Raw genomic sequence first — 65,613 nt, forward strand, 5'->3', positions numbered from 1 at the left:
TAAATACTAACAGTTTTCTGAAAAACTCTTGTTTCGATATCAGTGGCGCTCAAACATTTTCATGTCAAGGACCATCCAAAATGATATGCATTTGGCCCACGGACCCCCATCATAAAATATTGTGTTCCAGGGACCCCCCCAGAAGCAAAGATTTGAGTTACAAATATTCGCTTTAAAAATATATATATTAAAAGATTTGCACAAATATTCACGATTTTTCAAAAACAGCAGATCTACAAGCTCGCAGCGCGGCACCGAGTGCCGCGCTGCGAGCTTGTAGATCTGCTATTTTTGAATACCCAAAGAATTCTAAAATGACACATATTATGCGTCCCCGGTCTTAAAGGACGACTTCACCGCTTTTCAACCTATCTTCACATAATTGGTCCTCACTAATACTCATGATAAAATGGTACAATTTTTTTCTACTCGGCCTGTGTCTCAGAGGAGGGCTGTGGACAGCTCAGAGTCCCGTCTACCAGTGACATCATCAATGGGGAACCCAAGCTAATAGAAACTGCAGGCTTTCTATTCCTGGAAAGTTGCAATGCAATAAAAGAAGCCATTGTTCTCGTGTTAATAAAAATCTAAATAAAAAATGTGAAATCTTGTTGGAAAAAAAAATAATGCCTAACGATGATGTCACTGGTAGACGGTTTCTAGACTGTCCACAGTCCTCCTATGAGTCACAGGCCGAGTAGAAAAAAATGGTACCATTTTATATTAGTGAGGACCAATTATATGAAGATAGGTTGAAAAGCGGTGAAGTCGTCCTTTAAAGGGTTGAATTACGTTAACTGAAAAGTAACAGTTTGGGACTTACAAGCTCTCCACCCCGACAGACACGGTTATATATTCTCGGCGGTGTGTCCGCTGCCTGCAGCCCGCACCTGGCTTATGGCTGATTGTATGATGATGCTCGTATGAATAACATCATTATAAAAAGCCCTGTTTATGGAAGTGAGGAGTAGTCTCCCTCCAAGGGAAAGACTTACTGTATGCTGTAGGCTGAAAGCTGAGGCACCAGATGGCCAGAGCGCAGAAACACCAGACCTCACCAGAAGTGTATGTTTTTGGAGGTTGTGAATATGCATCAGCGGTGGAAAGTAACTAAGTACATTTACTTAAGTGCTGTACTTAAGTACAATTTTGAGGTAGTTGTACTTGAGTATTTCCAATTTCCAATACTTTATCTTTGACCCCACTACATCTCAGAGGCAACTGTCGTACTTTTACTCCACTACAATTATTTGAAAACTTTAGTTACTAGTTACTTTGCTAATATAAATGATTACATTATGAAACATACATTAACCACTTTAGCCCCATTTTATACCCATAGCCAATCTACAAGCTCACAAGCGACGCGTTGTGAGCTTGTAGATCTGCTATGTTCAAATATTTTAGTACTTTTACTTTTGGTTCTTTAAGTACATTTTGATGCCAATACTTCTGTACATTTACTCAAGTTCATTTTTAATTCTGGACTTTTACTTGTAACAGAGTATATTTATATTGCAGTATTGGTACTTCTACTTAAGTAAAGAATTTGAGTACTTTTTCCACCACTGGTTGTGATGATGGTGTGTGTGTGTGTGTGTGTGTGTGTGTGTGTGTGTGTGTGTGTGTGTGTGTGTGTGTGTGTGTGTGTGTGTGTGTGTGTGTGTGTGTGTGTGTGTGTGTGTGTGTGTGTGTGTGTGTGTGTGTATATTTCCATGGAGAATGAACCATTTCACAAACTTTGTTGAACCTTTGTGCTACAAGCTCAAGGCGTGTTGTGAGCTTGCAGATGCAGATTTGAATGGTAACAGGGCATAATTGGTTAATGCATGTTTAGTAATAATAATCTAATTCTACAACGAAACGTGAAAGTCAAGTTTAAAGGGATATTTCACTTTCAAAAAAACTTTTGGTCATTTTATCGTCTACTCAGGCTTTTGAGAGCCCCCCAGACAGTTTTTAAGTTTCTTGATTCATTATTTAGATATTTGATAATCATTTTATCAGACACGCCCCCTTCCTATACAACCCCATTATAACTTCAAACTCCATTTTTAACATGTTAGATTTATCAAAAACATCCGTCCTTGTTTCTGGTGACTCACCCTACCCTCCTAATACGCGAGGGGGCCGTGTTTTTTCAATTACTTTTTTCATTTATTTTTAATATATTTTTTGGGAAAATGAAAAAATTAAATACAATAAAAAAATTAAATAAAATAAATGAAAAAAGTAATCGAAAAAACACGGCCCCCTCACGCATTAGGAGGGCAGGGTGAATCACCAGAAACAAGGACGGATGTTTTTGATGAATCTAACATGTTAAAAATGGAGTTTGAAGTTATAATGGGTTTGTATAGGAAGGGGGCGTGTCTGATAAAATGATTATCAAATATCTAAATACTAAATCAAGCAACTTAAAAACGGTCTGGGGGGCTCACAAAAGCCTGAGTAGACGATAAAATGACCCAAAGTTTTTTTGAAAGTGAAATATCCCTTTAAGAGTAAAACACTTGCCTCTGATTTGTAGTGGAGAAGTGTTTGAAAAAATGGACACACTGAAATAAGGTAAAAGTACCTGACAATGTGTACTCGAGTAACAGTATACTTGAGTAAATGTACTTTCCGCCAGTGAACATGGGGAACCTAATTGCACGGTGGTTCACCGTGCAGCCAGTGGTCTAAATTGGGTTGGAGACCACACACACACACACACACACACACACACACACACACACACACACACACACACACACACACACACACACACACACACACACACACACACACACACACACACACACACACACACACACACACACCACATGGAGGAAAGAACCGGCAGCTTCCTCTCTGGTCGATTGTTTTCATTTCAAGGTGTTCCTTCCATCCTCTTTGGTTACAAGTGCATCTCTCTGCCTTTATTTCAGTGTCATTGTTATCATCACCACTGGTAGAGGAAGTACTCCCATGTTTTTTAAACTTAGATATAGGCTCATTGTTGACCTGGTATCCTACGGTTTCAACCCATTAAGACCTGGAACTGTGTCATTTTTAGATTTGAGCTAAAAAGCATTATTTTACACTTTGGCTATTCAAAAATAGCAGATCTACAAGCTCATAGCGCGGCACCGAGTGCCGCGCTATGAGCTTGTAGATCTGCTATTTTTGAAAAATCGTGAAAATGTGTGCAAATCTTTGAATATATATTTTTTTAAAGCGAAAATGTTTCACTCAAATCTTTGCTTCTGGGGGTCCCTGGAACAAAAATATTTTGATGGGGGTCCGCGGCCAAATACATCATTTTGGGGGTCCTTGACATGAAAAAGATTGAGCACCACTGATATAGAAACATACGTTTTTCAGAAAACTGTTGAGATTTAGGAGACATGTAGAATCGGCTTCAGGTCTCAATGGTTTCAATGTACAGATTATTATTTTGATCGTACATAGTTTTTTAGACTGATGCTATTAGGTTCTTGGTTTACCTGGGATCCTAGTTTACTGAGGCGCTATACACTTGTCTCTCTGCATTCTATCTATGCCATTACGTTGCTTATTGTAACTTAAATCACTCTGGATAAGAGCATCTAAATGTCTAAATTGACCTTTTTTTTTTGTGACTATATCATCTCTGTCGGGTGGAACCCTCATTATGTCCAGAACTGTAACTTTTCAAGGTTTCAAATTCAAGTTAAAAATAGCAGATCTACAAGCTCAAAATGCGTCGCTTCGCGCCACGTTTTGCGCCACGTTTCAACCTTGCAGATCTGCTACTTTCGATACCTTTGTGTGCCGCTGTGGTAAGATCAAGTAGGACAGTGGTTTTCAACCCTTTTCATATCAAGGCCCATTATTTATTCGGCATTTGAGCCACGGAACCATTTGATGAGATTTAGACTCTCAGACCCAAAACTTAGAACATTTTGTCGTCGTTGGATAAGATTTTGTCCACAATTCCATCCATGCTGTATTGATGTTGGTACCATAGGAGAGATAACAGACAAACGTTGATCAAAATAACAATTCTTTAATGAAGTAATGCAGATGTTTAACAGATATGTAGCTCTTGAGAGCGTAAAATGAAACCAAATGGACCCGTAAGGGTCCATTTGGTTTCATTTTACGCTCTCAAGAGTTAAAGATCTCCTATTAGGGTCAATTTGGTTACCAACTCTCCATAATTTAGCTGGGGACCACCTGGAACCCCCTGAAGGACCACTGGTGGTCCCCGGACCACTGGTTGAGAACCACTGAAGTAGGGCATTAATTTACAACCAAAAAAAAAACACCCCATAAGTTAAAATATGGAGATAAGAGGTTTCTGCCCGGACGGCGGCGGTCATCCCACACAGCAACATCCCCAACACAGTCTCACTCCCCAAGAAGGCACATATTGCCTTTTGGTCAGAACCCCAGGAAGGCACTATGTGTCGTCCAGGGCCACATCCCACGACGAGTCACCGACCGCTCCAGGAAACAATGTCTTTGTGTCTAGCATGCATTGAGAGAGAGAGAGAAGAGCGACCCCGGAAAGAAGATTTATAAGGTGATAAGTACAGCGCTTATACCCTCCAGCTCTGTGGGCCTCCATACTGTAACGCTGCAGACCCCCACCCCACCCGGCCCACCAGAAAGAAGAAAAAGCTCTCAACAAAAGAGCGAAGAAAGAAGAAAAAAACAAAACAAGCAGTGTCTTGGAGGAATATGTGTGGCTTTGTGTTCCACTGCGGGCCAGCCCCAAGTTTAGATCGAGCCCCCCTCCCACCCCTACCACCCCCTGTTAACACATTGAGACCGGGGAAAGAGTCTGTGTCATTTTTTTCCCGATTTCTTTGGTGCTATTGAAAAATAGCAGATCTACAAGCTCGTAGCGCGGCACCGAGTGCCGCGCTACGAGCTTGTAGATCTGCTAATTTTTTTTAAATCGTGAAAATGTGTGCAAATCTTTGAATATATATATATTTATTTTTAAGCAAACATTTTGTAACTCAAATCTTTCAAACAGTTTTTTTGAAAAACTTGTGTTGCTTTAAGTGGGTGCTCAAACTTTTTCATGTCAAGGACCACCCAAAGTTATTATGTATTTGGCTGCGGACCCCCATCTCAAAATATTTCATTCCACGGACCCCGCAGAAGCAAAAAAATTGAGTTACAAATGTTCGCTTTAGAAAATATATATATTCAAAGATTTGCACACATTTTCAGGATTTCTCAAAAAATAGCCAAAGTGTAAAATAATGCTTTTTTTTTTACGCGTTCCCGGTCTTAAGGGGTTAATGACACATTCAAATTAGCTGTGGTGGAGGGTTTTTCTTCAAATACACAGCCTAGTTTCACACAAATACCTCTCCCCACCTCACCTCTCTCTGGTCTGGGCCTGGAGGAAACCACAGGCCGGGGTCACTGCGCTCCCGCCTCCACGCCAAGCACCAAGACCCATAATTTTGCTTTTGTTTCAGATGTACTGTAGCCTCAAAGACTAGAAATATAAAGACCCAGCTATGAGCGGCCTGGGAAGGTCAGCGAGCATTGTAAACGGAGAGAGAGGGAGGGAGGGAGGGAGGGAGAGAGATAGACAGCTAGCGGTGGAAAGTAAACTGTGTACTTTTTTTTTTACTCGAGTACTAGACTTAAAGGGACAATTCACACCCAACATGACTTGTTGTCTATCGATTAGTCACCTCATGGAGGCTTGAATTCATGGATATTGTTTTGTTTTCATCGCATTCCTAAGACAATAATTCGATGACCAGCGGACCGGTTCCGGTAGGAGACACAAAGAGTCTCCTTTGTGTCTCCTACCGGAACCGCTGCCGGTCAACAAATTATTGTCTTAGGAATGCGATGAAAACAAACAAATATCCATGAATTCAAGTCTCCATGAGGTGACTAATCGATAGACAATAAGTCATTTTGGGGGTGAAGTATCCCTTTATGTACGAGAGAGAGACATAGAGAGAGAGGGAGAGAGAGAGAGAGAGAGTGTGTGTGTGTGTGTGTGTGTGTGTGTGTGTGTGTGTGTGTGTGTGTGTGTGTGTGTGTGTGTGTGTGTGTGTGTGTGTGTGTGTGTGTGTGTGTGTGTGTGTGCGTGTGTGCGTGTGCGTGTGCGTGCGCGCGCGCGGGGTATGGTAGAGTGAGACAGAGGAAATAGAGAGAGAGAAGTAGCTCAATAACATTGGTTAAAGGGTTGGGGAGGGGAGGGGAGTTGAGCAATGGTGGACGAATTACTCCGATTTTTTTGTACTTAAGTAATAGTAGCGATACTGCAATACAAAAAAAAATACTCTGTTACAAGTAAAAGTAAAAGTGAGGAATACGTCTTCTTCTAGTGTTGCAGACAGGAAGGGCCGTGTGTGTAGTGACGGAGTGCGGCAGGCATATAGTAGGCTTCCTCAGCCAAAACCACCGGCCATTACTGACCATTACCAGCCATTACACCCAATAGAGTTTTAACTATTCTGGACCGGGGGGGAGCCCATGTCATAACAAGTCACCAGAGTCCACTCAACAATTCAGTGTAATCTCCCAACGTGACAGCCGAGTGACTTATACTCCCACTGGCTTTTTTTCACGAGCTATCCCCCCGCGGAGAGCCGAGAGCCACCGACTTTAACCCTCACGATCCGGCGAACGCATCTGTGTGTCATTTTTAAGATTTCTTTGGGCTATTCAAAAAATAGCAGATTTACAAGCTATGCTATTTTTTTTTTAAATCGTGAACATTTGTGCAAATCTTTGAATGTAGATATTTTTTAAAAGCGAACGTTTTTAACTCAAATCTTTGCTTCTGTGGGGGGGGGGTCCCTGGAACAACATATTTTGAGATGGGGGGGGGGGTCCGCCGCCAAATATATATCATCTTGGGGGCCCTTGACATGAAAAAAGTTTGAGAACCATTAGCAACACATGTTTTTTCAAAAAACTGTTAGGATTTAGAAGACATTTGTAGAATCCCCCAGAAGCAAAGATTTGAGTTAAAAACTGTCCGCTTTACAAAAAGTTATATATATATATTTAAAGATTTTCATGATTTTTCAAAAAATAGCAGATCTACAAGCTCATAGCGCAGCACTCGTTGAGCTTGTAGATCTGCTATTTTTGAATTGCCAAAGAAATCGGGGAAAAAAATGACACAGATGCGTTCCCGGTCTAAATGGGTTATAAAGTAAGCCTGGAAAAATAAGCCTTTTTTTTTATTTTTTTTATGGCCTCGTGAATTGAGATGTCTCAAGCAATCAGAGCTTTTCCATGCTATTGTTTATGAAGGATGAAACTGGCTCTTTTCTTTCTTTCCTCAGTGGTTGACGATTACGGCTCTGTTTTTGCCCGCCGTGATCTTGAGAAGAACTCACTGTCCATTTTTTGTTCTTCTCAGAATCGTAATGCTTGTGAAAACATAAACTGTTTAGCGATGATGTGACGCACATTCTTCAAGAATCGAACGGGGGCCAATCGTATCCAAAAGCCGCTTATCTTTGTGTTGTTGATGTTTTTTTTTCAACAGCTATTTTGAAAAACTGTTTTCTGAAAAACTTGTTTTTCAAAAATAGCAGATCTACAAGCTCGTAGCGTGGCACTCGGTGCACTTTTCCTGTTTTCTATTGGCTCAATATTTATAAAACCTACAGACACACTTAAAGACGGGGTGCCGTGATTTTCAGTGATCCCCCCCCCCTAAAACATAATCATCAGGTATTATGGTTATACTAGGAGGAAGATTATTTTCAAAAAAGTGTACAGAAAGTGTTAAAATTATGTTTTTATGTGGACACGCCTCCAGTTCATTAAGTATACCTGGTTCTCACCTTAGCACCACCCACCTGTCCTAGTCCCTCCTCCTCCTCATGCCCACGCCTGTTGTGTTATGATAATGAGGGGGAGGGTATAATTTTACTGTGTCAAGTGCTGTTTTTCTATTGGCACGTTTGACCCTCAAGGTTTCAGCCTCCAGGAAGAAACTCAAAATAGTCAGAGAAGACATAAAACACCACAGAAACACCACCAGGGAGCTTAATGAAGTTCTATCAACCTCATAGACACATGAAAAACAGAAAAAGTACAAAACCATGGCCCCAGCTCTTTAACCACTTTCAACGTTTCATCCCGGTTTTCGGGGCATGTCATAATAGGCAGGTCATAGCGAAAATAGCATATGGGTTATTTTACCCTCTTTTGCGGGGTAGGCCGCAACCCCCGACACTGACTGACATGACGAAGTACAAAGTAGGGCCTTGGCTTATGAAGAAATAATGGAGAAAATATTATCTTTGTCCTGGTTAATATTTCTTCTCCCAAAGTCCAAAGTCAGTCAAATGAAGAACTTGCGTTCCATCAGATCAAATTTAGTATTACGTTATTATTTAGCTTTTGTTAATACTTTTTATTGGCTCAATAGTCAGTGGTGGAAAAAGTAGTCAAATGTTTTACCTAAGTAAAAGTATCAATACTGCAGTGTGTAGAAATACTCTGTTACAAGAGAAAGTCCGGCATTAAAAATGTACTTGAGTAAAAGTACAAGTATTGGTATCCCAATGTACTTAAATTACCAAAAGTAGAAAGTACTCATTGTGCAGAATGTTCCATTTCACAAGTTTTCAAATGTATACAAATCTTTTGATAATAGCCGATCTACAAGCTCACGATGCGTCGCATCGTGAGCTTGTAGATCGGCTATTTTCAAATGGCCGGAATGTACATGTAGGGTTGAAGTGGTTAATGTATATTTTGTAATAATAATCAAAATCTACAAAGTAGCTAGTAACTACACTTTTCAAATAATTGTAATGGAGTAAAAGTGCAATATTTGCCTCTGAAATGTAGTGAAGTAGAAGTAAAAGTACCGAAAACTGGAAATACTCCAGTAAAGTCAAAGAAAATACCTCCAAATTTTACTTCAGTAAATGTACTTAGTTACTTTACACCACTGCTCAATATTTATAAAACCCTCAGAGACATTTAACCACTTTCAACCTTTCATCCCATGTCATAATAGGCAGGTCATGGCGAAAGTGTCAGATCGGTTATTTTTCCCTCTTTTGTGGGATGGACGCTGACATGACGAAGTATAAAGTATGGCCTTTAGCTTATGAAGAAATAATGGAGAAAATATTATCTTTGTCCCGGCTAATATTTCTTCTCCAGCAGTCAGTGTCATTTCAAGAAGCAATAACTGACATTTACATTGGCCAAAACGAGAACTCCACTCAGAGATGAAACAGGGTTTCTGTCACTGGCCCATGTGTTGCTGAAAGGCAGAACGTCATCATGATCCTCCACACGCCATGGAGGGACTTCCATTGCAGTGGATGGAGAGGGGGCAGAGCGGAGGTGGTGAGGGGTAAAGTTTAAATTCAAAACCAAAACCACAACGGCCTTTTAAGGGAAACAAACCAGTTCTGTGGGGAAAGCCAGCTAGTGCGTTATAGTTCCCTGACCTCAGGAGGTTTTTCCTATCCGTCCAGCGCTGGACACAGACAGTGGTGGGGGACATTATGTGTGGTGATGGTCAATCTACACAGTGTGCCGCCCCCCCCTCTAATCTACTCACATTTTGGCCCCTGAAGCCTTGTTTCATGGCAAGCTGATACTCTGGCCCCACATGGACAATAACAAGAGTTTACTTTTTTTCCCCAAAACATTTTCCACCCGGCATCCCTATTTTGGGCGTGTCATTATAGGTTGAAAACGTTTGAGGTTATTTATTTATTCATTCATTCATTTGAATTGCTTGGCTTGATGTGACATGTTGTAGGCTACTCCTACAACTTCAATCAGGGATCTTTCAGCCCATATAAACTGATTGATTGATTGATTGATTGATTGATTGATTGATTGATTGATTGATTGATTGATTGATTGATTGATTGATTGATGTACTTTATTTAGTAAGACATGAGAACAACAGTACATGGAAGTACAAATTCACAATACAAGGTCTACTAAACTGGAAGACTCATTAAGCACTGAGCTTGTTTAAGATGAGATCCCCATGCGCACAAATCATGATGACATATAAGAGACAGACAGATATACACACTACTATACAGAACGTCATACAATCAGCTTACAGGTTACTGGTATGAAGAGTGAAAGCGTAGGTTAAGACTTAGACACGGGCAATTTTCGAATTGCAGCCTCCTGAAGGTGTATCTTTAGGGCAGTTTTGAAAGTGAGAAGGGTTTTACACCCCTTTACTCCTTTTGGTAGGGCATTCCACATTTGTGTTGAATAGCATGAGAACGAGTTCATTCCTTTTGTTGAGCCAAATCTGGGTTGAACATGATTCGTGGAGCTGCCTCTGGTGTTATGATCGTGGACTTCATTAACGTTTTGGAAGTATTTAGACAAATACAGGGGGATCCCAATGTTGTGGTGTATCTTGAAGACCAGGCCCGCATTGCAAGTTGCTGTACTCTGTCCTCAACCCTAAGCCATCCAATCCTAGCAAAATGAGCAGGGGTTAGATGGGTTTTGTGATTGAGGCCAAGAAGTAGCCTTACTAGTTTGTTTTGGGATGTTTGTGAGCCTTGTTTTTAAGGCCTTGGTGGTGTTGTGATACCATGAGGAGCATGCATAATCGTAATAACCTTGTATTCTTACTGACTAGACGGCCAAACCTATACAAAAAGCGTGTTCTTTGGTTGACCTTTTTGATCACTCTTTCGGCCATTTTGAGAGTTTTGCCTCCAAGATGGAACCGAGGTAGGTGATTTCCTCCTTTCTTGTGATAACATCATCACCCGCTTTGATCAACTCACTCCCTCACTCACTCATAGCGTGTCACATACACTGTATGGATGCCATGTCAGGACCCAAGGTGTCACTTTTTAACACACTGGGGGCCAGTGCAGGCTAGCTTGATCAACAACTGTGTTGTCACGTGACTGATGACAAATATGGGGACACGTGATTGAGAGCAAGGACACGTTGCAATTAAAAAACATTGGAAACTAAAACCAAATGTAACCAAGAAAACTGGTAAAAAAAAAGAAATAACAAGTGAGAAACAAGGCAGGTGTACAGGTGAGGCGCGACCCGAGTGAGGCAACAGCTGAGTTAGTGTCTGGGCCAAGCGGTGCGATCGTTGATATAGATATAGATGTGCAATCTTTTAAGAATACAAATAACGCTAGGAATAACGATTGCTACTGTGTGAGTGGCATTGCTAGCTGTCCCACACCGCCGGCATGCCAGCTCTCCAGGGAATAGCTGTTATTTATAAAAGGAAAATGATACAGGAGGCATTATTCTAGGTGGGGGATGGTTTTGCTTTAATATACATGATATTGGAAGAAGTACAACAACACTCAGGTCGGTGGTACGGTGTAGTTCTGCCAACGAGCACAGGGACAAGCTGAACCAAAACAAGACGTGCTGTACCAAAACAACAGTTATCAATCTGGCCTAAAGCGGAGACATCATGGCTCCTGCAAGCTACAAAATATTAGATCATCTCATTCGAAAATAGCCAATCTACAAGCTCACAACGCGTCGCATCGCGACGCGTTGTGAGCTTGTAGATCTGCTATTTTCAAACATTTTAGTACTTTTACTTTTGGTACTTTAAGTACATTCTAAGAACATTCCCCCCCCCCCGATTTTGTAACCCTTTTTTCACCTGGTGCCAATTTTCTAAGTGATCCTGGGCGCTACACTCCCCCCACCAGCCTAGGGAGCCCAGGGCCGAGCTCATGCCTCCTTCAATGCATGAGAGCCAACTGACCTTCTTGTCACCTGACAGGGGGGAAGTTTCCCTGGTTGGGCGTAGCGCGTGGAAGGAACACGTTATTCCAACCAGTTCCCTTCCCCTCCACTAGGCGCCCTGGCTGACCAGGGGGAGGCAGTATAGTGACCAGGAATACAACATGTTTTTGTGAGGGTATTAACTACCCTAGGAGACACGCGGAGAACACGCAAACTCCACACAGAGTGGGCCCTTTTTCCAACCCCCAGAAGACACGCCCCCAGCACCCACAGTGTCCCCGGCGGGAATCGAACCCAGGACCTTCTAGCTGTGAGGCGACAGCGCTACCGACTACACCACCGGGGAGGCATGCGTTAATCCGACAGACCACCCTCTACCATGTCCGTTTTTAAGTACATTGTTGATACCAATAGTTTTGTACTTTAACTCAAGTAAATGTTGAATTCCAGACTTTTACTTGTAACACACATTGCAGTATTGATACTTAAGTAAAACATTTGGGTACTTTTTCCACTACTGGGTTTGAGAAGGAGCGTTCTCCTCAGTGACATCACATAACACTGTTGTTGGGTGAAGACTTCTGTCGTCCCGTAAGTGCATAGCATTTTTCATTTTGTTCATTCTTTTGTATGGGCGGCTCCGTACCGAGCTAGAACCCCTGACCGTGTGCATATTTGGGGCCACGCTCTGCCCATCGAGCTGCAAGAGAGGACCACATGTCACAACAAGCATTAACCCATTAAGACCGGGAAAGCATCTGTGTCATTTTAGATTTTAACCAGCATCATTCGATATACTTTGGCTATTCAAAAATAGCAGATATACAAGCTCCAAAAATGTGCACACATTTTGAAGATTTTTCAAAAATAGCAGATCTACAAACTGATAGCTCATAGCGCGGCACTCGGTGCCGCGCTATGAGTTTTTAGTTTGTAGATCTGCATTTGTAGTTTATAGATCTGCTATTTTTGGAAAATATTGAAAACGTGTGCAAATTTGGGGATTTTTTTTTAAGCAAATCGTTTTTTACTCAAGTCTTTGCTTCTGGGGGTCACTGGAACTAAATATTTTGAGATGGGGGGTCCACAAAAAGTTTGATACCACTGATATTATAAGTGTCTCAGAAGTTAGGATTTAGAAGACATTTGTAGAATCCCCAAAAGCAAAGATTTGAGTTACAAATGTTATAGCAGATCTACAAGCTCATAGCGCGGCACTCGGTGCCGCGCTATGAGCTTGTAGATCTGCTATTTTTTAAGAGCCAAAGAAATCTAAAAATGACACACAGATGTGTTCCCGGTCTTGACGGGTTAAATGGGGAGAAATACTCTGCTTTTGCCCGGTTATCCAAATATTGTCACTCTCATTATTCTTCAGCTGGCAGCTTGGTCTTGTGGTGGTGGCTTTTTTTTAATTTTAGCAACAGGTCTGTCTGTGGTGGCTCTCCATTATTCAACACCCAGAAGGTCACGCATACCTCTGCCGTCAGACGATGTACTGATTTTATCACTCGCTTCTTGACAGAAATACCACAGACTAAGACATGCATTGTTTTCTTTCTTTCTTTCTTTCTTTCTTTCTTTCTCTCCTCTGTTTTGTTTTTTAGCGGCCTTATCCAGCCATGCAACTGCTGAATTTCTTCAATTCCAGTGGTGTAAAGTAACTAAGTACATTCACTCAAGTACTGTACTTAAGTCAAATGTTGAGGAATTTTTTACTTTACTGGAGTATTTCCAATTTTAAGTACTTTTACTTCTACTCCACTACATGTCAAAGGCAAATATTGTACTTTTACTCCACTACAATGATTTGAAAACTTTAGTTACTAGTTACTTTGCAGATATAAATCTAAAAACATACATTAACCACTTTAGCCCTATGTTATGCATAGGCTATGTGAAAATAGCCGATCTACAAGCTCACAAGGCGTCGCGATGCGACGCCTTGTGAGCTTGTAGATCTGCTATTTTCAAACATTTTAGTACTTTCACTTTTGTTACTTTAAGTATATTTTGACGCCAAAACCTTTTTACTTTTACTCAAGTAGCCTTTTGAACAGAGGGGCTTTTCCTTCTAACAGAGTATTTTTTATATTGTGGTATTGCTACTTTTACTTAAGTAGTGGTGGAAGAGTACTTCTTCCACCACTGTTTGCTTCACAAAAACGATGACATTTGGGAAGGCCAGTTTTTTTTTCCTCCCTCCCACTTCTTGTAATTGTTTATGTTGCAGACCACTGGCGGGTCTGATCTGGTCGGCTATGACCGAGACCATGTCCTGGGGTAGGATGGAGGTCTCCTGTAGGAGGAGCCTTCTGTCTGCACTCACTGTAAATACTAGAAAAAGTGCTCCTCGGAGCACATGGTCTCCGCCAGGTCAGGTAGGTTATTGTGGCCTCCTGGTGGCGCTATAATAGGCTCTATTCACAGCAGCCATATTATCACTTCCTTCCCAGGTGTTACCAATGATACTAATGAAGGCTCTGTTCCATTTAGTCTAGCACAGTGGTTTCCACGACCCCCATAACTCTGAGAGTGTACAAATGGAACCAAATGGACCCTTACGGGTCCATTTGGTTCCATTTGTACACTCTCAGAGTTACACACCTGTAAGGGGCCATTTGGAAGGTTTTCAGTGAGCCAACATGCACAATATCATCACCCTGACCCTGTTTGACCAGAATGGAACAGAGCCTTCATTAGTATCATTGGTAACACCTGAATGTCTTTACAATATGGCTGCTGTGAATAGAGCCTATAGGCCAATGTGAAAAGGGCCGTCATTTCTTCCTCTCATGATCATGATTTGAGGCATTTTATTCCAAAAATGTGTTTTGCTAAATTAGACCTCCTGGTGGCGCTATAACAGGCCAATGTGAAAAGGGTGGCATTTCTGGTGGGAATGTGCGTGCAACATTTCATGGAAATCGCAAGCTGCGTTCGTGATTTGACGCGTTTTGTTCAAAACGGACCAATCCTGCAAACTTTGGAAGCCAATCTTAGCCAATCAGGATGGAATATGGAAAATCGGACAGATCTGCGTTGATCACATGACTATCGAGATTCTGTGTACCGATTTGCGTGATGTTTGGACAAAATCTGTAGGAGTAATATAAAAAAATGTTTTGTACAAAAATCGGGCCTCCTGGTGGCGCTATAACGGGCCAATCTGAAAAGAGGTTCCCTCTTCCCGGTCTTAATGAGTTAAAGACAGCAGGTTCAGTGTGGATGTTCTTTATGGTTATAGATATGGTTATAGTCAGCGATTCTCCACCGTTTTAATATCAAGGACCCCCAGTGTGATTATGCATTATTAGGCTAAGGCCATGGACCCCCATTTTCTTTTTCTATCTCTGGGACCTAAATCAGCCTTCCGCTGTGTTAACTTAACTCTGAGAGTGTACAAAACGGAACCAAATGGACTCTTGTGGGTCCATTTGGTTCCATTTGTACACTCTCGTGTACTCTCTTTGTACACTTTCGATGAATTGAGTACAAAGGACCCCAATGGAAACCAGCCATAGTGCTTTCTTGGGTTTAAAATCCTCTTTAGCAGACCTTGTATTGAACTGTACTTTCCTGTGCTTATTTTTATTGTTTTGCTTATAACTGCTAATGAAGTATTCAATCAATCAAACACTCAGAGTTACAGACCCGTAACGTAAGGGTCCATTTGGACCGCCTGGCGGTCACCGGACCCGGCCGACGTCGTGGAGAACCAGCAGTTATATAGTTATCATTCTTGGTGCGGACGGCTTCTCGATGCTGTGGTGTTGTGAGGAGGATATTACTCGAAGCCCACCAAGTAATATCCTCTTCCTCCTCTCTGGCAAAGGTGGAGAATATTCTTTTTTTTTTCTTTTTTCTTGGGGGCTTTTATGCCTTTATTTGGATAGGACAGTAGGCTGACAGGAAACGGGGAGAGAGATGGGGGGGGGGGGGGGGGGACATACAGTAAAGGTCTTCGGAAACGGGAGTCGAACCCGCGACGCGCTGTCATGCTGGATTACCATCTTTAATGTGGTATGCCCCTAGACCGCTAGGCCAGCGGGACGCCCCTTGGAGAACATTCTTCAAGCTTTCACTAGATGTGTGTTACATGTATTACATTGTAAATAACGTGGCATATATTACAATTCTGGGGGGGGGGGCAGCCAGCCAGCCAGCCTCTGGACGAGGCGCGGTACATAGTTTGAATTCTAGATTTGGTCATTACGTTCAATTCAGTTCAAATTACGGGTCCAATTTGACCGGTCGTTATGCGACGGCCGCCCGTGGCAGACGATTGGCTGGCAATAAACACCAGCCACCCACCCACACCCCACCGCCGCAAATCCGTCCAATAAATCGCTGTTGTCGGGCAGAAAACCCCGTATGTCCAGATGTAAAGCTTTTTATGTTTTTTCGTAAATGATTGCCCCACTTCGTCATACCACGGTGTCACACAAAATTAGCAGCAATAGCAGATCTACAAGCTCGGAACGCGTCGCGATGCGACGCGTTCCGAGCTCGTAGATCTGCTATTTCTGCTATCTTTGCATTTGAAAGTTGCATTTGAGTTTTTTGGACATGTGAGGTTTCCACGCAAACGATGCTTTCGGGGCTTCCAATGCGGCCAGCGCAGAATCAACTTACACATCATCAGCATTCCTGACGGCCTGCCCAGTGCAAAAGGTCTATTTACACGGCTGCCATAATAACACAATTGTTCAAATGGGCTCGTATGCAATATGGACTGAAACCCGAGAGGGAATGGAATCCAGCGCGATATGCCTGGTTTCGGGGGGGAGGGAGGCATCGCCTGTCTCGCCTTGTTTACCGTACCCAGGCAAAATAAATCATAACGCTGACAAACGTGCGTTCTCCTTCCAATCTGTGAGCGTATAATGGCTCGGTGTGGTTTCTTGTCACAGGGAACGCTGTCAGATGTAATTACGGCACAGAGAACCGTGTGCTCACAAGTAAAGTATTCACAATAGGGCTAACAACGCACTTGAGGGTTAAAATTGTTGCCCTTTTGGGCCGCATTGAAATGCTGTTTATTTTTGCGATACGGGGCGTGTGTACAGTAAGTTATAATAACAATGTCAGAGATTTTGGCAATTTTTACTGACCTTGGCAATAAGACGTTGCCCAACCGGCTGGATGCCAGCACGTCTTGTGATTCTTAGTCCAATAGCGTCGCTGTCGAGCAGAAACCATGTATCTCCAGCATGTATCGACTTTTTATGGCGCACAAAAGGAGTGAGAATAGCCGATCTACAAGCTCACAACGCATCTCTCACACTGCCACACGTTGGGGAGATTGTAGATGTGCTATTTTCAGTATTTTTGAACATTTGGGAATGTGATAGTGAAAGCGGTTAGGTGTGTGTTTTTTTTGTGAATGTTGAACCAATGGAGCTTGTGACTGTTCTGTATAATAGGCTCTATTCACAGCAGCCATATTATGAAGACATTCACAGGTGTTACCAATGATACTAATGGAGGTTCACATCTGTCATTTTAGATGTCCTTGGCTAATAAAATATAGCAGATCTACAAGCTCATAGCGCGGCAGATCTGCTATTTTTGAAAAATCTTGAAAATGGGTGCGAATCTTTGAATGCATAATATTTTTAAAGCGAACATTTGTCAAATATTTTGTTCCAAAGATTTGAGTTACAAATATTCGTTTTAAAAACGATACAGTATTCGTCGGTGTCCAGCCGGGAACAACTAACTCCATTTTCAGTTTTTTTTTTTTTTTCATAAATCGACGCTATTGAACACCCTTCACATCTGTGTAAAAAATCTAAACATTTGAACCAATGAAAAGTATTAAAAAGCGCCTCAGACGAAAACTCCCAACTCCATTGGATCCTCAAACTGTCCGTCAAAAACAAACAACTCCCCCCTCTCCTCTACACAGTGCTACAGCACAGCATTAGCAGTGCGCGGTGCGCAGTGAACGAGGAGGAACAACACGTAAACAGACTCCCCGTAGTCTGTTAAAACTATGCAGTGTACCTGTTTATCAAACAGCACTGACGCTAATGTTATGAAAACAAGTAATTATATTTCTAAAATCTATGAAGTGTTTAATGAGGAGAGCAATGTGACAAGAAGAAAGACGTTCATAGCATTTCTGTCGCGCTAGTGTTCTACTACCTCTTAGCAGAAGTTATTGTAATATTTAAAGTCCTGTTTATTGTTGTAGGCCTATATAATAAGTGTCATGAAGCATCAGGGCATTAATTCACACGTTGTTGTGATGCATTGTGAGCTTGGAGATCCATTGTTAGCTTTTGGGAATCTGTACCCTTTTGAAACCTCTCTCAGCAGCGAGTGGAGCTACTGTTGTTTGGACACCTATCTCCATTTCAGCTTGATTTCTGCTCGTCTGAAACTTCTAACTCCACTCGCGCTGGGTAAAGTGTTGATTTACCCGTGATTTGGGTAAAGTGTTGATAATATAATGACACATGCAAGTATCTCACAATATATACAGTCACTATACCAACTTTGACAAGGTAGTATTGCTTTGTTTTAAAAATATAAGGTTTTCTTCATTTTCTGAAAAACGTATATCTTGTTTTTTCGTTTCCTGAACAATGAGCGTTTTGGAGTTAGCAGTTTCGGGCTGGACAGCAGAGATATATTCATTCTTCCTTCACAGGCGTTACCAATGATACTAATGAAGGCTCTGTTCCATTCTGGTCAAACAGTCAGGGTGCTGATATTGTGCATGTTGGCTCACTAGAAATACTAGTGGGTCTCAAAGTGTGGTCCAGGGACCCTCATGGTTCCTTGAGAGGGTGTAACTCTGAGAGTTATGGGGGTCCTTGAAATTAAAAAGGTTTGAGAACCACTGTGCTACACTAAATGGAACGGAGCCTTCATTAGTATCATTGGTAACACCTGTGAAGGAAGCAAGGAAGGGGTCCAATTTCTGTCCAATATGGCTGCTGTGCATAGAGCCTATTGCGAACAAGAGAGGGCAGAGATGCCAGAGAACTATAGGACATGTACCGATTCACCCAACTAACCATACGGATCACGATACTGCTGTAGGTTCACAATACGATTTTTCGAGATTTTTTTAAACACAAAATTATTTTCCACACAATTCAAAAATATATGTTCTCTTACACAAATCCAGTATTTTCTGTGTTTTCTCTTAGTCTCTTTTCAATACAGGCTCTCTACCCCATTCAGCTATATGGCCACCTCTATAGGGCACAGCAGTGGCGGCCATTTTCTGGTTCCACTCCAAAATAGTCAATGCATTTTTCCCATTGTCATTTCCAATAGAATCAAGCCATCCAGGATCCTGGTGAATCATGGCCATAAAACGTTTGATTCTGTGAAAACACTTTTTTGAAAACGGCAAGACAAAGGGTATTTATTAAATATAGTACATCATATAATTAAATATAAAATAAAATAAAGCATCACAGAAAAAATGTCTTATGGTCACGATTCACCAGGACCCTGGATGGCTTGATTCTAGGCTTAAATTAATTGATATAAATATTTTTGGAAATGTCAATGGGAAAAATGCATTGACTATTTTGGAGTGGAACTGCTCTGCCCTATACACACACACACACACACACACACACACACACACACACACACACACACACACACACACACACACACACACACACACACACACACACACACACACACACACACACACACACACACACACACACAGAGATTGACCTTCCTGTGTCCCTGTGTTTCCCTCCAGAGAGACTAAAACAGGTTGAAAAGCGGTAGTTTGGTGAGAGTGGAAGCTGTTAGGCAGAGCTTACCACGGTGTACCTGCAGTCTGACCACAGTGTAAACCGTCTAACATGAGCTACAGGCTGAGAGGATGTGGCTTTTCTAGGGTGTGTGTTTCTCTTAGTCTCTTTTCAGTACAGTAGCAAATACTTTTTTTTAGATTTGTTTTGCATCGCGATACATTTTTATTCAATCGATTTAAATTGTCACCAGCAGTGGTGTAAAGTAACTAGGTACATTTACCCAAGTGCTGTACTTAAGTACATTTTTGAGGTACTTGTACTTTACTGGAGTGTTTTCAATTTCCAATACTTTTACTTCTACTCCACTACATCTCGGGGTCAAATATTGTACTTTTACTCCACTACAATTATTTAAAAACTTTAGTTACTAGTTACTTTTCAGATATAAATTATTACATTATACAACATACATGAACCACTTTAGCCTTATCTTATACATAGGCTATTTTAAAATAGCCGATCTACAAGCTCACAACGCGTCGCATCACGACGCGTTGTGAGCTTGTAGATCGGCTATTTTCAAACATTTTAGTACTTTTACTTTTGGTACTTTAAGTACATTTTGATACCAATACTCAAGTACTTTTACTCAAGTACTGTTACTGAATATTACTGAAAAGTTAAAATATTTCAGTACTTTTTCCACCAATCGATTCACGATAAATCATTACATGCCTACAGAGAACCAATCGTTGATGGAAGCCCACCCGCACCTTGAACCCGTCCCGTCAATCTAACCGCACTCCTCACCACTAGGGGGAGTGTGTTAAGTGTGTCTGTGGGTTTTTATAACTATTGAACCATGGAAAGGTATTAAACAAAGAGCTTGTGACTAAATAATAGCAACATAGCCACAAATACAGGTTCTTTTTTTCCCCTGCGTTTCCTTGAAAAGTAACGTTTTTTTGGACCGACAAGGGTGCTTCTTCAAAGCCATAATGATAGAGGCTCAGCGAGGATAGTTTACCTGGATCATGTGACCCCTACCACCACTTCCTCACCCACAGTGCCCTGTCCTTGGCTGCCCTCCACCAGCTGCATTTAAACCCCTCACCACCACCACCTCAGACCCTGCCTGCCTGCTGGACACATGCCCAGGAATGTGAGAGGAGCTCCATGCAGTGCATAGAGCCTATATAGCCTATACACACCATGACGCCGTGGGGGCTCCTGTGTTCAGCCTTCCACCTCTCTCTCCTCCAGTGTGCTTGTTATTGTATTGGCTCTGAGTTCTCTGACAATCTGTCGGCATTTGCTCAGGTGAGCATTAGGATTTTATCAGGGACGTCACAGGCTCTCAGAAGGTGGGGGGGATGGACTTTTGGTGGACTGTACCCCTTACTTTACACTTTGGCTATTCAAAAATAGCAGATCTACAAGCTCATAGCGCGGCACCGAGTGCCGCACTATGAGCTTGTAGATCTGCTATTTTTGAAAAATCGTGAAAAAAACATTTGTAACTGTCAAATGTAAACAAATTTTGTATTTTCAAAATGTTGCGTTTTTTTGGGCGGATTTTGTTAGTTTTTGTTCGTGTTTTGGTTACTTTATTTCGGTTTTAGGGTTAGGTTTAGGTTATATAATTCTTATTTTTGCCTGATTTTACCGATTTATTATTAAAAAAAAGAATAAAGTATTTTTTATTTTTTCAAAAAGTGGGGGGTATGAAATCACGGATCTGTGAGAGTGAGGGTGTCGCGTCGTACACAGTGAATGGCCGTGACGCCCCTGGATTTTATATATAAACACAATATATATATATACAAATTGTCAGGGTAGTTTTTCTAGTTGGACCCAAATGCAAGGAAGACAACAGTGGAAGACAGGGTTTATTCAACAAAAAATGTGCAGGGGAGCAAAACCAGCAAACATGAACTGAATAATCCAACAGACATTCAAGGAACAGACTGGTATGCGACATACAGTACTAAAGCCTATACAACTTGTGCTATAACCTCGCCCCCTTCTGTGGCCAACGCGGAAGTGCCTCTGCCCACAACAACTGCCACTGTTGTAGGCAAATCTGTATAGTTTTTGACCACGACGGAGGCGCGCCGTCTCAAGCAAACTTGAGCCATGTGAGGCACCACCGAGCGAGCTAAAGCGAGTTGCCGTGCCGAACGTTGAGAAGTTCGCTTGGGCCGACTCAACGCCGTTCGCGTCCTTGCACAAACGTATTGGCCAATCACAGCGCGTCCTTGCACAAGTGGTATAGGTTTTGGGATCACGCCACAGATATAAATACACTTGGTGAATTGAAGAATAATCAACATAGGGATTGGCTAGAACTAAACAGGACACAGGTGAACTGCAAATGAACCATAATTGCAGGGTAGGTCAGACAAGACAGCAACAACAACAAGAAGACAGGAAACAAGACCATTGCTATAAAAAAAGATACAAGAAAGTCATATCCTGACACAAATATACAAAACACATATATATACCGTATATATCTCGGTGTCCCTAATTTGGACATGTCATTCATTATAGTGTTATTATCCCAAATGTGGCTTATATGGGCCTTTTGCGTTTCAATGTTATCAGGTGAGATTTGTCCCAAAACGTGACATGTGACGTCATGGGCCTTGAGATTTGGACTTGTCCATTGGTGTGCCTAAAATCCACTGGTGTACAGTACAATGTCCTATAGGTTCAACAGTAATATAATATAATAATAATACATAATACATATAATACATAATTACACCTATTTCATCCCAGAGGAGTGCTTCCCAAGTGAGCGCAGGGATAGGAGCAGTCCGGGGTCAAGTGTCTGGCTCAGGGACACCTCGACACCTTGTAGGAGTCCCGGGAATCGAACCAGGGATCTCCCCTAGCTTCCCAGACAGCCTCTCTACCCACCTCTATAACACACAGATTGACCTTCCTGTGTCCTGGTTCCCTCCAGAGAGACTAAAACAGGTTGAAAAGCGGTAGTTTGGTGAGAGTGGAAGCTGTTAGGCAGAGCTTACCACGGTGTACCTGCAGTCTGACCACAGTGTAAACCGTCTAACATGAGCTACAGGCTGAGAGGATGTGGCTTTACCAGGGTGTGTGTGTGTGTGTGCGTGTGTGTGTGTGTGTGTGTGTGTGTGTGTGTGTGTGTCAGAAAGAGAGAGCGAGAACAGTCCAGTACACGAAAGCATGTGCATCCGACGCCTGTGAGTGTGTGTGTGTGTGTGTGTGTGTGTGTGGTCCCCCCCTGTTCTGTGGGATGGAACATTATTTTTTATTTTAAGTTTTAGTTCAATATTTGCTTTTCCTTCAAGTTGCCAATAACATTTTTAGAAAGAGCGCGCAGGGGATCGCCATGGGGCCGGTGGGAACCCGTGTAAAAACGAAAACCTGAAGAATGAATGAATGAAAAGGCTGTGATCACGTGACCAAGCCAGGCCAACTTTTTTTTTTTTCTTCACAAAAGACAAATCTGGGCAGGAGAGCTCCTGTGGCATAATCGTTTCTGTCAGCAAGAAACCTTGTATCTCCTGTATATCTGTAAGTTAAAGTGACAGACAGTGGATCGTTGTGTCTGTGGGTTTTATAAATATTCAACCAATGCAAAGTATTAACACATTGAGACCCTGAAGCCGATTCTACATGTCTCCTAAATCTCAACAGTTTTCTGAAAAACGTATGTTTCTACAGTATATCAGTGGTGCTCAATCTTTTTCATGTCAAGGACCCCCAAAATTTTATGTATTTGGCCGCGGACCCCCATTAAAATATTTTGTTCCAGGGACCCCCAGAAGCAACGATTTGAGTTAAAAATGTTCACTTTAAAAATATATATATTCAAAGACATTTTCACGATTTTTCAAAAAATAGCAGATCTACAAGCTCGTAGCGCGGCACTCGGTGCCGCGCTATGAGCTTGTAGATCTGCTATTTTTGAATAGCCCAAAGTGTAAAATAATGCTTTTTAGCTCAAATCTAAAAATGACACAGTTCCAGGTCTTAATGGGACTAAATCATAACAGTAACACTTTGCTTTACTTAATAGTGACTATAGCATCACAATCATTTGAACCACTTTATCCATTTATAGGTTGGCTAATCAAAAATAGCAGATCTACAAGTCACTTAGTGCCGCGCTGCGAGCTTGTAGCCTACATCTGCTATTTCTTTTTTTTGAAAAATATCGGAAATGTTTGCAAAATGTCTTTTTAAACAAAAATCTTCTTCTGGGGGTCCCTGGCAAAACCTTTTCAGATGGGGGTCCGCAGCCAAATACACATATCGATTTGGGGGTCCTTGACATGGAAAAGTTTGAGAACCACTGCTTTAATTAAAGCGCCACCATAATAACTACATTGGATACATTGGAACACAGGTTCTTTTTTGTCTCTCTTTTTTTTACCAGCATGCAATGCAGGTCTACAAAGAGACTCAGCACTAGTCATTTCTCGACATATTCTCGACATGTTTTCGATCATTGGCTGTCCTTTAAGCCAATGGGGATACTTTCCCATACTCTGAACGGGCGGTACCATCCTCCCAAGCTATGGTACTAGACACGCCTCTCGCCTCTATAAGGCTACTATACACGGCTGCCGATGGTTCAAATCGCTGTGACACAGAGTAATATAGGACAAAATGTAAGTAAAGTACTTCAGTAAATGTACTTACAGATGTGCCACTTCAAAACTTCACACGTTACTGTTCTTTCCCTGAAAGTGCCCTGAAAATGCATTTTTTTTCCTCCCTGTTTTGCCCTTAAAAAGGCACTGTTTTGCCCCTGAAAAGGAGTTGTCACTACACACCCCCGTTTTTCCCTTCAACAGACATCCATATACATGAGAACAAAAGAATGTGTGTTGAAGAAGGTGTCAGGCTCATTATGAGGCGAAAGGTGATTTGAAGAGGTCCTTGACCAGTTGCTCAAATTAATTAGCATCATAAAAGCAGTGATCATCAAAATAATTCAGCATTTTAAATGCCTTTTGTCCCTCTTATTGCCCTGGGAATCCCCTGAAAATGTACTGTCTTGACGATGGCAGGACATTTGAAGTTTTGAAATGGCACATCTGTAGTTACTTTAAACCTCTGCATACGTGCTGTGTAGCATCCGTTCCGCATGCTGGTATGCATGACTGAGTCATGTCTTGTTTTTTACATTTCCTGAAGAGTAACAGTTTGTGGACATACAAGCTTTCCACCCAACAGTGACGTTTCCGCGGCCGCGCGTAGTATTTACAGAAACAGGGGAAACTACAAATTGAGATCATCAATCCATTTCGGCTTCTATTTTTGTCACACGGGCCTTTGAACGCTCCCCCCCACACACACACACACACACACACACACACACACACACACACACGCACACACACACACACACACACACTGTCTGCAATTTCGCATGGAGCGCAAATACACAAACACAGCTGCAGACATAACAGATTGGTTAAGTCGGCATCATGGACAAACCCAAACAAAAAGCCAGGTTTGTTTAGTCAGACCTGACCGACACTTTGTGTTGTGGGCAGTAGTTCTGTTTAGCTGGGCTTTCGCTGCCATACAGGGCCCTGATGCAGCCCTCCAGCCATGACAACAAGGCTACACACAGCCAGGGTAAACCAGGGCTGTGACTGGGCCATTAACACACAGCCAGGGTAAACCAGGGCTGTGACTGGGCCATTATAACCCAAAACGGATCCAAATGACTTTCAGAACCCTATCGCCGACGTAATCTTGCTCGCGTCGGGTTAATTGAGAAGCAAATTTTTTTAATTTTTTTCATTCTCATATATCAATCTAAATTAATAATTGAATTTAGATAAAAATGTAATTTCATTCATACATAATAACTATTCTAATAATTCAAAACCAATTAGTTTGATTAACCACTTAAGCCCTAATTAGCCTACTTCATGTTTAGGGCTATATACAATGGTGGTGTGCAGTGTTCATTTTGTTGACTAAGACTAAAAGACTAAGATTTTTATATGTATGTATGTCTGACATAAATGTCAGAGCTTAAATCGACATGTAAATATGAAATAAATGCATAAACATGAAGCTAAGATATAAGGTTAGAGCTAGCAACCGCTAATTCAAGTGGTGTTTTCTCTACTTAAGAGTTTAACATGACCTCAGTTCTATAAGCTGTAGTTTCAAAACTATTCACTCAATCTTATCAACCAATATATCATTATTTTGCTATGATTCCCTGCTTTCATATGACATGAAAAAATTAAAATAAAAAAATGCTAGATGACTGTCTCCTAGTCAAATTTGGTCACATTTAGTCGACTAAGACTAGACTAAGACTAAACCATTTCAGATGACTCAAACTAAATGGTGTGTTATTCAAAAGACTAAATCAGAATGTGCTGTCAAAATTAACACATTTATGAATAATAATCGTTTAAATAGATACGTTCGAATAACTGTTGCACCCGTAATATTTACATCATAGACCTTGTCGGAGAACTATGAGAACGATGTAAAAAAGATTATATAAAATATTTGTTCATTAATCGTAACCGAGGCAAAGGTTTGAATGAAACGTGATTGAAGTCACATGGGTCTGTATATGAACCGTATGACTCTGTACTGTATAAGCCATGTGTCATATGGGCCCATGCTGCCCCTATACCACAGGGTGGGTGCATGGTGGCATAATCAGCGGAGGTAATGCGCTGCGGTTGTTTGTTTGCCTGTTGTCCTGAACTGTAACTCGGGTCCCTATTACAGCAGGAAGCCATCAAAACAAACAAACAAAAAAAGCTGTGTGGTTTTGCACTGTGGCAGCATGAGGGCCCAAATGTATGGTTCCTTTAGCCCGTAATGGCTTTAAGAATAGTTGGTCAACAACAGTGCAAGTTGGCAACAAATGCAAATGGTTTCTGTTTTGGGCTTGGCACCGCGGCTTGACGAGGAATTTCCGTGAAGCGGAACGTGATGCTACAGACAAGCGGTCTGTTCGTTAAGCTCCCAACACAGGCTGGATCATAATTGGCTCGGTTGGGATTCCTGAATGAAATGATTTTTTTGCGTGATGAATTTCGCTGTGGCACGGAAACCCAGACAGCTGCAACACACACTCATACAGTGCGACGGTGGGTGTGGTGACTTAAAGACGCACTGAAGTGACATTTTCGGGCATTTTATTTTGAAGGTTCAGCCCGAAACGTCGGCTTAACGACTCTAAACCAATCAGAAGGTCCCATCCCTTCAGGCTATGGGACGTTGGATCTCAATCACTTCAGCCGTGCTGGCACACGGCTAGTGTTTGTTTACAAGTGAGAGAGAGACGGCCAGTGAAGCACGTTTGCTACTACCTGGCTTATTTCTAACCTATAATGTTTTCAGATACATATTTTAGTGTGCAGATGAAGTTTAAAATGAGTAATACACTCATCTTCAATGAGATTCAAAACGGAGTATCTCTGTAATTAAAATCAGCTGTGTTTGAAGAACGTGCAGCTATGGGAATCAAACAGGTGCATGTAATCAAGATTCATTTATATTCACGAAGGTCGAGTTATGTCATCACGCAGCACGTTTTCGTTTACAGGAAGTAATTAAGATTGGCTTTTTAGGGACTTTAGATGTAAAATTACACAAAAATGTTTTTTTTTCATTTTTTTTGGCATCTATTGTTAGGTATGCCCATATGATGACCACGGATATGCTCTAAAAGTGTGAAAAACATATTTTTCATTTCACTACACCTTTAAGTTCAGTGGTTCATGTCAAGGACCCCCAAATTGTTACTTAATAGCCCACGGACCCCCATTTGAAAAGATATGCCAGGGACCCCCCATAAGAGAAGATTTTTACGGCTCTAGCAGTGATTCTCAACCATTTTAATTTCAATCAATTGACATGCATTAGTACGGACCCCCATTTAATGGCATTTCTATCTCTGGGACCCCAATTCATATTGTAAAATCACGGGTCCATTTGGTTCCATTTGTATACTGTCAGAGTTACAGACCCATAAGGGTCCATTTGGTTCCTAACTATCCACCCTTTAGTTGGGGACCCCCTGGAACTCCCTCAAGGACCCCTGGGGGTCCCCGGACCCCACTTTGAGCACCAATGCTTTAGTTCACCAATAGTCACTGAGGGGCAACTGGGTCAACTTTAGTCTGACGTGTGCCTATAGAAAACAATGACCAGAGCTTTGGATTTGACCAGTCCATTCAATGAAATACTTCATGTTCAACCCAGATTTGGCTCAACAAAGGGAAATGAACTCGTTCTCATGCTATTCAACAAAAATGTGGAATGCCCTACCAAAAGGAGTAAAGGAGTGTAAAACCCTACTCACTTTCAAAACTGCCCTAAAGATACACCTTCAGGATCCTGCAATTCGAAAATGGCCCCTGTCAAAGTCTTAACCTACCCTCCCAACCCAACCCCCCCGTCCCCAAACTTTTCTTCTCTTGTACATATTTTTCACTCTTCATACCAGTAACCTGTAAGCTGATTGTATGACTGTATAGTAGTGTGTATATCTGTCTGTCTCTTATATGTCAACATGATTTGTGTGCATGGGGATCTCATTTTAAACAAGCTCAGTGCTTTATGAGTCTTCCAGTTTAGTAGACCTTGTATTGTGAATTTGTACTTCCATGTACTGATGTTCTCATGTCTTACTAAATACAGTACATCAATCAATCAATCAATCAATCAATCAATCAATCAATCAGGTTGGCATCAGGCAGATCTCAAAGATGTTTCTCTCTAATAAAATCCACAAAAACAAGACAATAAATCCCTCAACAGACCCGCGTGACTGTAACGCTGAGCTGGCACGGCATATACAACTCGGTCCTAAACGTTTTTGACTTCCCACTATTACATACCTTGCCCCAACCCCAATCACCCATATTATATTAGTGATCCACCCAAAGTGGTGATTAACCTGTGGTTATTAATACAACCACACCTACACACCGCGTAAATAATTAAAGCGCAATAAACGATATTTTGGCAGTGGAGAAGGAGCTTTATAGGAGTTGGCAAGCAGTCGATGCCCAATGCTTACAAATAGGAACCAGGGGACCAAATACTCCTGGTGGTTCAAAGCACCGGGGTCTGATAAATCAGTGATTTATTGGCCGCAGAACCCGATCTGAGAAGATTCGTGCCAGCAGAGACCCCCATAAGAGAAGATTTTTTTCTCATGCATATTTGTTTTTATTATTACAAATGTTTTGCAATAATGACAAAAAAAGTGTTTGAAAATAGCAGATCTACAAGCTTACAACTTATCTACAAGCTTGTAGATATTGTCGAATAGCTTAAGTACAAAATATGTCTAAAAGTGGTTTTTGATTCAATAATAGCCTACATAATTTAGCTGGGGACCCCCTGGAACGCCCTCAAGGTCCCCTGGGGGCCCCCGGACCCCACTTTGAGAACCACTGTGATAAATTAATAATAATACAAACATTACAAGGAGGGGGGAAAAAAGAAAAAGAAATGTCATGTAAAATGGAAAACAACTTTCTCCATGGCTCATGCAGCCCTCAGGCCATCATGGATTCTCAAGATAGCAATCAGAGAAGACAAACGGGCAAGAAACCACCAGCATGCCAGCGGCCAATCCCAGATGCTTTAGGAAAACAAACCAAGTTCCCGCTGGCAAAAAAAGGAAAAAAAAGAAAGGTTTGCCAACCCCCCCCCCCCCCCCCCCCCACACACACACACACACACACACCTCCCCACCCCAGACTAGAGCAGTGGGTCTCAAACCTTTTCATGTCAAGGACCCCCAAAATGATTTGTATTTGGCCGCGGACCTAATTTTTGAATAGGCAAAGTATTAAAGGTTAAAGTGGTTAAAAAAAATGATTGTGATGCTATATTAACACATTTTGCTGGTGGACCCCCTGGAATCTCCCCAAATGTTCACAATATTTCCCCCAAAATAATTGCAGATCTACAGGCTCATAGTGCGGCACTCGGTGCAGCACTATGAGCTTGTATATCTGCTATTTTTGAATAGCAGATGGAGTTGAAGTGAGCCTGGAGTCAGGGCTCTGCACAGTGTTCCAGTGTTGATTTTGTCGACTAAAACTATGACAAAAAAATGTTCTACCTTTTTTCGCTGACGAAAACAAAATAAAAACTCAGCTACGATGACAAAAACTAAGACTAAATATATTGACAATTTTGTCAACAAATAAAAACTAGACTTAGTCTAGAGTTAGAGAGTTAGTGATGGGCGAGTGAAGAAGTGATCCAGTAGAAAAAAAAGACAAGTCATTTTTTGTTTGTTTGCGCTCGGGTGTTGCACACTGAAAATAGCAGATCGGCTATTTTCAGCATGCAACCAAGTGTAAAAACAACCATTACGACGTCATCAAGGCACCGCCAAAACACATTTTAGTCGACTAAATCAACTGTAGATTTAGTCGACTAAAACTAGACTAACAGCAAAACATGTCAGGCGACTAAAATATGACTAGAACTATAAATGGAATTTTATTCAAAAGACTATGACTAAAATTGAATCAAAATGTTCTGTCAAAATCAACACTGCAGTGTTCCTATCCTATCCTATCCCAGCCAGGTATAATGGCCCTACGGGGGCCTGTAGCCTCCCCATCAAGGCTCTCTCTCTCATTCCAGTGTGTCTCTCAGCACCGACTCTCTTTCACCCTCTGTCTGTACCTCCTGCCAGACAGAGAAGCACCTGAGGGCCTGCAGCACATCTCCCCGTTGATGGTATTCTCTGCTGAAAGCTGTAATAAATCATTTGTCTTTTGTTGTCTCCCCGGCTGTCTGCCTATAATACGTCGGTTAATGTGTTTTTTCTTCTTGGCCCCGGCCTGGAGTTTTTCTTTTTTTTTGGGGGGGGTGGGGTAGTTGAAAGAGGTGTACTTTTAAGCAGTTCAAGTGAAGATGGTGTGCGAAGGACGATGGCCTCCTCGGCACTCGTGAGTGAATCCCACCCCCGGCGCTGTCATCGCCCCGATGGCCCATTAGCTTCAGGCTGAATAGCGCTGTGGAAAGGAGAGAGCGGAGCTGGAGAGACACGCGGCAGAGGAAAGAGAGATGGTCTCTGCTAAAGGGCATAGACAGACGGAGGGATGGTGACAGAGACAGATAGAGAGACGGACAGATTGATAGCGTCGCTGTCGGGGGGCAGAAACCTTGCATCTCCGTATTTCGACTTCTTTGTGTTGTTGTTTTTTTCTCGTAAATTAAAAGGGACAGTTCACCCGAAACACTTTTTTTCTATCAATTACTGTAGTTACGCCATGGAGACTTGAATTCATGGATATTTTGCAGTTTTTGTCGCATTCCTAAGCTAATAATTTGATGACCAGGGACCGGTAGGCAGCGGTTCCGGTAGGAGACGCAAAGGAGACTCTTTGTGTCTCCTACCGGAACCGCGCGCTGCCGGTCATCAAACTTTGATGACATGCGCATGATACACGCATGATCATTTAATTATTGGTTTATAGGAATGAGACAAAAACAAAAAAATACCATGAATTCAAGTCTCCATGGGGTGACTAATGGATAGAAAAAAAGTCATTTTGAGGGGGAACTATCCCTTTAACGCCCTACCTAATTCGGTTCTACAAGAGTGTAGCACAAAAGCAACAAAAATAGTCAATCTACAAGCTCACAACACGTGACGTTGTGATGTACTGTAATAGGACACGATGTGACTAAATCAGGGGTCTTCAACGTTTTCAGGCCAAGGACCCCCTAGCTGAGAGAGAGATGAAGCAGGGACCCCCTCTATATTATATAAAATTGTGTTTCAGATTATACTTTTGTTGTTTACTTGGTCTGCTCTTTTTCCCCTCTACACAAAAACCTCTTTGCCAAAAATAGCCGATCTACAAGCTTACAACTTGTAGATCTGCTATTTCTGGCTAGAGTTCTCGTCAGAAAAAGGGATGTTAGGGTTCAAGTGATTAAGGTAGGGTCCAAGGAAAAATATATATATCACACAAAGATTTGGTGGACCCCCTGTAGTAACCTCCGTGGATCCCTTAGGGGTCCCGGACCCCTGTTGAAGACCCCTGGGACTAAATAAAAACCACATTGGATACGTTGGAAGTTGGACACAGGTTCCCCCCCCCCCCCCCCCATTTCCTGAAAAGTAGAACAGTCTTGGACATACGAGGTTTGCAGTTTACGGTGACGATAGAATAACAGAGTGAGTCATAGAAGGACGTGTGGTTTTTAGCAACTTGCAACATTTTCTCATCGAGTCCATCTTCTTATTTCCATTCCGCCGCCCGACCATAACAGCTCAATCAAAACGGCCGTCACTTCAGTTAGCGGTTAGTTTGGACTCCGCGGGGAAGAATAGCACCGTGTTTGTCCAAGAAGGGGGGGGGGGGGGGGGGGGGGGATGATGTCCATATTTGGACTAAATTAAATCTTAGTACTAGTAGGGGGGGGGAATAAAACACAGCGGGCCATGTAAAGCATGACAAAAAAGAACCTGGGGCTTAATGAACCTGGAGCGGTGACAGGGTCCAAAGTATATATTATCTGTGGAGGAGGTCACAGCGGGGATGCTGGAAAGTCCTTCCGTCTGCATTGCTGCTGGTGTCCATGAGATCAAGAATGACCAGAGGAATGCTATGGTCAGAGCTTTGGTGTTTGAGCCGAAGCTGACTGACACCCCCCTTTACCACCCCTCCACTCCACTCCCACCCCACCCCCAGCCACCCACGCACACGCACGCACCCACGCACTCACGCACGCATGCGAGTGGTGGAAAAAGTACTCACATTAATTGCTTAAGTAAAAGTATCAATACTGCAGTGTAGAAACACTCTGTTAGAAGTAAAAGTGCGGAATTCAAAATTGACTTGAGTAAAAGTAGAAAAGTATTGTTGGTATCAAAATGTACTTGATGTACCAACAGTAAAACTACGCATTATGCAGAATGGTCCCGTTTCACAAGTTCGTAAATGTGTAAAATGTATAAAGTTCTTTTGAAAATAGCCGATCTACAAGCTCACAATGCGACGGATCCATATCCATCTACATCCATTGTGAATGGATGTAGGGCTGAAGTGGTTAGTGTGTTTTGTAATAGTAATCAAAATCTAATAATTGCAGTGTATTAAAAGTACATATATTTGCCTCTGAGATGTAGTGGGAGTAGAAGTAAAAGTACTGGAAACTGGAAATACACCAGTAAAGTATACCTCAAAATTGTACTTAAGTACAGTACTTGAGTAAATGTACTTAGTAGGACTTTACACCACTGCACGTGCGCACGCACGCACGCACGCACGCACGCACGCACGCACGCACGCGCGCACGCGCGCACGCACGAGCGCACGCACGCACGCACGCACGCACGCACATACCACTGCCATCCAGTTCAGTGGCTTGGAGCCCTCTCAATCTCGCGCTCTCTCGCTCGCTCGGTTCCTAAATCCGCCTCCTGTCTTGTGGGCTGGGTGGGAGCGGACTTCCTGAAAACAATGGAGCTGGGCTAATCTGTGGATTTGTCAGTGGTATTTTGATAAAGGCCCATAAAGTTCCTAGCCAACGTTTCCCTCCGACCCCCTTGTTAAAAATGTCTCCCCCCCCCCCCCACACACACACACACACACACACACACACACACACACACACACACACACACACACACACACACATCAACGTGTGTCCAACCCCCCGTCCCCCCGGACTGTGTTCATCTTTTATGAATGGGAGGGTGAGAGTGGATGACCGGAGGTGTTCTGTCTCTAATCACCCACCCCCCCCCCCCCCCCCACCTCTCAACCCTAAACCAAGTGATGGACAAAGAAGTACTCAACCCCAGCACTTCTTAAGTCAAAGTATATATACTCCAGGTCAGACAGTCCAGACAGGGAGCGGGAAGAGAACAATGTCTAAAAATCCAGTCCACACACACCAATGACTCGCGACGCAACTCCTTGCAACATGCAACTCCTTTTTTTGCATTGTTGTGGACTGGCCTTAAAACGCTTTTGTTGCAAGGTGTTGCGACTAGAGCAGGGTTCATCGCCATGCCGGCTCGTGGTGGACATTTTTTTCAAAATGCTATTTTTTTGCCATGGACATACAGTACAAATATTACCAGAAACAAAGCTTGCCCTAAATGTATGGTACTACTTCTGTGGGTTCTCCAAAAGTGGGTTGAGGGACCTTCAGAGTTGCTTGAAGATAGTCCAAATGGACCATTATAGGTCTGTAACTCTGAGAGTGTACAAATGGAACCAAATGGACCCTATACGGGTCCATTTGGTTCCATTTGTACACTCTCAGAGTTATGGGGGTCCTTGACAATTGGTGGACTCCTTATGTGCCATCGTGTCACAGTAAATCAGTGACATCCATATTCTGAAGAAAACCTGGAGACTGAGACACTCAGTAATTGGGTCTTCTGATCAAAATAAGAACATTATAATATGTAAAAACGAAATCTAAAATTTGCCACGGACACATTTGTCCGTGTACGGACATATTGATGACCCCCGGACTACGTGTCATTGGTGTCTGTGGACTGGCCTTAATAACATTAAATAAGCATGTTCAAAGAGAACATAAAAAGATCAAGATGGCTACATACTGTAGATACAGCATAGCATAAGACCAGCAGTGGTGGAAAAAATACTCAAATTCTTTACTTAAGTAAAAGTACCAATACTGCGATATAGAAATACTACTGTTGCAAGTGAAAGTCCAGAATAAAAAATGTACTTGAGTAAAAGTACAAAAATATTGGCATCAAAATGTACTTAAAGTACCAAAAAAAAAGTACTAAAATGTTTGAAAATAGCCGATCTACAAGCTCACGACACAACGCGTTGCGATGCGATGTGTTGTGAGCTTGTAGATCGTCCATTTTCAAATAGCCTATAAAACAGGGCTAAAGTGGTTAATGCATGTTTCATAATATCATTATTTATATCTGAAAAGTAACTAGTAACCAACTTTTCAAATAATTGTACGGGAGTAAAAGTCCAATATTTCCCTCTGAGATGTAGTGGAGTAGAAGTAAAAGTATTGGAAATTGGAAAAGGTAAAGTACAAATACCTCAAAACTTTACTCAAGTAAATTTACTTATGTTACTTTCCACCACTGAAGACCAGCAGATACAGTATAATGGACAGTACATGTGGTTAAACGTACAGTAAGGGGTGAAAGTGGTGACACATTGGTAGGTCCACATAGCAGCAGGTGTACATGATTACACATACGGTGCAACAAAAAAAAACGTGCAGAAATAGTGCAGGAACTCCACAGGTACAAACAAAAAGATCCACAGGGAAAGTAAAGTGTACACAGAGTAACATATGTATACATGAAGGGAGGAACAATATATAAAAAGAAGTCTGTTTCAAGTAAAAAGTTCCAGTTGACAGGCCAGCCTGGTGATAGGCGGTGACCAGGCCTTGTCCACGTCCTACAGTGGTGCTGCATGTTGTGAGCTTGTAGATGGTCTATTTTCGGCGTATGATGGCGTCAGGCTTAAGTTAGCAACTTGTTGTATATGCGCATGTACAGTACCTGTATGTGCATGCACACATGTATGTGTGTAACTAATACCTAAAGTTTTCAAATATTTGTAATGGAGTGAAGAGTACATTTTCCTCTGAAATTAGGGGATTAGAAGTGTAAAGTATTGAACAATGGAAATATTCAAGAGTAAAGTAAAAGTACCTCAAAATTGTACTTAAGTACAATTCTTGAGTGAATATACTTAGTTACTTTCCACTGCTGACATTGTGGCATTTCTCAGTAAAAGCATTAGTTGCGGTGGAAAGGCTCATGATGCCTGGCCATTCACAATGGGAGTAGAGCAGTGGTGCCAGGGTCAAGGGTCAAAAGTCAATCCTCTGAGGTCAGCGAGAGGCTAATAAGGTGTTTTGTCACTGGAAGAAATCTCTAATCTCCCTGAGACTCAAAAGGATGAATCTTCTCTACGGCAAACTTCACAAGTAGCCGACAACCAACACACACACACACACACACACACACACACACACACACACACACACACACACACACACACACACACACACACACACACACACACACACACACACACACACAAAAACATACACACTCGAACGCACGCACACACACACACACACACACACACACACACACACACACACACACACACACACACACACACACACACACACACGCTTATATTACTATACTTGTGATTAATATTTTAGAATGAGGATTTTATGCCATTCTTAATGTTTAACCGTAAGCCTAATAGAGCTGAAAAATAGCACAGCTACAAGCTCACAACACGTTTTTGGTGCATGACACTGGCACGCAACTACGTACAGTATAAATCACGTCTAACAAATCTCAAAAAAAATGTTTTTAACCATAAAACAACTATTTTTCCCGTGAGGACCAGGAAAATGGTCCTCACAATGTCTGCTTCTCAAATTCTACTGTACTTGTTTGGTCCACACTATGATAGTAACACACACACACACACGCGCACACGCGCACACACACACACACACACACACACACACACACACACACACACACACACACACACACACACACACACACTCTCTCACACTATTATAGACACACACACACACGCACGCACGCACGCACGCTCGCGCGCCCCATTCCTCCCTCCAAATGTTCTTTTCATGTTCACTCTTCCTTGTAGTCCATTTCAACAAGGCAAAAAAAATGTCCCAAAGTCGTGATTTGTCAGGGATTAAAACAACAACATCTCCTAAACCCCGTCACTTCCTATCTGCTTATCTCATCCTTTCACAGAACGCTGTCCCACACCGGCCCCTCTGAATGGACGACTAGTTGATTCCCGTCAAACAATTAAAATTCCACCGGCATTTGGGCGGTTGCTCTGCAAGCCGCTTACAAACAGGACCTAATCAAATTAAGGTGCCGACTGGAACCAAAGCCGGTTCTTCAGACAGGACAGCGGTTTTCAACCCTTAAAGGTCCATTATTTATTCGGCGTTTGAGCCACAGAACCACCGTTTGATGAGATTTAGACTCTCAGACCCAAAACTTAGAATATTCTGTTACGGTTGGATTCGATTTTGTCCACAATTCCATGCTGTGTTGATCAGTGGCGTTCCCAGGAATTACGTTTAGGGCAGGCGAGATTTTTTTTCTCCCGGGGGCATGGGGAAAAATCGCGGGGGAAACAAGTTACAACAACAACACTACACTGACTACAAAACTGAAAAACGCTAATAAAAACAATATGCAAGTATAATCAATGTATATGCATTGCGCTGGTCGGCGCCGCCCGGACCGGTCCTGGTCTTGGCAGCGGTGGTGAAAGGTAGTGTCCTCTGGATGAATCTCTTCTTCAGCGGTGGTCTCTTCATGTTGTAGTTTAGTAATGAATGGCTCAAGCTGCTCTCAGAGCCCCTTTTATGCCAGGTGAGTACAGGTGATGGCCCAGACCCCCAACCCTGGCGCCCCATGCCCATGACATGAAGACATTTGCATCACTATAGGCGAGGGTCGTCTGCTGAATGGATAGTGTATTGGCTGTCTGGCGGGCTAATGGCCCGACGGCCAGTTTTCTGTTTGGATTATTTTTCACTGCCTGTTTCTCAGTCAGTCTTTTACTTTATTTTCTAGGGGAGGCGAGATTTTAGTTGGGCAGCCGGCCGCCTGCCTTGCCTCTATGGTGGGTACGCCACTGGTGTTGATGTTGGTACCATAGGAGAGATAACAGGTTGACACGTTGATCAAAATAACAATTCTTCTACATTCTCCAATTGTGTAGACTTCTTGTAAATTAAGTAATGCTGATGTTTAACAATACTTTAACTCTTGAGAGCGTAAAATGAAACCAAATGGACCCGTAAGGGTCCATTTGGTTTCATTTAACGCTCTCAAGAGTTCTATAAGGGTTCTATAAGTTCTATAAGAGATCTATAAGGGTCCATTTGGTTACCAACTCTCCATCATTTAGCTGGGGACCACCTGGAACCCCTTCAAGGACCACTTGTGGTCCCCGGACCACTGGTTGAGAACCACTGCCATAGGAGGGAAAAAAACGGTTTGTTCCGGAAAGAACCTTTCAGACCAAGGCTCTTTGAAGATCCATTTATTTTTGAATGATGCATTAACCCTACAGTATATACTTAATTGACCCGTGTCCCGCAGGTGTCTATACTTTGTCCACTCCTTTTGTCCCTATAGTCTACATCTACATCTCATTTTCGGTGAAAGTTCACCATTCGGACAGCATCACAACATTGTTAATTGACAAAAAAGGTACTCTAGAACCATATTTGGCACAAACAAGGGGTTGAATTCGTTCTCCCATGATATGCCACCAAAAAGTGGAATGCCATACCACAAGTTGTGAAGGAGTGTAAAGCCCTACTCTCCTTCAAAACTGCCCTAAAAGAGTACCTTCAGGCAATTCGAACCCCCCCGCCCCCTCGAACTGTTTACTGGACATATTTTTAGTTTTTCGTATTTTGAAACTGTTTTTATGATGTTATGCTGACCTGGTATTGAACTGTGCTTTCAAGTGCTTTTTTCTGCAAACTTCTAATAAAGTATTCAATCAATCAATCAATCAATCAATCAATGAGGAACATGAAGAACCATTCACTACATCAAATGGTTCTCTAGCAGGCAATGGTTCTTTGTGGAATCATATAGCCTTTTTAAATAACCATTTAAAAACCATTATGTTTCTGTGTGAAGTGAGAGTTGCGGCTGACAGGAACCCACTTGAATTATTTGAACGGAACCGAGACATGCCATTCACTACATCGTCGCTGTCGAGAGGAAACCTTGTCCAAAAGCGTTACTTTTCAGACGTATTCATTATCACAACGCGATGTTGTGAGCTTGTAGATCGGCTATTTTTTTAATAGCCAAAGTATAAAATAAAATGTAATAATAATGTTGTAATAATAATCTAAATCTATAAATTAACTAGCAACTAAAGCTATCAGATAATTGTAGTGGAGTAAAAAAAAAAAGTACAATATATGCCTCTGAGATGTAGTGGAGTAGAACTTTCAAGTGCAAAGTTATGTAAATAATACCTCAAAATTGTACTCAAACACAGTACTTGAGTAAAATAATCTACTTCAGGGGTCTTCAACGTTTTTCAGGCCACGGACCCCATTGTTGAGAGAGCAATGAAGCAGGGACCCCCTCTATATAGTATACAATTGTGTTTTAGATTAAACTTTTTGCTTTACTTGGTCTGCTATAGCCGATCTACAAGCCTCGCGCTGCGAGGCGTTGTGAGCTTGTAGATCTGCTATTTTTGGCTAAAGCTCTCCTCGGAAAAGGGATGCTAGGGTTCAAGTGGTTTATGTAAAAAAAAAAAAAAGAATCATATCACACAAAGATTTGGCGGACCCCCTGTAGTAACTCTGAGGACCCCCTAGGGGTCCCGGACCCCCTGTTGAAGACCCCAGATCTACTTAGTTACTTTCCACCCCTGCCTCAGAAACCCAGGGGGCTGATGTTTGCAGTTGTGATAGCCTGTTGGCCGGCTCCATGCTCCTTTCCCAGAAATAGACGCCGTCGCGCTGGAGGACAATTTGCCCAGACATATGGCAGACTGCAGTTGCAATGGCAGAATGTATTTGGTGTTCTTACGCCCATATTTCCTGTTTACTGTATTATTTTCTCATGTGGTGCTCGGCACTTCCTTTTGGGTGGGCGGCGGTGGCATTGCATGATGCACATGCTTGCGTGTGCGCGTGTGTGTGTGTGTGTGTGTGTGTGTGTGTGTGTGTGTGTGTGTGTGTGTGTGTGTGTGTGTGTGTGTGTGTGTGTGTGTTAGTATACTAGTGAGGACCAAACGAGTACAGTAGAATTTGAGAAGCAGACATAGTGAGGAGCAATTTCCTGGTCCTCGCAGGAAAAATAGTTGTTTTATGGTTAACTTTTTCTTTTTTTTTTGAGATTTGGAAAAGATTCAGGTTGTGGTTGGGATTAGGATTAGACATTTAGAGGTTAGGCATTAGGGGCTGTAATTACAGTAAAACATGATTTATACACAGTTGCGTGTCATGCACCTAAAAAAATGCAGATCTTCAAGCTCACAACGCGTTGGGAGCTTGTAGAGCTGCAATTTTTCAGCTCTATAGGCTTACAGTTATAAACATTATCATAGATCCTCATCCTAAAATGTGAATGTCCTCACAAGTACAGTATAGTAATACAAACCTGTGTGTGTGTGTGTGTGTGTGTGTGTGTGTGTGTGTGTGTGTGTGTGTGTGTGTGTGTGTGTGTGTGTGTGTGTGTGTGTGTGTGTGTGTGTGTGTGTGTGTGTGTGTGTTAGTATACTAGTGAGGACCAAACGAGTATAGTAGAATTTGAGAAGCAGACATAGTGAGGACCACTTTCCTGGTCCTCGCAGGAAAAATAGTTGTTTTATGGTTAACATTTTTTTTGAGAGAGAGAGATTTGGAAAAGATTCAGGTTGTGGTTGGGATTAGGATTAGACATTTAGAGGTTAGGGATTAGGGGCTGTAATTACAGTAAAACATGATTTATACACAGTTGCGTGTCATGCACCTAAAAAAAAATGCAGATCTTCAAGCTCACAACGCGTTGGGAGCTTGTAGAGCTGCAATTTTTTCAGCTCTATAGGATTACAGTTAAACATTAACATAGATCCTCATCCTAAAATGTGAATGTCCTCACAAGTACAGTATAGTGATACAAACCTGTGTGTGTGTGTGTGTGTGTGTGTGTGTGTGTGTGTGTGTGTGTGTGTGTGTGTGTGTGTGTGTGTGTGTGTGTGTGTGTGTGTGTGTGTGTGTGTGTGTGTGTGTGTGTGCGCGCGTGCGTGCGCGCGTACAGAATATGCGTGTTGAGTTATGGACATTAACATCAGTGCAAACACACTGCACCACACACTATAATTGCCAAGCGGGTCAGATGTGTACATTCCATAGAAATCGAAAGAGAGAGAGAGAGAGAATGAGTTTTTGATGGTGGTATAATAGGAACTTATCAGTCCAAAAGGATGATATGCATGCGAACGCGGCTGTGTGTGCTTGCCCAGTCCTCCCTACGGCTCAAGGAAAGCCACAACATGAGGTCAAGGCCATGTGGTGTCACCGTGCCACCGATGGCAAGGATGTGACATGTTTGAGGACAAGCAGGCTTTTCCACAAACAGAAATATGGGGAAAGCCCACGTTCGTGTTTTCCTTATTTGTTTGTGAAGTGACCGCACTGTTATTGTCTTCCTGTCGATATGAATTACGGTCGTGCGACAGCGTTTATTTACCCTCTCTCTCTCTCTCTCTCTCTCTCCATAAAAGGCCATGTCCCTGTGAAAGGAATCCCCGTACATCTCTGGACTTTTGCTGAGGGGAAGTTCGGTCGGATGACTGATGATGAAGAATGACCATAATCCTTTTTTTGGTTTTTCCAAACGCCGCCGCGTTTTCGCCCCTTTCGGCTTTTTATAGAAAGCGACTCGGTATGCAGCATTGTGCAAAATTGTGACCACCGTGACGGGACAGTGTTATTTGTTTGCTATTGATTTCCTATTATGCCGTTACAGTGTGCTGTTCATTGATTTTCTTCTTAAAATCTAGAGTAGCCAAACATTTTTTACCAGTTTTTTTCCTCCCAATTTCTGCCATATATTTCTGTGTTGCACTGCTATAGACCAATTGTTTGTTTACCAACATTGAGACTGGACGCACAGGTGATTCTTTCATGCAATCAATTCTCAACCTGTTGTTTCGGGGTGCGCTGGTTTCAGCGCACCCCGATCCCCTCTTGTGTGTTGGCTAGTGAGGCGCGTCCTAGCGAGACCTGACAGAATGGGTTTCATTTGCAACCAGTATGACGCTTGCAACCAGTGCGACGTCGTCTGTTAAGGGGTCTATTAGGCCCTATGCACAGCAGACATTCACAGGTGTTACCAATGATACTAATGAAGGCTCTGTTCCATTCTGGTCAAACAGAGTCAGGGTGCTGATATTGTGCATGTTGGCTCACTTGAAACACTCTGCTACACCAGTGGGTCTCAAAGTGTGGTCCAGGGACCCTCATGGTTCCTTGAGGGGGTTCCAGATGGCCCCTTGCCGGTGTGTAACTCTGAGAGTGTACAAATGGAACCAAATGGACCCGTAAGGGTCTATTTGGTTCCATTTGTACACTCTCAGAGTTATGGGGGTCCTTAAAATGTAAAAGTGTGAGACCACCTGTGAAGGAAGTAAGGAAGAGGCCCCCACCGGGAGGATGTATACCGGCTCCGTCTCCAGCCCATCGATAGTGATATGCCCGCCAGGCTTCCCTCCCGGGAGCACGGGCCAATTGTGTTTATATAGACGCTCTGCCAAGCCGGATGCATCGTTGGTGGATTCAAAACCTTGCGACACATGCATGGCAGACATTTTTCCCAAAAAAATGAACTTGGACAGTTTTGGCCTCAAGCTTCATGGTTATTAGTGTTTCCCACCAAGCTTATTTTATTTTTCTCTGCGGCCAGATCGTTCATATGACGATTATCCGGGGTAAGTAGATTTAGTAGTAGATTTAGCAAATCTACTGCCAGTTTCTCTGAAGCTATGAAGCCTCTTGCCCCCCTGGTAAGCATCTGAAACAGTCCGTGGTATGCAGGGGCGTCACAGGGGGGGGGGGGGACTGGGGCCCTAATAATAAAAAATTAAAAAAATCATAGGGGGGCCCACAGTGAATCTTTGTCCCCAGGGCCCAGAATTTGGTGCTACGCCCCTGGTTGGGGTACGCTAGGAGTCAACGTCAGTCATAATGTCCTGGATGGATGGATGGAAGCTGACATCCGCTGAGGCGCTTGGCAGTCCACATGACCTCTGCATTGCTTTGTGGTTGATGTCAGTACAGTCTCCATACCAGGCAGTGATGCGGATGCAGCCAGTTAGCGCTCAGTGGTACCTCTTTAGAACAGTGCTTCTCAAACTTTTTCATGTCAAGCACTCCCAAATTGATACATATCAGCCCACGGACCCCCATTTGAAAAGATATGCCAGGGACCCCCAAAGCAGTGATTCCCGGACCATTTTAATTTCAAGGAACCTAATTTGATATGCATTATAGTGGGCCAAGGACCCCCATTTGATGGCATTTTTATCTCTGGGACCCCAATATACACAGTAAAATCAATGTTAAGCTAACACTGAGAGTGTACAAATGGAACCAAATGGACCCGTGAGGGTCCATTTGGTTCCATTTGCACTCTCTCGGAGTTACAGAGCCATGATAAGGGTCCATTTGGTTCCTATCAATCATTTGACTGGGGACCCCATGGAACCCCCTCAAGTAAGTGTTGATTTTGGCAGCGAATTTTTATTTAGTTTTAGTCATAGTCTTTTGAATAAAATTCCATTCAGTTTTAGTGATATTTTCGTTTTTGTCTAGTTTTAGTCGACTAAATTAACAGTTGATTTAGTCGACTAAAATGTATGTTGGCGGTGCCTTGATGGCGTTGTCAGATTTTACACTTGGTTGCATGCTGAAATAGCCGATCTACAAGCTCACAACGCGTTGCGCTGCGACGCGTTGTGAGCTTGTAGATCTGCTATTTTCAGAGCGCAACACCCGAGCGCAAACAAACATAAAATAACTTGTATTTTAGTTCTACTGGATCTCTTCTCCGCTCGTCCATCACTAACATTTTAGTCTAGTTTTTATTTGTTGACGAAATTGTCAGTATATTTAGTCTTAGTTGTAGTCCTAGTAGCTTAGTTTTTATTTTGTTTTAATCATAGTTTTAGTCAACGAAATCAACACTGCCAAGCACGCAGCCCTGGGGAGCTCCTGTGTTGAGGATTAGGGGGGCCAGAGGTGTTGGAGCCGATCCTTACCGCCTGGCACCATTCTAACATAACTCATTCATCGTGAGAATCCAGTGAGAATTGAACTAGCGGTAACATGTTCTGCCCACAGAGGTGCGTGAAATCGAGTTCAGTAAAATGAGTCCTTACACAATACAATGTGGGTCTCGTTTGGCAAAGAAACTATTATTAATGTCTGTTTTCCCTCAGACTGTTGTAGTAGATCTGGGTGCTCTTATGCCAGTTTGAAACCCTGTTGATTTTGAGACATTGCCTGAAACACAGCAGAGCGGCACACTGATATATTCCACTGCAGTGGCAGTCAGTGAATCTTTCATACGTCCTCCGCTGTGTTTTTAAGAGCGTGTTGATGTATTGAGTTCAGCCCAGTGGGGTGGATGGGTTGCACCGCGCCATGTCTCCCTAACTCTGTGTGGTCACAGCTATTTCCAGTGGTGTGGAAGTACTTAGATTTTTTAGTACTAAAGTGAAAGTAACAATACCGCAACGTAGAAAATACTCCGTTACAGGTATTCAAAGTTTGACTTGAGTAAAAGTACGATATAATCTTGAAAACACTTTTTCTGAAACACTGAAATGAACGCAAATAGCCATCACAACCCCCATGGCAACGGCAGAGTCTGAGAGGTGTTTCAGCACACTTAAGAGGATCAAATCATTTCTCCTAAGTAAAATGGGACAGGATGGGCTGAATGCCCTGGCTATGCTGTCTATTGAAAGGGACTTTGTCCAAAAGTCACCAGACTTCAATGACATGGTGATTGATCCGTTTGCATCCCAAAAAGGCCGTCGATGTGAGCTGCTCTTCAGATAATAGGCCCAAGCAAGACCCCTTAAAAGATAATCACACACATTTACCTATACCTTTCCTGTATACATCATGTTTCTATCTTAATCTATAATGACCTTTATTTTTGCAATAGTGGGCCATGTTTGAAACACTGTGTTGCTGTTGTAATAACAACTGCTGCAGTAGGCCATCAGCTGTGTGTGTGTGTGTGTGTGTGTGTGTGTGTGTGTGTGTGTGTGTGTGTGTGTGTGTGTGTGTGTGTGTGTGTGTGTGTGTGTGTGTGTGTGTGTGTGTGTGTGTGTGTGTGTGTGTGTGTGTGTGTGTGTGTGTGTGTGTGTGTGTGTGTGTGTGTGTGTGCGTGCGTGCGTGTGTATTGCAGGCATGTGGTTTTTGCATCATCAGCCTTTTATTGTGGGTACTTGTGTTGTTGTGGAGCATTTGCTATAACCAAGTACAGGCCTGTATACTTGGTTATTATAGTGTTAGTATAGTGTCATTGCTGTAACTTGGTATCTGGAATCTGTTGCTGCAGGGTGAATAATGGGTAGCATATAGTACAATGGTTTTCTTAGCCCTCCCACCCAAAAGCCAAATAATTTTACTGGACTAAAAAGTAAAATATTTGCCTCTGAGATGTATGGAGTAGTATTAGTATAAAGTATACAAAATTGGACAATACTCTAGCAAAGAAAAAGTACCTCAAAATTGTACTTACATGTAACCCATTAAGCATCTGTCAATTTAGATTTTAACCACTTTAACCATTATTTTATACTTTGGCTAAAAAATATGATTATGTTTTTTTGCAAATCTTTGAATATATATATTTTTCAAGCAAACATTTGTAACTCAAATCTTTGCGTCTAGGGGTCCCTGGAACTAAATAATTTACGCGGCCAAATACATATAATTTTAGGTGGTCCTTGACATGAAAACGTTTGAGAACCACTGATGTTTTAGCAACACAAGTATTTCAGAAAACTGTTAAGGATTTAGAAGACATTGTTTTGTAGAATCGGCCTCAGGTCTTAATGGGTTAAGTCTTAAGTACATGACTTCCCACCACTGGTTATTCCACAGCGGCTCTATTAGCTGTGTTGCTCGCAGGGTTCTCCCAGGCCTCTCCTTTTGCCTCGTGCGGTCTGGTATCGCCCGAAGGTGTCTGATGCATTTGGCCACCGCTTGCCCCTTGCGGTTCGCCCTCTTGTTTGGGTTTCTTAGCTCGGCGCTCAGATTAGCAGCTATCTCCAGTGGGCCACGGCTTTTCCTGGAAGGAGCCGGAATGATCTTTAGCTCATTGGATATTTTGCTTATGTTTCGGTGTGAAACTGGCAGTGGTGTAAAGTAACTAAGTACTGTACTTAAGTACAATTTTTAGGTACTTTTACTTTACTGGAGAATTTCCAATTGTCTATACTTTTACTTCTACTCCACTACATCTCAGAGGCAAATACTGTACTTTTACTCCACTACAATTATTTGAAAACTTTAGTTACTATTGACTTTGCAGATATAAATTATTATATTATGAAACATGCATTAACCACTTTAGCCCTGTTTTATACCTCGGCTATTTTCAAACATTTTTGTACTTTTACTTGTGGTACTTTAAGTACATTTTGATACCAATGCTTTTGTACATTTACTCAAGTACATTTTTAATTCCAGACTTTTACTTGTAACAGAGTACTTCCACATTGCAGTATTGATACTTTTACTTAAGTAAATCATTTGAGTACCTTTTCCACACTGGAAACTGGCACGCTCCGTCTATTCCGCGCGTTCCCAATAATACTACACTCTGATTGGCCCCGGCCGTGTGTGTTGCCAAGGAGCCCATTGTGTACTTTATCACAAATCACCAGCTATTGATTTACAGTTTGGATGCTGGGAAGGTTCAGCCACTTAGACCTGTGTCTGATCTCGCCTTTAACCCCTTCAGACCGGGAAAGCGGAATCTGTGTAACCACTTTGACCATTATTTTATACTTTGGATATTGAAAAATAACAGATCTACAAGCTCATAGCGTGGCACCGAGTGTAAATGAACATTTGTGCAAATCTTTGAATTATATATATTTTTGAAAAATATTATAAAAATATTCTAAACTCAAATCTTTGCTTCTGGGGGGGTCCCTGGAACAACATATTTTGAGATGGTGGTCCGCGGCCAAATACATATAATTTTGGGGGTCCTTGACATGAAAAAAATTGAGAACCACTGATATTATAGCCACATACGTTTAAAAAACAAAAAACGTTTCGGATTTAAAAGACATTTGTAGAATACCCAGAAGCAAAGATTTGAGTTACAAATGTTCACTTTAAAAATATATATATATTTAAAGATTTGCAAAGATTTTCACGATTAAAAATAAATAGCAGATCTACAAGCTCGTAGCGCGGCACTCGGTGCCGCGCTATGAGCTTGTAGATCTGCTATTTTTGAATAGCCAAAGAAATCTAAAAATGACACAGATTCTTTCCCGGTCTAAATGGGTTAACCAAACAAAATGTCTAAATACCCTTCAGGCAATAATGGCACTCTTTTCACTGAGGATATTCATCCTTCTTGGCATGTTGTGTGTTACACATCGCCGGACACATTTTTAATGCTTTTCTATAAGCTCCTTGTATTATCTTGTATCATGTATCTGTGAGCAGTTGCCATCTTCCTATGTGTGCGTTTCAATTGGCAAGCCTCTAGTCATAAATAACTCGTAAATGTTGTCGTTTAAGCCAGTGGTTCTCAAAGTGAGGTCCCATGCAGAGGTCCTTGAGGTTCGCATAATTAATTGGCAAAAAAATCTATTTAACCACTTTATATTGTGAAAAGAAATGTATACGGTCACAACGTATCACATTGCGACATGTTGTGAACTTGATCGATCATCTATTTTCAAAAGATTGAAATGTGGGTCCTTGGTACAAATTCTTTCAGATGGGGTTTCTGCGGCCAAATATCAGTCGATTTGAGGGTCCATTTATAACCACCGGTTCAAGAAAGACAATGTTCTGCTTAGAGTTTAGCATGAGAAGAAGCAATGGTATTGTCTGTCTGTCTGTCTGTCTGTCTGTCTGTCTGTCTGTCTGTCTGTCTGTCTGTCTGTCTGTCTGTCTGTCTGTGCGTGCGTGCAGTGGTGGAAAGTAAATAAATACATTTACTTAAGTGCTGTAGGCTACTTAAGTAAAATGTTGTATTTGTACTTTACTTGAGTAGTTACAATTTGCAATACTTTTACTTCTACTCCACTACATCTCAGAGGCAAATATTGTACTTTTACTCCACTACAATGATTTGAAAACTTTAGTCACTAGTTACTTTTCAAATTATGATATCATGAAACATGCATTAAAGGGATTGTAGGCAAGTTCAGAGATAAAAAAAAGAAAAAAAATATTGTCAAACACCGCACCTCCACTCCCCCCCCTCCTCATCCGCAGTTCGTTTCCCCGACCACCAGGGAGTGACGCAGGGGGGACTTATAAACGGGCCATGCCGAAAATAGGTTGCTTTATTCGGATACAATGGTGTCACTGCCCGCCCCTGCCGGTTCTCTGAATTTTTATTTTTTAAATAGGCTCTTTCATGATAAATTGACCACATATATGAAGTTATAACAACTAAATTCTATCCAAACGATATCTTAAAAGTAAATTCCGTGCCTCAAAAAAGAAGTTTGAGAGCGTTTTAAAACCGAAAGTAAAAAGTAAAAACAGTGCAGCAGAAAACAATGGCGGCTCGTTCCATTTTTGTCGGCTGCACTCGGTCCCATTCGGTTTCACCTGAACAGTTCACACGGGCACGGACGCGCACGGACGCGCACATGCGTGCGTTTAATTTACGTCCCGGATACCCGGATGTCAAAACATAAATAGTAGGGAAAATACGGATTTCAGAAAGAGGACTGTGTTTCAATGCAGGAAAACACCCCAGCATCATTATATATATGTCATCATTATATATATGTCACATGAGAGTGTTGAGAGAGTTGATTGATTAGATCAGATAGGAAGCTTGAGGGACAGTAGCCACATGATTGACAATGACAAGTCACATGATTAATCAACAGAAGGTTTCACCCACATGGGTAGACCAAACCCATATAAATAGAGTGGATGTTCACTAAACGGTACGAAGTGTCCTGCAGGCATCAGTGTTACTAGTTACCAGGGTGTTATTGCTGCGTTCGTCATTTTCGATTGCGAGCTCCGAGAGACTGACGGTAAGAATTGAGAGTGTTTACATGACGATAAAAGTATGTACAGTATTTCCAGTTTTGTGTGTATATCTCATGTCAGTAATTTGTTATTGCGTTGTTGTTTGTGTTTCCTTTCCTAGGTTTATAACCTACCGGCCTATAAGTGTTATAAGTGCTATTTGGGGGACAATAAGCATACCCACATCATGCCTCGTGTCTCATACCCTATGTTTGTAAGTGTATTTCATCTAGTCTGCAGTGTCAGCCTGTATAGCTTTAGCTGTTAGTCATTTAAGCTGGTCATATACTTTAGACTGACAATTTTATTTCCATGTCAGATGATGATCCCTTTTTATTTTGTCTTTATAACCGTTCTTTTTTGGTTGGTATATATTTTTTTCTTTATTCCATATTTGGTTATATTTGTATTGTCTCCACCATTGAACCATGAAAGCTTTGTTCTCCTCTGCACCAATTTCTTAACAGCTTCAGAGCAGAGTTCATGCTTTTATCTGTTCCATTCATCAATCTATTTCTGTCGGTCTATTTTGAGGGAGGTCCGCTATTTCTCAAGTCTGCTCGGACGCATGCCTTATGGGACCAAAGCTTGCGTATATGTCATTAGAATGCCTTATTATTCATACAAAAGCAATTGCAATCGTGCCAAACCTCAATATACAAACCTGTGTATGCATATTGTAGACATGATGCAAAATTGCAAATTCCAGATTTTTTTTTCCTATCAGCTGATGCATTTAGAGCAGAATTATTAGCAGTGTTTTCCGTTTTTTGCAAGTGTGGCCACAGTTCCGCCTATTGGACTTTAATGCCAACTCCATATGTCACGCTATTAATTTATAATATTGACCACATCACATGAACGCAGTCTTACCTTAAGAGGATTCAGTATAGATGACATCTAGCTGCCTGTGTCCATTACTACATTTTCAATTCCGATGTAGGAGTCGGACAGTAGGCTAATCAATAAAGCTCATATACAAGCTGGTCATATTATACCAGCTTGCGGCAAGCTTTTTTTTTGCCCGGATCCTTTTTTTTTGTATCTGCAGCAAATGTAATGTAAAGAAATGATTCAATTCAATATCACCAACAAATTGGCTTGAGTTATCTAATTGAAAATAGTAGAGCATGTTATGGATCATTATTTGATCTACTTTCAGTCAACACTAATTTACTGTTGCATCTTTTAGGTGTTTCCCTACAAGACAGCCATCAACGGTGGTCTTTATCCTGGTCGGACCATCACTATCCAGGGAGAGGTTGATCCCGGTGCCACAAGGTCTGTAAAATAAAGTCATGCAGAAGTAACACTTGACCACTTACATCCCAGCATCCGTATTCTGGGGATAACACCGTTGCAGAAAATGTGTTGTTGTGAGATTGTAGATTGACTATTTTCAGCAAAGAAATTTAGTGTAGAACAAAAACAGTCACTAGTGTCTTGTGTAGAGCCCTCAGGGACTTGGGTTAACAAAATACAGGGCTTAAGAATGCTTCTATGTGAGTGCCAGTTTAACCCAAGATCGGGAACGCGTCTGTCATTTTAAGATCTATTTGCGCTATTCAAAAATAGCAGATCTACAAGCTCATAGCGCTATGAGCTTGTAGATCTGCTATTTTTGAAAAATCTTGAACATTTGAGCAAATCTTTGAATATATATAGATATATATTTTTTTTTTCTTTTTTAAAGCGAACATTTTTAACTCAAATATTTGCTTCTGGGGGATTCTACAAATGTCTTCTAAAAAAATGTTTTTGTTGAAAAAAACGTATGTTGCTATAATATCAGTGGTTCTCAAACATTTCCATGTCAAGGACCCCCAAAATTATATGTATTCGGCCGTGGACATATATATGAAAAATACCCGGTCTACACAGCTCACAATGAGTTGCGATGTGCTGTGAGCTTGTAGATCAGCTATTTTTAATGAATGTTTGCCTATTTTCGCCGAATGTTCTACTATGACCTCGCCAGAATAGGGACGCTGGGGTTCATGTGGTTAATTGAGAAGAGAGTAATGTATTACTCAGTACAACCTTTCACATATAATAACAAATACACTAATGAATACTGGGTACTAAATTGATGCTGTACACTAACAACACGCTTTCTCACGCAGCTTCTATGTGAACCTTCGCTTTCCGTCTGGCATCGCTATGAGTTACTCGCCACGTTTCCACGAGAACGCCGTGGTGCGTAACGCGCACCTTAGCGGGGGTTGGGGGAGTGAGGAGCGCTCTGGAGGAATGCCCTTCCAACAAGGGCCGTATTTTAAGGTACAGTCACAGCTTATATATCACAGATACAGTGTACAACACATGAAAGATGGACTGACAAGCTCTTAGGCAGCGTTGCCAGATCTACTTATTATAATGTCCCCGCAATATTTTATTAGAAAATAGCCGATCTACAAGCTCACAACGCGTCGCATCGCGACGCGTTGTGATCTTGTAGATCTGCTATTTTCAAATAGCTGATGTATATGTTAAAGTGCTCATGCGGCCCATAGTCGCTTCTTTTGGGCTGGTTTTCCTAGACCTGGTTGCTTGTTTCTCTCACAGAATCTGGCAACACAGCTCTTAGGGCTTTTTTGTGTTATCCTTTTAGCGTCATTGTATAATTGTACCAAACTGCTAATAAAGTATTCAATTAATCAATCAATCAAGATGCAAGATGATACATAATATAACACATGACAAAGCAAGATAATCATATAGCACATGACAATGCAAGATAGTACATGATACAATGTGTGTTAAAAAGCCATAGAAGTGTGAATTTAGTCATCAATATCTTCCACAGTGACTATTTTAACTAGACTTTCAGAATCAGTGTGCACTTTAAAATGCATTAAAAGTCAATGATAAATCTCCTTCTTCACTCTCGCACATTTGCACTTGAATTATTGAGATTTGCTACGCTCTCTCTCTTTTAGCTGAAAATACGCTGCGAGGCTGACTCTTTCAGGATCGAGGTCAATAAGAATCAGGCACACACCTACAATCATCGCTACACCACCCTGCAGCAGATCAACGAGTTGGAGATTGGTGGAGACTTATTTTGTGTTTCGTTTTATGTTTCCGAGTAAATACCTCCAAAAGGTTAGTGACACCCAGTCACAATACCAGAGGGAGCGTTAACAACAATTTGGTACCACCCACCCATAAAACAAACATGGGCAAATTCTCCTTCTACAGCACTGCCACCCAGGATTGGAATAGTCTAACCCCATCCCTCAAAAAATGCAGTTCGCTGGGCTCATTTAAAAGAGCCTTAATAAAATCACCTTTCAGGAGGCCAAAAGAGGAGTTAGTACCATTTTCCCGTTAGACAGCCGACCCCCCCCCCCCCTGTTCTTGTACATATCTTTTCCCCCCTTTTTATTTTTTTTTGTTGTACATAGTGTTATTTTTTTTGCTGTTTTTTTGTAATGATATTCAAACTGTGGTGCCACTATACTGTATATGTCTATGAATTGAATACCAAGGCCCTCATTGGAAACAAGTCCGCAAGGACTTTTATGAACGGACCTGTTAGACAAAGTATTTTAAATGTAACTGTGCTGTTTTACATTTTTTGCCTAATAAAATATTCAATCAATCAAAAAGTTCTAGGCTTGGGTGTTTTGCTCTCGATTAAAGACCACCACAAAACCAATATGACTGATTAGTCTTTAATTTACTCTACTGTATGTCAGAGCAGGATTTCTTCCCCTCTCTAGGTTTCCATTTAAAACTGATGATAGCTGATTGCTTTGATTATGCCTTTATAGGGTTACGGTTATAACGTCACCAGCATCCCTGCGATATTACCTAAGGCCTTACCCTTGAAGGTGAACACTGATACAGAAATATGTTGCTGAGCCATTTCAAAGCCATTGTTCAGTTTGGATAAATCAATGTGAAACTTTGTGCAAACCTAGAAGGTCCTGGGTTCAATTCCCGCCGGGGACGCTGTGGGCACTGGGGGCGTGTCTTCTCCTCCGCGTCATCAGCGCCCATACCCTAAGTGGGGTTGGCGAAAGGGCCAACGCTGTGTGGAGTTTGCATGCATCAAACATCTAGACAAAGGCCACACCCCACTGCACCCCATGCAGTTTGGGTTTCGGGCCTTTCACTCCACTGAGTCAGCACACTGCCTATTCATAGAAAAATTGAAGTGTGCTTTGAACAGAGCTCCCTGTGCAATGGCGGTGTTCCTGGACCTCAAGAAGGCGTTCGACACCATCTGTCACCGGGTCCTCCTGTCCAAATTAACACATTTTCATTTTTCTCCAGAAGCTATTCAATGGTTTAGTTCCTATCTATCCACCAGAAAACAGTGTGTAAGTGCAAACAGTGTTAAACCCCCCGACCACACCTGTTCGGTCGGTGTCCCCCAGGGCTCAATACTAGGTCCAATTCTGTTCTCACTGTACATAAATGACATACCTGAAGTATGTAATAATCTACGTGTCCAGATGTACGCAGATGATGCCGTTGTACTTGTCCATGGTAAAAGCTATGCAGAGGTGTCAATAATCTTAACCTCAGCTCTGACAAGCATTCAAGACTGGCTTATAGATTCACGTCTGCTCTTGAATGCCAAAAAGACAGTCTGCATGGCCTTCTCCAAAAGACCAGTTGTGTTGGAGTCCTCAAATGTGTTTCTGGGTGGGGAGGAACTTGAACTTGTACTTAATTGCACTTAAGTACAGTACTTAAGTAAATGTACTTAGTTACGTTCCACCACTGGATAAGACCACGGACCCCCATTTGATACAACATTTTTTTAAATCTCTGGGATCTCTGGGACAGAGCAAATCACGAAACAAACCACCACTGGTGGGCTATCTATCACACTGGGGCGGGCGGGGGGGGGGTCTCCCATCCATCCATCCATCCATCCATCCACCCACCCATTCTCAGCAGACAGAGTGCTGCTGGTTTGGATGAGGGGGGCAGGACAGGTTGGCACGCTGCCAGCTGCTCCTTTCAGAGTGAATGAGTCACTAATCTGTGTGTGTGTGTCCCTCTGATGTCCTCATCACTGGGTTACTGTTGGCCTTGCTCATGGGCACTAACAGAGCCTTATATTAGAGAGTTCCCCCACTGAGGGTGTGTGTGTGTGTGTGTGTGTGTGTGTCAGACAAAGCGAGCAGCAGAGGTAGACATCTACAGCAAAGTAGCAGCAAGCATACAATACAGCACCGTTTCCCAACCGCTGTGCCGCGGACCTTTACTGTGCCGCGTCGGAATGCTAGGTGTGCCGAGTGGCCGTGTGACGGTGTGTGAACCCAACACCCCGGGAACAATAGCACTATATCGTCCGTCAATAGATACGGGCATACGGCCATCGTCCGTCTCACGGACACACAGCCACGCCCGAGTCCATTCAGTGAAGCGACCTTCACCCACAGAAATGCAAATATGTACCTGCCAGGTACTGTATAAAAAGGGCACAGGGAGTATGCTTTGGCACTCAGTACTACAGCTGCAAGATGAGAGCACCACCAGGAAAGAAGAGATGCACCCAGAAGACGCTAAATGTCGCCGCCGTCAGCAAAACATTACCGGTGCCAGGACCTGCCAGCAGCGCACACAGCGCCGGCGGTGTAAAAAGAAAGCCACAGCCAGACTGTACCATGATGACTCCATGAAATGTGTTAAAAGATTCAGCGCCAGTCCACCGTACCAGGAAAAAGATGCCCATATATCAAATGCCCAAATTATAATCTGCCATGAACGCATGTCAACATTCAAACACATGTACTAACGTTAAATCAACATAAGGGTCAGTTTTCTTATAAAGTGCTTCTAAATCGCTCCAGTGTGTTTCATTCAACATACAACCCTGTTGTTTGTGGTGTTTAATTACTCCACGCAAGCCGCGGTGCCGTCAATATAATATTTCGGAAAACTCGCCCCCAAAACACGCTCGCCCCCATTTTTTTTTCACAGACCAGCGGTCCTTGTATTCCTGTATTTGTTTTACTGAGGATATGGTTAGAAATAAGTTTAGGGTTAGCCATATTATTAGCTTTACTGAGGTTACGTTTAGGAATAAGGTTAGGTTTAGGCATAGTTTACTGAGGTTACGTTTAGGAATACCAGGTGAATACCGCTGGATTTGCCCCGGGGTGACTCTTTTGGGGCGAGTGTTTTGGTGTTCGTCTGTAGTGGGCAACTGCGCATGCGTTCGCAATAATGCTATCAGGATCAGATTATTATTACATATTATTATCAGATATTAGAATTATATTGGGTTTAGTACCAAAGAAGTTTTACTCTGGGAAGGTGAAATCAGAATCCTCCATTCATTGCACTGAACCAAGTTTATATATTTGTAGGCCAAAGACATTTTGTAATGGTCAAGGTTTCTTTATACCTGCCCTATAATCTGTGTGTGTGTGTGTGTGTGTGTGTGTGTGTGTGTGTGTGTGTGTGTGTGTGTGTGTGTGTGTGTGTGTGTGTGTGTGTGTGTGTGTGTGTGTGTGTGTGTGTGTGTGTGTGTGTGTGTGTGTGTGTGTGTGTGTGTGTGTGTGTGTGTGTGTATATATATACACATATATATACACACCGTATATCTAGGTGTGCCCTGGGCTCTTTTGGCTATTCCGGGTGTGCCTTGGCACCAAAAAGGTTGGGAAACATTGCAGTACAGCATCTATATTATAACCCAGTCCCCCAGGAGGGGACTGGGTAGGGGTCTTATTTATTTTTTAACTCTGAATTGTTCCCAGTCACCTCTGGCCCAACACAGAATGAAAACATCTCCAGACGTATCAGTAAGCAGAGAACTGTGAAAGCCTGGCAACGTAAAACTAGGGTCGCAGAATACAAAATTGCACGCCAATTTATTTTTATTAGTTACACAATTCCTCAGAATTGTGTTACACGGACCAGGAGCGCCAAACCTCACATGTCAAAACTGTTACTTTAAATGATTCAAATAAAAAAAACAGCAGATCTAAACGCTCAAAAGGCATTGCTTTGTGCCGCGTTTCGAGCTTGTAGATCTGGTACTTTTGATAATTTTGTGTCAGTGGTGGAAAGTAACTAAGTACATTTTACTTAAGTACTGTACTTAACTAAAATTTTGAGGTATTTGTACTTTACTTGTGCATTTCCAATTTCCAATACTTCTACTCCACAACATCTTGGATCCAAATATTGGACTTACTCAAATACATTTATTTGAAAACTTAAGTTACTAGTTCCTTTATAGATTTTGATTTTTACAAAACAACCATTTCAGCCCTACATACATTTCGGCCATTTGAAAATAGCCGATCTACAAGCTCACAATGCGTCGCGATGCGACGCATTGTGAGCTTGTAGATCTGCTATTTTCAAAAGATTTTTATACATTTGAAAAATTGAAATGGGGCATTTCTGTGTAATGAGTACTTTTACTTTTGGTACTTTAAGTACATTTTGACGCCAATACTTTTGTACTTTTACTCAAGTACATTTTAAATTCCCGACTTTTACTTGAGAACAGAGTATTTCTTTATTGCAGTATTGATACTTTTACTTAAGTAAAAACATTGAAGTACTTTTTCCACAACTGTGTGACGCTAGTATGATCAAGTAGGGCGTAAATTTACGTGAAAAAAACACCACAAAAAGTTAAAGAGGTGGTGCCATGGTTTTGCACTTTTTCCGTTTTTCATGTGTCTATGAGGTTGATAGAACTTCATTAAGCCCCCTGGTGGTGTTTTTATGGTGTTTTATGTCTTCTCTGACTATTTTGAGTTTCTTCCTGGAGGCTGAAACGTTGAGGGTCAAATGTGCCAATAGAAAAACAGCCCTTTAGTGACATAGTAAAAATATACCCTCCCCCTCATTATCATAACACAACAGGTGTGGGCATGAGGAGGAGGAGGGACTAGGACAGGTGGGTGGTGCTAAGGTGGTGGAGGAGGTGCTAAGGTGAGAACCAGGTATACTTAATGAACTGGACCACAGAAAAACATAATTTTAACACTTTCTGTACACTTTTTTGAAAAAAAATCTTCCTCTTAGTATAACCATAATACCTGATGATTATGATTATGTTTTAGGGGAGGAAAAAAATCACTGAAAATCACGGCACCCCGTCTTTAACCCATTGATACCTGGAACGCATCTGTGTCACTTTAGATGTCTTTGGCTATTCAAAAATAGCAGATATACAAGCTCATAGCGCGGCACCGAGTGCCGCGCTATGAGCTTGTAGATCTGCTATTTTTGAAAAATCGTGAAAATATTTTTTTTATATTTTTTTCCGAAAAATTGTTAGGATTTTGAATTTTTTAGACGCTGCCTCAGGTCTTAATGGGTTAAAATACGGAGATAAGAGGTTTCCGCCACGACAGCGGCGATGTGTTTTGTGGAGGAGTGTTTGGGTACAGTAGCTGTCAACCACAGGAAAAGCACGGCGGATACACTTTCCAACGCTTGTCCTGAGATATTCCCAAACTTTCCTGCTGCTCATTGTATTGTCTATGTTGGCGCAGCCTGAGCCACCTGGCCAGGGGTGGAAAAAGTACTCAAATTCTTTACTTAAGTAAAAGTACCAATACTGCAATATAGAAATACTCTGCTACAAGTAAAAGTCCAGAATTCAACATGTACTTGAGTAAAAGTGCAAAGTATTGGCATGAAAATGTACTTAAAAGTACCAAAAGTGAAAAGATGCGACGCGTTGCGAGCTTGTAGATCGGCTAATTTCAAATAGCCTATGTATGAAATAGGGCTAAAGTGGTTAATGTATGTTTTATAATGTAATCATTTATATCTGAAAAGTAACTAGTAACTAAAGTTTTCAAAAAATTGTAGTGGAGTAAAAGTACAATATTTGCCTCTGAGATGTAGTGGAGTAGAAGTAGAAGTATTGGAAATTGGATATATTCAAGTAAAGTACAAATACCTCAAAATTGTACTTAAGTAAATGTACTTTGTTACTTTCCACCACTGCTCATTGTATTGTCTATGTTGGCGCAGCCTAAGCCACCTGGCCAGTTGGTAACCTAAAACAAACCGTTAAAAAAAAAAAGTATTTTCAAATTCAATTTGGCCTGGGTCAGCTCACCAGAGACACTGTGGGGAGAGAGGGAATAAGGCTATATTTACTCCCCCGCTTCCAGCTGGGAGGAACCATCTACTCTATACCCGCTGGTGCAAAGTAACTAAGTACATTTACTCAAGTAGCTACTGTAGTTAAAGTGGCACTGTAAATGTACATGTTCTTTAATGAAAAAAATAACTGTAGTCCAATCTGTATGGTAGAGTATGTTAATACAATGTAACTTCAAATCAAACTTTATTCAAGACACACAGGGGTCCATAGAATATTTTGTCTCCCTGCTCTTCTATTGAGACCTTTAGATCGTGTCAAAGGTCATCTCTCACCTAGATAGCGGATATGACACGGATTTTGACCTAATGGTCAAGATTCAATGTATCCCCTGAGCAAGCAGGCAGGCTCTATTACTGTAGCTCAATGGTTTGGATTGATTGATTGATGTACTTTATAAGACCAGGGGCGTCACGGCCATTCACTGTGCGTACGACACGACACCCTCACTCTCACTTTTGATAATAAATCGGTAAAATCAGGCAAAAGTAAATTAAATAACCTAACCCTAACCCCGAAATAAAGTAACCAAAACACGAAAAAAAACTAACAAAATCCGCCCAAAAAACGCACAATTTTGAAAATACAGAATTTGTTTACATTTGACAGTTAGCAATGTTTTTCACGCTTTTTCAAAAATAGCAGATATACAAGCTCATAGCGCAGCACTCGGTGCCACGCTATGAGCTTGTATATCTGCTATTTTTTAATAGCCAAAGTGTAAAGTAAGGGGTATATTCCACCGAAAGTCCATCCCCCCCACCTTCTGAGAGCCTGTGACGTCCCTGAGTAAGACATGAGAACAACAGTACATGGAAGTACAAATTGACAATACAAGGTCTACTAAACTGGAAGACTCATAAAGCACTGAGCTTGTTTAAGATGAGATCCCCATGCACACAAATCATGATGACATATAAGAGACAGACAGATATACACACTACTATACAGAACGTCATACAATCAGCTTACAGGTTACTGATATGAAGAGTGAAAAATATGTACAAGAGAAGAATAAAATGGGGAGGGGGGGGGGGGTTGGGGGGGGGTCGGTTAAGACTTAGACAGGGGCCATTTTCGAATTGCAGCCTCCGTGTATCTTTAGGGCAGTTTTGAAAGTGAGTAGGGTTTTATACTCCTTTACTCCTTTTGGTAGGGTATTCCACATTTTTGTTGAATAGCATGAGAACGATGGTAAAAAATGTCAGCACACCAGGTTTAAATCCAAGGTAGAAGAGGAAAGTACAGTATAGTGCGTATAAAAAAGAATGATGCTTTATGCGTCTACACCACTACATCTCAGAGGCAGCTATTGTGCTACAATTATTTGAAAACTTTAGTTAGGCTGCCAGTTATTTTGTAGATTTAATATCATTATTACAGAACATGCATTAATGAATTGAAAACTATTTTATACTTTGGCAAGTCGGGAAAAAAATCTGAAAAATCTGAATGCATTCACTTTTACTCAAGTAAAAGATTTCACTGGCAATGGAGTATTTCTACATTATGGTATTGCTACTTATACTGAAGTTTAAAACAAATACAAAAAAGGGAGTACTTCTTCTTCCGCCACTGTGTGCCACGGGGAAGGTGTCACGCTTTAAAAGGCGAGGTGGTGCGGGCACACAGCTAGCACATTCCTAGCGTGGCACAGCCCAGCCAGCCCCAGCCTGTATACCGCGGCCCCGCGGCCAGGCTGGGGCTATGGTGGAAGCACTGAGCAGCATGCAGCAGCCACCATGCAGCAGCCACCGTCCACCCTGCCTTAGGGCTCGGCCCCCGTGCGGTGCAGGCGCGGTGCGGTGGTGGAGGATGGGTGCTGCTGGATGTGGGGAGAGAGCATCAGGGAGTTGGGTCTGCCCCGCTGCTAGTCGGGGTATAAACAGAAAGTGTGACTCATCTGCTGTGGGTCCCACAGCAGAATGCCACCCCGCCACCACAAGACAGATAAGTTCTGCTGCAACACTGTCTCTATACGGCCACAGAGGATGATGTAACAGGCAACCGGATCTCCCTCTGCCCTAAGCTTCCATTCCTCCTTTCCATTCCGTTCCCCTTCACTTTTCCCTTCTTTACAACAGTGGTTCTCGCAACTTTTTTCGTGCTCCAAGGACCCCCGAATTGATATGTATGTAGGCCGCGGACCCCCCGACCTGAAAATATGGTGTGCCAGGGACCCCCAGAAGCAAAGATTTGTGTCAAAAATGTTCGACTTTTAAAATAATATTATATGTAAAGATTTGCACACATTTTCATGATTTTTCAAAGATAGAAGATCTACAAGCTCACAGCACGGCACTCGGAATCCAGTTTTGGACAGTTTTGGAGGTTTCCACCCGACAGAGACGAATTACAATGTAGGCACGTAGCAAGACGCTCTTACCCAGAACCACTTTACAAGTCGTTGTTGTCGGCAGTGGTGGAAAAAGTACTCAAATTCTTTACTTAAGTAAAAGTACCAATACTGCAACATAGAAATACTCTGTTACAAGTAAAAGTCCAGAATTAAAACATTACTTGAGTAAAAGTACAAAAGTATTGGCAAAAATGTACTTAAAGTACCAAAAGTAAAAGTACTAAATATTTGAAAATAGCCGATCTACAAGCGATGCGGCGCGTTGTGAGCTTGTAGATCGGCTATTTTCAAATAGCCTATGTATAAAATAGGGCTAAATGTGGTTAATGCATGTTTTATAATATAATAATTAAAATCTGCAAAGTAACTAGCAACTAAAGTTTTCAAATAATTGTAGTGGAGTAAAAGTACAATATTTGTCTCTGAGATGTAGTGGAGTATATAGAAGTAAAAGTATTGGAAATTGGAAAAACTCAGTACAAATACCTCAAAATGTTACTTAAGTACAGTACTTAAGTAAATGTACTTATTTAGCCTACTTTACACCACTGGTTGTCGGGTGGAATGTCCAAAACTGTTCCTTTTATTGTTATTATTAAAAAAAATATATATATATATATATATATATATTAATCGTGAAAATTACAAGCTTGTGAGCTTGTAATTTATTTTTGTATCTTTACTAATTTTGTGCGACACTCTTGTATGATGAGGTAGGGCGTTATTTTAGGAGTAACAGATAATAGACAGATACTGTAAGTCTGTAACACTGCCTGACGGCCACAGAAGATGATGTAACATGAATTGGATCTCCCTACCCTAAGCTTCCATTCCATCCCCTTTCCCTTTACAATGTTATAATAGGCTCTATGCACAGAAGCCATATTGGACAGAAATTGGGCCCCTTCCTTGCTTCGTTCACAGGTGTTACCAATGACACTAATGAAGGCTCTGTTCCATTTAGTGTAGCACAGTGGTTCTCAAACCTTTTTAATTTCAAGGACCCCCATAACTCTGAGAGTGTACAAATGGAACCAAATGGACCCGGGAGGGTCCATTTGGTTCCATTTGTACACTCTCAGAGTTACACCCTCTCAAGGATACACAATATCAGCACCCTGACTCTGTTTGACCAGAATGGAACAGAGCCTTCATTAGTATCATTGGTAACACCTGTGAAGGAAGAAAGAAGAGGCCCAATTTTTCTCCAAAATGTCTGTGTGCATAGAGCCTATTACAATGTAATGTAGGCATGACGCTTTCTTATCCAGAGACACTTACGAGTGCAAGATCAAGAGTAAAAATGGCATAAAGTCTAGTCCAGAGACTCTTAACCAGTGGTTCTCAAACTTCTTCATGTCAAGGACCACCCAAAACGATATGTATTTGGCCGTGGACCCCCATCTCAAATAATAATATTTTGTCGTCGTCCCCCCACCCACCCATCCCCCAGAAGCAAAGATTTGAGTTACAAATGTTCGCTTAAAAAAAAATGTGTATTTCTACACTGAAATCATGGAGATTATTTTGTTTTTGGTTTATTTTCCGATGCCAATAAATGACCGCCGGCGTCTCCAGTAAGAGACTTGCCGAGTCTCCTACTGGCTGATGACCGGGGTCATCAAATGATTGGCTTAGGAATGCAACGAAAACAAAAAAAATCTCCATGAATTCAAGGCTTCATGGGGTTTGTAACTGATAGAAAATAAGTCATTTTTTGGGTGAACTACTCCTTTAAGTAAGTAAATACCCCTGGTGGTCTCCTGGACCCGACGTTGAGAACCAGTTGCCCCGAAAACAACATGTTATCTAAATAACACCCTTATTGCTTTTTGTGGTCAGGGGCAAAAACATAATATGTCTATTTAAATAACCATGACATAATGTGAAAGTATAACCAACAAAAGTAAACAGTGTATCTGCAAAGTGTCCTAATCTGCTCTGCGGCGCTCACTCCTGCACACTGTCATCTTTGCAAACGGGCGCGGCGGCGGCACTGTGAGTTGGCGAGCCAGCCAGACCGTTGCAAGGAGCACGTCTAGACTTAGGTCAGAGTTTCTCCTCCACATTACACCTCTTAGTCACCTCCTCCTCCTCCTCCTCCTCCTCCTCACTAGACTGACTGACATGCTCCGTCCTTCTCCTCGCCACCCAGACGTTTAACCATCACCCTGCCCTTCTAGTGATTGTTTTCTCATCTGCCCATGGGCAGACATGATGACACGGCTGTGTGTTCCCTCCATCCTGTTTTTTTCCCCTTCCAGCGGGCATCCCAGATGTGATGCTCGGTAGCAGCGCTGCAGTGTGGTGTGGTGGACACGCCGGTGGTTTTACCTTCAGAGCAGTGTTCATTTTGTCCACTGAAACTGTTCCCAATTCAACTTTTTTTCGGCTCGAGACCCAAAAAATCTGGTGTCTTCCCCGCCCCGGGAGACCCAAACTTACAAACATACTGTACTGTATATTATGAATCACTCAAGCCCCGTTGCAGAAATAGTGAAAATAGCCGAACTGCCAGATCATAATTTGTCGCAATGTGATGGTTTGTGAGCTTGTAAATCGGCTAGATTTAGTACTTTTTTAATGTATATATATTTTTGGGGCGGTGTAACCGCCCCTATAAGTGAGTTTTGGACACTGACCAATCCTGCACCGTGATTGGCCAATAGTCTACAACGCAGTCTACAACCCTAACCCTTCCACAGTCAATGCAAATCTATACTTTTGCAAAGTCAACCAATCACATTACAGCTAGTGTCATCACCACTAGCTGTAATGTGATTGGCTGACTTCGCAAATTCAGGACTGTGATTGGCTAGCGAAACACATGACACATGTGCAGCCCTATGAATAGCAGTATGTTGTGATGCAGTATGTCGTGATGATGACCACACACCGCCCACTTCACACTGGGTGTGATTTTTTTTATTGTATGAACATTTCTGAAAGAATGACTATATATTTCTATTTTTTTTTTTTTTTTTAATAGTGAACATTGCTGACCTACAAGCTCATAATGCATTCCAATGCGGTGGTTTGTGAGCTGCAATATTAATGAAAACAAAAGTGATTCATAATCACTTTTGTTTTCATTAATATTGCAGCTCACCCCTCTGCTTTCGAGTGAGAGAGAGACAGACAGACAGACAGACAGACAGACAGGGAGGTGTGGTGTGGTGTGGTGCGTTAAGCAGGCAGAACTCACATTACCTTCATGCTTAGCATTCATCGGCATCAACGTAGTGCAGGAATGTGTTTCACGGCATGGGCCCAGTCTTGGCTCATTGCACTTCAGATTTCACACCACCATAGCTACTAGAATAAACATTCTGCACAAAGGGGGAAAAACATGCTCCTGGAATTCCCATGGGAGAAAAAAAGAAAAAAACATGGACCCACTTCTAGTGGTATAAAGTGTTCCTCCTTTACTTCATGAGTCCCACAGGGGCAGTCAGGGCTGTACAGTAAGAAAGACCCACTTTGGTCATTTCAGTGTAGATTTTGACAGCAAATGTTTATGTACTTTTAGTGGGCCACTCCTGCAAACCTTAGATGTCAATCTTAGCCAATCAGGATGGAATATGAAAAACCAAACCGAACCGCCTTGATCGCATGACTATAGAGATCACGTGTACCGATTTGTGTGAAATTTGGATCAAATCTGAAGGAGTTTACATAAGTCGGCCACCTGGTGGCGCTATAAAAGGCAGATGTGAAAAGTGAAGGGCAAAAGTTTTTCCTTGGCCTCTAGGGAGAGCGCACACAACGTTTTACACAGATCGGTGCAGTTATACTGTAGGTAAAAACATACATGCATACAAAACATGTTAAAGCGCCACCATGAGGCTGATTTGAAAAGCCGATTTGTGTGTACCGCCATCAGTGTTGCCAGATTCTGTGAGAGAAACAAGCAACCAGGTCTAGGAAAACCCAAAGCCCAAAAGAAGCGACTATGCATGGGCCACATGAGCACTTTTACATATACATCAGCTATTTGAAAATAGCAGATCTACAAGCTCACAACGCGTCGCATCGCGACGCGTTGTCGCGATGCGATTATAATAAGCAGATAATAAGCAGATCTGGCAACCCTGACCGCCATGCCTTCGGCCTGGTGGTAACCTTTTTATAACCATAATAAAACAAAAAGGACCAGGTGTCTAATTCTCACATTCTGCTTAGCCCTCACAAGTATAGTAATACAATTAAACACGCACGTGTACACACACACACACACACACACACACACACACCCACCCACCCACCCATCCCCTGTGTGAAGCCTCTTAATGCCAGAGAGGGGAGAGTGATAATTATGTGTGTAAATTCCAGTCCTGTCTTACAGCAGTGGTGTAAAGTAACTAAGTACATTCAATACTATTGAAAGCCTAAGTATAAAATTGGGCTTAATTGGGTAGTGTGTTTAGAAATAACAAAGTAAATGACAACTTAAGTTTTCAAATGATTGTAGTGGAGTAAAAAGTACAAGAGTTGAGTCTAAAGTATTGAAAAATGGAAACACTCAAGTAAAAATACAGCACAATTGTACTCAAGAACAATACTTGAGTGTAAATATACTTAAGTTACTTTCCACCACTGAGCGTGTGTGTGCGCGTGTGTGTGCGTGCGTGTACAGTATGTGAGTGAGTGTGAGTGTGAGTGTGTGCGCGCGTGCATGCCGTTCTGTGTGCCATGTGTTTTGGGGCGGCCTGTCAGCTTAAACAGCATTAGCAGCGGTATCACTCACCTCCTGGATAATTCATATTTTGGTTCAGGCGCCTCGTTTGTTTGTTTTGACAATTTGGTCGTGGGAAACACCGCCGTCTCACCGGCCCCCGTGGTGTTTGCCTTGTTCTACCTTTGTGTTGTGTGGAAGTGCCACCTGTGCTGTGTGTAGTGTTGATTTTGACCGCACATTTTGATTCAGTTTTTAGTCATAGCCTTTTGAATCAAATTCCACTCAGTTTCAGTCATATTTTAGTCATCTGAAATGTTTTACTGTTAGTCTAGTTCTAGTCGACTAAATATAAGATTGTAATCGACACAATGTACAGTTGATTTAGTCGACTAAAATGTATTTTGGCGGTGCCTTGATGGCGTCGTAATGGCTGATCTTACACTTGGCTGCATGCTGAAAATAGCAGATCTACAAGCTCACAAGGTGTCGCGCTGCGACGCGTTGTGATCTTGTAGATATGCTATTTTCAGAGCTCAACACCTGAGCGCAACCCGGCACAAAATGACTTGTCTTTTAGTTCTACTGGATCTCTTCTCCACTGGTCCCTCACTCGTTTTTATTTGTTGACGAAATTGTCTTGATATATTTAGTCCCCCCCCCTCCCTCCTCCCTCTCCTGCCCTTTTATTGCACTTTAATATGCTTGGTTCCTACCTAAACGGCTGTAAATAGAAGATACTGCGTTATTGCATCATGTAATGTGGGGGCGGGGCTCCTGGGATAAAATAATGGAACACTAGGGGTCACTAGTGTCGGGTCTGACTGACCCCAGTCCAGCAATAAGAACTTTTAACATCTTAACATCATTTGTGTAGCTTTAATGCACACTTTGAAATTCTCTCAATAAACGACAAAGACAGTATACTAGATGCAGATCCCTGGCTTTTATATTCACTTCTGCAGATCCTGTTATGAGAAAACAATTTTTCTTTTAGACTACATAGTAATGCTGTAAGTATTTTGTGCCGCAACTGAAAGTCCCCCCTTGAAAATCAACAGAGCGTGCAATAAAACAAAGGCTTGTACATGTCATCAGTAATTAAATTGTTTGAAGTTTGGTCATAGCCAATTAATTCATCAATTAAACGGGCAGCCGTCCTCCGTTTCATGTTTTTATGAAACACCCT

General features: G+C 42.0%; 1 protein-coding gene across 1 annotated transcript; it reads left to right on the forward strand.

Moving 5' to 3' along the window:
* Positions 1-32,002: 32,002 nt before the first annotated feature.
* On the forward strand, positions 32,003-59,162 carry LOC311047037 (galectin-5-like; the record flags this gene model as incomplete). The annotated part of the gene is made up of 5 exons (XM_084059620.1): positions 32,003-32,074; positions 49,480-49,568; positions 50,411-50,567; positions 51,227-51,338; positions 59,023-59,162. The coding sequence occupies 5 exons, from the start codon at positions 32,003-32,005 to the stop codon at positions 59,160-59,162; spliced, it is 570 nt and encodes a 189-aa protein (XP_083915746.1).
* Between the last annotated feature and the right edge of the window lie 6,451 nt (positions 59,163-65,613).

This window comes from Gymnoscopelus microlampas (assembly GCF_963454915.1).
Source record: "Gymnoscopelus microlampas genome assembly, chromosome: 6".
Lineage (NCBI taxonomy): Eukaryota > Metazoa > Chordata > Actinopteri > Myctophiformes > Myctophidae > Gymnoscopelus > Gymnoscopelus microlampas.